Source organism: Coenobita brevimanus, chromosome 76 (assembly GCF_032717465.1).
Source record: "Coenobita brevimanus isolate Jiangsu-jjx chromosome 76, ASM3271746v2, whole genome shotgun sequence".
In the NCBI taxonomy this organism is placed as follows: Eukaryota; Metazoa; Arthropoda; class Malacostraca; order Decapoda; family Coenobitidae; genus Coenobita; species Coenobita brevimanus.
Genome location: NC_137029.1, coordinates 24,089,148 through 24,161,236, shown reverse-complemented (window position 1 = coordinate 24,161,236; position 72,089 = coordinate 24,089,148). Strand labels below are relative to the sequence as shown.

At 40.7% G+C, this 72,089-nt stretch overlaps 2 protein-coding genes across 3 annotated transcripts in view; both read right to left on the bottom strand.

Annotated features, from left to right (window-relative positions):
* Positions 1-12,944: 12,944 nt before the first annotated feature.
* Positions 12,945-43,457, bottom strand: ND-SGDH (NADH dehydrogenase (ubiquinone) SGDH subunit). Of its 2 annotated transcripts, XM_080279059.1 has the most exons (5): positions 43,375-43,390; positions 42,618-42,667; positions 42,277-42,491; positions 27,664-27,770; positions 12,945-13,643 (listed from the first exon to the last, which is right to left on the bottom strand). In XM_080279059.1, exons 3-5 carry the CDS (start codon positions 42,478-42,480, stop codon positions 13,505-13,507), a joined length of 450 nt encoding a protein of 149 aa, XP_080135185.1. In that variant the 5' UTR covers positions 42,481-42,491; positions 42,618-42,667; positions 43,375-43,390; the 3' UTR covers positions 12,945-13,504. The 2 variants fall into 2 exon arrangements, with proteins under 2 accessions (XP_080135185.1, XP_080135184.1); XM_080279058.1 differs by lacking the exon at positions 42,618-42,667 and having other exon boundaries at positions 43,375-43,457.
* A 22,109-nt stretch (positions 43,458-65,566) lies between these two features.
* LOC145408169 (uncharacterized) overlaps positions 65,567-72,089 on the bottom strand; it is a 213,681-nt gene continuing 207,158 nt past the window's right edge. Inside the window, exons 13-14 of the mRNA XM_080278923.1 lie at positions 71,191-71,322; positions 65,567-65,971 (exon numbers count right to left, since the gene is read on the bottom strand). Coding sequence (XP_080135049.1) covers positions 65,643-65,971; positions 71,191-71,322 — 461 coding nt within the window. The 3' untranslated portion in view covers positions 65,567-65,642. The remainder of the gene's footprint in view (positions 65,972-71,190; positions 71,323-72,089) is intronic.

Sequence of the window (72,089 nt, the reverse complement as noted above, 5' to 3'; positions counted from 1 at the left end):
TGTGTGTTCCTCCCTGTTTAGAAGAACCCAAAGTAACTAGGTCTGCACCAGCATAACATTTAGCTTTATGGTACAAGGCTTACAGACACCTACAAACCTCTGTATTGGTATACCAAACTCTTGTCCACTATTTGCAAACAGCACTGCATCATTTCCATACGTCAGATTTAAGGTACTTCACCATTCATTACCAAAGCTATCCTTCTCCAGGTTGTAAAAACATGCCACTAACATCATTACACCAGCCTTGAATGTGGCATTCCAAGAATTAGTTCAGTATCAACAGTGTCTGTTGGTACCAAAATGGTGGCATTCAGAGGTATCAAGCTTATGTCCAGTCTCTCTCTCTCTCTCTCTTCCACTCTCTGACACACACACACACACACACACACACACACACGTCGACACCACTCTATACCTGGCCAACTTGGCCAGCGGCATTACCTAAATAAGTATCTTTATATGAGTCAAGCTCTGTACAAGGTTAGACTAAATGGTGTTCTAATATAAAAAAGAAGTTTTAAGTAAGACTTGGTCAAACAGAAAAGTAAACATGCAGCGCAAGAATGCGCACAATCAGCTGATCGTTGTTTAGTCTACAATCTGCTCCACGGAATGTAAGTACTATATGCACTTTTAGTACTGCAAAATGACCACATACTTTAGTAAAGCAAATTTGGAAAAGAAAAGGGATAAAGGTAGAAAGCAGGATGATGATTTCTACCAAGAACTGGTTGAAATGGAGACTTGCAACAAACTGGTTGACCCAGTACACAGGTTAGAGACAGCTTTTCAAAATGAGATTGATGAAATTAAGAAACATGCACTTGCAAAAGGAAGAAATAGAAAAATTAGGAAAGGAAGTCAACAAGAAAGACACAACCATAAATGAGCTAACAGTCGAAGTGGGTACACTTAGGAGGAAAATTAGTGAAATGGCAAGTACAGTAATAAACCACGAGAGTATTATGGAAGAGTTCAAAAATGATACGAGACAATTAGGCAAGTAAGCTGTCTGATAGATCAGAGCAGTGATATTGAGGAGAAAATAACACTGGTGAATGAAGCTGTGCAAAGCTACAAATATGATGTGAAAACCACTTATGCTGAAATGGTGAAAGTAAAGAAAGACTTTGAAACAAGGGTGGAAGAAAAAAGCATTAAAAAGGAAGTGAAAAGAATAATCCAAAACAATCCTAAGTTAGTCAGAGATTCAGTAGATATTAACAAATCTATAGTAATCACTGGTATAGAATAGGAAGAAGTAAAAAGCAAGATCTCAAGAGACAAAAAGGAGATGGCAACTGTAATGGGCATACTGAATGAAGTATCAGAGGAAATCTGTAGTAAAGACATAAAGGAACACAAAAGGTTAGGGAAATACGAGAAAAGCAAGTCAAGACCTCTAAAGGTAACTTTCCAGAGTGTAAACACCGTGGAGGGGATACTAAAAAATGCAAAGAAACTTATGGAAAAAGAGGAGTTCAAAAATGTATGGATAAAAAGATGCCTAACACAAGAGGAACTGGAAATACTGAAAGAGAAGAGGGAGGAAGCAAAAACAAAAAATGAGGGAAGATCAGAGGAGAAGAATACATTTTTTTTTTACAAAGTAATAGGATTGCAGGTACGAAAGTGGTACATAAACAGGAGGGAATAAAAAGGAGGAAGGTAGTAGAACCAAATCATGATAAGTATATAAACAAGATGATTAAGTTGATGTACTCAAATATGGATGAAATGGTAACTAAATTATTAGAGATGAATGATTATGTCAGAGAAAATGAACCACATATAATATGCCTAACTGAAACAAAATTAACACCAAGGATATCGAATGACATCCTAAACTTCGAGGAATATAATCTATGGAGAAGAGATAGGAACTTAAAAAAAGGAGGAGGAATTATAATATTAACTAAGAAAAATCTAAAAGTCAAAGAAATAGAATCAGATATACCCTCACAAGTAGAACTGATTGCATTAGAGATAAATACATCTGAAGGGAAAGTAATTGTAGCCAATTTGTACATGCCACCCAGATCAAACACATGGGAAAAGAGACGAATATGAGGACCTGGCGGTGAGTACAATTCAGAGTTTAAGAGCATTACTACATAAAATGGAAGAGAAATCGAAAAGAATTATACTAACTGGAGATTTTAATACAAATATAAATTGGAATACTCTAGATATAATAAGCCAAGAAAGCTGTTGGGACCAAAAGCTCCTGGATCTTGTGCAAGAGTTTTTCCTAATGCAACCTGTTGGGAAAGCATCTGAAAAAAAGGACTCGATGTGCCCTCAATGCTAGATCTCATATTTACTAGGCAAGAAAACAATATTGACAATTTAATATATCACCCTCCATTCGGCAAAAGCGACCATGCAGTACTAAATTGCAATTTCAGGATTGCAAATGACATAGATAACAGCAATGAAAGTTACAAAAAGAGCCTAAACTAAAAAAAGGGAAAGTATCGTGACCTAAAGAAGTACTTCTTAGAAAATGCTTAGGAGAAGGAGCTTAGAGGACAAGATTTAAATTCTATATATGAAAAATTCTGTGAACTTTATGAAATAGGAGTCCAGAAGTACATCCCACAGCACAAAGAAGCAGAAAAGAAAAGAAAGAAATGGTTCAATACAGAATATAAAAAATCAAAAGAAAAAAGAGATTTGTTGTGGAATAGATACAGAAGACACAATAGTGAAATGGCATATAATGATTACAAACAGGCAAGAAACGATTATACAAGAATAAGGAGGGAAGCCCAAAAACAGTTTGAGGAGGATATCATAAATAAAAGTAGTGATCAGCCAAAGCTATTTTACAGCTACATCAGAAGCAAAACCAACGTAAAAGATAAAATACAATCCATTACGGACGATGGAATCACCTATACACAAGAAAAGGATATTTGTGAAGCACTAAACAAGAATTTCCAATCAGTTTTTACAGGGGAAATAAATTTTGAGAGGGATTATGTGAAACATGCATGCCCACACATACTACCAGATATACAAACATCAGAAAAAGAAATACAGGAGGAGCTAAGTGAATTAGACAAAGGAAAAGCAAATGGTCCTGATGAAATTTCATGTTGGGTGCTACGTGAACGTGCAAAGGAATAGTAAACCATTATTTTTAATTTTCAAGAAATCCTTGAGTCAAGGTAAACTACCTGATATTTGGAAGAAAGCAAACATTGTTCCCTTATTCAAGAAAAGGAATAGACAAAATCCACTTAACTAATGACCAGTAGGGGAGAGCGGTGATGATTCGGCCACTTTTTCGAAAAAAAATCATAATAAATAAAGTTTAAGAAATTCTTAAAATCTGCTTATTCCAAGAGGAAGCCACATCTTTTGGTTCTTTTGTGTGCTATTGTCAGTTCTTAAACTTGCGTCATTTCTTGGCAATAATCCAAACTCTTAAGGTCTCCAAAATGGCCGAACCATCCCTCTTGGTGTGGATGATTCGGCCACTGGCGTTGGATGGTTCGGCCACCATGTGGGATGATTTGGCCACTTGCCTCTGGGGCTCATTTAAAGAATTAAATACAGTAGGAAAATTAAGAATCAAATTTTCATCTGTGCTGACATGATTTATTGGATTTATTTTTACCTAAACAATCTCCTTTTAATGAAACAAGGAACAAACAATCTCCTTATAATGAAATTAAATGGCTCTACTCTTGCCTATCTCAGATAAAATAAAACTATAATTTTGTGAAAGAAAATATCTGAGTCAAATGAAAGCTACTTCTCTTACATGCTGTTTACTCTTAACGCATTTTAAATCCAGGGAAACAAAAATCCAAAGTTGTAATAGGCCCTATCATTAACCAGTGTTGTAGGCATGGTATTAGAAAAGCTTATAAGAAAAGCTTGGGTAAATCACCTAGAAGAACACAGTATGATAAGAGAAAGACGGTTTGGTTTCAGAAAAGGAAAATCATGTGTTACTAATCTGTTGAGCTACTATGACAGAGTAACAGACACATTACAGGAAAGAGAAGGATGGGTGGACAGTATCTATTTAGATTTCAAGAAAGCATTTGACATAGTACCACACCAAAGACTTTTATGGAAACTGTACCATCAAAGAGGAATTCGAGGCAAACTGTATTGTTGGGTGCAAGATTTTCTCATGAAAAGAAAAATGAGAACAGTACTAAGAGGAAATTACTCATCATGGAAAGAAGTGACTAGCGGAGTACCACAGGGCTCAGTGCTGGCATTAATCATGTTTTTAGTGTGTATAAATGATATACGGTAGACAGTAACACTGGAAATGAAAGCTATCTAAATATGTTTGCAGATGATGCAAAAATACAAAGGAGAATTACTAACACAGACTCTTGTAAAGAGCTACAAGAAGAATTAAATAAACTTCATGAATGGAGTAATACATGGCAAATGAAATTCAGTGTGGACAAGTGTCATGTAATCAAGTTTGGTAAAAGTGGAAAAAGACCTGATTGGGATTATACATTAGGAAATAAAACCCTACACACATCAGAAAGAGAGAAGGACCTAGGTGTGATTGTCAATAACAGACTATCTCCGGCTGACCACATCAGTGAGAAGGTACGGAACATGTATACACTGCTTGCCAATATGAGAATAGCGTTTACATACATAAATGAAGACATGCTAAGAAAGATAATAACATCATTCATCAGACCAACCCTGGAGTATGCATCAGCAGTCTGGAGTCCTTATCTCAAAAAACACATAGACAAGATTGAAAAAGTTCAAAGGGCTGCTACAAGATGGGTACGGTACCAAGCTTCAGGGATCTAAGCTACGAAGAAAGACTAAATAAACTGAATCTACCAACACTACAGGAGAGAAGGAAAAAAGGTGACATGATTATGATATATATATGCATATCAGGGAAGGAGAAAATAGACATAAATGATTACTTAACCTATGGGGAAGCATCAGCAAGAGGACACTGCAAAAAACTGCATAAAAATTGAGGTGATAAAGACGTAAGGAAATTTAGTTTCCCAAATAGAGCAATTGATCAGTGGAATGCACTACCAAATGAAATAGTGTGCTAAAACAATTCACAAATTTAAGGATATGTACGATAAATATGGTTTAATCCGTCACGTCCCGAGCTATTTCGCACCTCCGACTCCCCCTAATCCCGAGGTATTTTCGAAAATTTTTTGTTTTGCTAAAACCTCCGCTTTTGGTGAGAAACATCGAAAATTCATAGAGAAATCGCTCACCTGAGGTTTAAAATACTCGATCCAGGTAGTAGTACCTCCTTACCTTACTGGGTTTTCTAACAGGCTGGCACCAAAGAAAACGAGTTCTATGGGAGGGTAACTATTTTACACCAGTCATAAACGGTATTTATTTACTTGGTACGAATTTATATGTAGTACGAGAGTATATCGGTTTTCAAACAGTAATATAGGCATTATAAGCATTGTTTCACACACTAACTCATTACCATACCTGATCTTTTTTTGTCACATTACCTGATCATCATTTCTGACTGTTTCTTCCTCTAATGCTATGTAAACTTTGTCCTCCACATTGTCATCGATTGGGAAATCACTCTGGCCCTGAATGTATTGGCCAGGTCACTGGTAACAGGTGAATTGCTGAGACAATGGTGTGCAGGGGGGGGGGAGGTTATGCGGTGTAAGGCATTGTCCCTACTTGGCATCTTGTAGAGGAATAGAGGTGTCCCGTGTATACATATGAAAAATCACGCGCGAAAATTGAAAATTGTGCAAATTATGAACCTTGCAATTGCACAACGTACCAGTACGTTGTTGGGACTGAAAAATGCAAAATGTTGCAACATATCCATACGTCGACGGGACGGGGCGGGTTAAGACACGGGACAGTACGAGCATGACTCATTCCTGTAAAGATACAATTAGGTAAGAACACACACACACACACACACCGGACCTAGATAAATAAGTGAGGTCTAGGGCATAAAAACACAGGGCAACAACCTTACATGTATATTGACAAATTCAACCGCTGTGGAACAGGTAGTCAATCTTACACAATCACATAGGCAAAATCAATACATAGGCTGGTACTAGTGGGTAGAGTATCGCACAGGATACTAGATGTACAGGAGTCTATGTCTGGTTCAGGAGGGCCAAGCACTATTACACTGTCCGTGGTGAGGAGGCACTTCCGTGAGGCACACACTGGTCTGGTAAGTTTTAGATTGGGTGTGTGTGTGTGGGGGGGAGGTAGGTCTAGACACTGCATTACCGGCGTTGTTACAGGGGATGAGGTGTCACTGCCTGTACATACTGTTTGATATCACTGAGGCACCTGTGATTTTACCTATTTTGTATTCTTACTTGGCCTCACTGTACACTTATAGCTTGATATCACTGCAGTGCCTGTTCTGTTACACTTTCTGTCTTATATTCTTACTTGGCTCGTTGTACACATATAGCTTGATATCACTGAGGCGTCTGTTCAGTTACACTTTCTATTTTATATTCTCACTTGGCCTCACTGTATACTTAGTTTATGTTACGCCCATTCTAGTGCCTCGGGTGCCGGTCTCACTGTGCACTTATATTACACTGTCTTTAGGTCCACTTTGTTTCACAGGGGAAGGGGAGGTCCAGGGCTCACAACTCTCGGGAGTCCCCTTGTCCCGCGGTCACGGAACCACTCTCAGGGGCGTTGTCTCTCGGCTGAGGCTCGGGCTGTGTGTGGCGAAGGACCCCTCACTATCGGGGCTGGGGACTGGAGTCTAGCACTCAGGACTAGGACCGAACAGACGTTGGAGGCGCTCACTCAGGCGCCGGGTGGAGGACGGGCGTCGCTTTCGTCGGGGTGGGGAGAGGGCCCACCCGGGGGTCCAGGGGACGTCTTCGGAGGGGCGTCGTCTGCAGTCTCCTGCTGGAGGCGCCACTGTCAGGGCTGGGCTGTGGTGTCATCCCCTCCTGGAGTCCGTCAGATGGGCGCCCTCTTCCTCCGGACGGAGGGAGAACAACCCCGGGGATAGTACAGGGCCTCTCCACCAGTCCTCAGGGCAGTGGTCCTCCTCCTGGAGGTTGCCCCAGTCTGGGTGGACAGGAGGGTGATCTATGCTCCTGCCTGAGGACAGGACTGAGCACAGCTCACCGTCTCGTTGTGGAGTCACAGGGGGCAAGAGACTTTGGTGTCTCTTCCCAGTGCAGCTACAGGCCATCGCTAGGTTCCCTTGGGCAACAGACGGAGGGCAGCTACAGGCCATCCCTTCGCTGTCAACTCCCTGATGGGAACACAGACGAAGTATGGCTACAGGCCGTCACCTGCCTGTCGGTGCGGCTACAGGCCATCACCGAAGTCCCGCAAGGAGGGCGACATGCAGGAGAGAAGTGGCTACAGGCCGTCTCCTCCCTACTGGCGCAGCTACAGGCCATTGCCGGTGTCGTGCCCTTCAAGGCAACTACAGAAGGAGAGGGGATATACCGGTTTCTCCCCAGCATGGGTACAGGCCATCGCTGGTCTCTGTACGGGGTGTGAGCAGCACTGGACGGGGCAGCTACAGGCCATCTCCTAATTGGCGACCCGGCTACAGGCCATGACCTTTTTTGGGTGTGGCTACAGGCCGTCACTGGTGCCCGGCTACAGGCCATGGCCCTTAATTCAGAATGGCTACGGGCCGTCTCAGGTAATGTGCGGCTACCGACCGTCGCTGGGATGCTGCTTGGAACTGTTAGGCCAGTTCCATCCCAATCCTGTCGGTGATCAGCTCGCCCGGGAGGTAGTGTACTTTGACTAAGGCGGTGGCGGCGGGTGAGCTCCAGGGAATAGGGGCACGTGGCTCTGGTGAACTTATGTCCGTATTGCCCAGACACGTTCCATGTGCTGTCTAGCCCTCCGTGTTCTCCTGTGTGGTGGCAAACTGAGTTGCCACAGCTCTACAAAGATGCAGTAATACAAGCTAAAATAATGAACAAATGCTTCCAATCGGTTTTCACTAAAGAAAGTGATTTTGTGGAGGGGGAGGGAGTGACTACAAATGTAGTGTTAAGATATAAAAGTGGGAGTGCAGGAAGTGTATAAATTATTGGAAACAAGATGTAAAGAAGGCCCCAGGGCCTGACGGGATCTCTAATTGGATATTAAAGGAATGCAGAGAACAACTGGCAAGTAAGATTCACGGTTTAATTGTGTTCTCTGGAGGAAGGGAAAATGCCTCAGAAATGAAAGAGGGCCAATGTGGTACCAATTTACAATGGAGGGAGTAAGGAAGAACCCCTGAATTATAGACCACTGTCCCTGACAAGCATGTTCGCAAAATTGTGCAAGAGAATCCTGAAAGACAGATGAATAAAATGCCTGGAGGAGATGGAAATTTGGGCAGAAAGTCAGTTTGAATTCAGAAATGGAAGGTCGTGTGTCTCTAATTTGCTGAGCTTCTATTCAAGGGCGATTAATGTGCTACAAGAGAGAGATAGCTGGGTAGATTGTGTGTACTGTACTTAGGTCTGGTGAAAGCCTTTGACGAGGTACCCCATACGCGACTAATGCGGAAATTGGAACACATAGGACTAAAGGAGAACCCCTTCGAGTGGATGAGAGACTTCATGAGAGACAGACAGATGTGGACACTAATAATGGACAGAATGTCAAGGTGGTGGGAAGTAACAAGTGGAGTCCCGCATAGCTCGATGTTGGTGCCCATAATGTTCCTGATTTACGCAGATGATATGGTGGACGGAATGAACAGTTATGCAAGTCTGTTTGCTGATGATGCAAAGACAATAAGGAGAGTAGAAGTTGATGAGGATTGTAAAATGCCACAGGAAGACCTGCACAGGATTTACAATTGGAGCCAGGTATGAAAAATAAAATTCAATGGAAGAAAATGCAAAGTATTGGAAATGGGTAAAAGTACCAAAGCCATCACTGAATCAGTCGATGCGAAAGGAACCAATCACAAAAGCAAGAGAAGAGATGGACCTAGGAATGTTGGTTCAGGATAATTCGTCATCCGAAAAACACATTAACAAGACTGTCAGAGACACTTATAAGCTCTTGACAAACATAAGAATGGTATTTCATTACACGGATGAGGAGATGATGAAAAAATTGATATTGGCTATGATCCACCCCAGGCTGGAAAATGCAGCAACGGTGTGGTCCCCACATAAAAAGATATAAAAAAAGATTGAGAGAATACAAAGAACAGCAACAAAGATGGTCCCAAGCCTAGCAGATCTATCGTACAAGGAAAGACTAGAAAAAGTGGATCTGTCTTCCCTAGAAGAAACAAGAGAGAGGGGCAAAATGATTGCAGTGTTCAGAGCTATTATAGGGGTAGACAAAATTGACAGAGATGATCTGTCTTCTTGGGATGGGGTAGCAACAAAAGAACATGGAAAAAAATGTGAAAAGACAAGTTGCTTAAAGGATATCAAAACTTACCGTTTTCCATATAGAAGCACTGACCTGTGGTATAGACTGGACAGAGATTGTCTTGTCCAAAAAATTAAATGAGCTTAAAGCAAAGTTTGGCTGGTTGAGACATTGAGACAGGACCCCATGAGTGTAGCTCATTTCCTGTATATCACAACTAGCTAAATACACACACACACACACACACACACACACACACACATTGTAGAGTATGCAGGATTATCTATGGGTATGATGTATAGAATGGCTGAGAAGTTGTAGGTTGTGTAGGCAGATTGATGTGGGTAGACAAGGCAGATACAAGGGCGCTGGGAAGGCAGGTTAGTGTGCAGCAAGTAAGATAGGTGAGAGAGCTCCATATTATTTATTATCATGGTGTGTAAAGCCTCATACACGTATTGTGTAATGTTTATAATATGTGGATGCTTTAGAGATGTAATGGTATTAAAGGCAGGCTGAAAAATAATGCTGATTTTGTGTGTGCATTGTGCACGTAACGCAGAGAGGTGGAAAGACATTAATCTTGCTAGAGTCTCTTCAGATGTGAGGATGAGTTTTGCTATTTGGGGAGACACAAGTGCTGGAGGTGGGGCTGGAGCTAGCTCGGTAGCAAGAGTAAGGAGTGATTAGAAGTTCAGGAAATTGTTGCCCCAACTGACATTGAGAAGGCTCTCCCTCAGTGTTATTGGGTACTTGTACTCATGTGCAGCGTGTGTTGACAGTATAATGCTGGTGTATGGTAGTGAGACTTGGGCTGATAGGAAGAGGATATATGTTGTCTCGACTGTACAAAGATGATATTGATTAAATGGGTGTGTAGTGCATCTCTGAATGACAGACCTGGGGGAGGTCAGGGTTGTGAATGAACAGCCGAAAGAGAGGCTGGGAGTTGAATGTATTAATGTTGTGGTAGATTGAGATGGCTTGGGAATGTGGAGATAATGCAGGATGACAACTGGGTGTGGGGGGTGAGAAGTGTGAATACTAAGGGTTGAGCTGTGAGAGATACACTGAATAAGACCTGGGATGAGGTAATTGAGAGTAACCTCATGGATAAGGGGCTGAATAGAGAGGCTTCTAGAGATCAAGCAATGTGGAGAGCTGTAATTAGATAACCATGGATGATGCATGCAAGTATGTTGGAGCCTTTATAAATGAATAAATAAAAGAGAAGGATTGGGCAGGCAAGTTGGTGAGGGTCAAGGAAGGCACACGGGGGAGGAAATAGGAAAACAAGCCGACTTGAGGCAGGATTGATGGAATAAGGCAAGGCTGAGGGGGTCAGTGCAAAGAGGTGAGAGTGACTTATCCAAGAGGTGAAGTCAGATTCTTATGAATAGGCTGTTTGAGGCCTTTTGTACCATTCCAGGATACTGCCAGTGTTGTCTGCAGGTAGTCATGCGGGTAACACCTGAACCTTCTCGGAGGTGATCACACCTCGGCTACACGTTGCTCACATGTGTATGGTGTGGGTGGAGCAAATGTGTCATGAAAGACTCTACTGTCCTGGGTGGTGCAAATGCAGGAGGCATCTGCATGCTTGTGGAATGTATCTGTCCATCCAGGTTTCATGTGGGTGATTGGGTGTGCTCATGTGGATGTGTTCCTCATTCAGAATGAGGTGGCTGCTCAGTTGTCTCACATGATCATAGTAAGTTGCAGCTGGACAGAGTGGGGTACTCCAGGCATAACAGTCTGTTGTTCTCCCCATGCATATAACTTTCAGCTTTTCGACGCCTGTATCTACATGCATCTTGAAAAAGGCTGATCTGAGATTGTATTTCTTTGGAAGGGATAATGTGTTCCATGTTCAGCTTTTGTTGCTTCATTCTGCATAAAAAAAAAAGGTTTGATCTTAGCTGGACCCTGGCATTCTGATTCCATCTCACAGGCATAAACATCCACACAAGTGCTTCACATTACCCATCAGCCTGAGTCAATCTTACAGTGATATCACCAGGTGACTCTACACTGCGTGACAAGCCAAATGGTTTCCTGTACACCAGGAAACCATTTATTGTACTTTGCTGGGTGGTAACCATATAACCAAATTATGGCACCTGGTCGTTTAGTGGGTAATTATGGTACTCCAATCGGATTGAGCCAGTGAAGGTTTACATCCAAGGGATGGTTGGGGTGTATTGCTCAAGTGATGCCAATCAGGGATGAGTGAGGCTGATCACTCTCACCTTAAATGTCAGGACCAACTTGCCTAACCCCGGGCTCCTAGGCTCCTCATGGGGAAACGTAGGATTGTATGATGGATGGATGGATGAAAAATAGGGGTGTCAAACCTTTGTAATACAGTCCTCCAATCTCTAGCCTCATAAACCTCCCTACCTTGCTTTCTCACACATTCATTTACAGTATCTATCTACCACACCTCCTCCCACCATCAAAATATGTGATATGCCAGTTACATCATTCTGTCTCCACAACCAGACCAACTACACACACTCTAGTGCCACAGACATCCTTACTACACACTCTTCACAAATCACATTATTCCATATCCTGTCCAGTTTCCTCAATATGACACTGTATCCCCTGGCAGGGCACTGTCTACCACAAGAGGACACTGGTTCTCTACATGGTGTTATGTACTGTACTGTACCTGTAGGACAGCCCTACAGCAGTTGCTTGCCTGTAAGCCAGAGGTCTGCTCATCCAGGCAGACCAGGGTTCAGTAGCAACAACAACAACAAGCTGTCTTACAACCATATGTTAATGTGGGCATTAAAACTCCTCCTTGCAAACCTCTCGCAGCTGCCACATTCAGATGTGTTTCATACCAAGGCCTTCATAACACTGGTCACTCCATTTTCAAGCTATTCTACGCTATGTATCCTCTGCACATTCATCTTTCTTCTCTGTCACATCACACTGTGAGTGACTGCTCTCAACAATCATCATTACTTTGCTCTTATCTACGTTTACTTTCAAAGTCTGACACTTGCCGATACCAACAAAACTCTGCACCAATCTGCCAAGCTCTTGTTTAATAATGGCAAGCAACAAAGCAACAGCTGCACAGATCAGAACTGAGACACTCCATCCTTCACCATTCAAGAGTCTGTTGCAAAGTTCTGCATTTAAAAAAAAACTACCATACTCTGATGAAAATTTTTTACCAAAGAATCTTTCTTTCCTTCATTCTTTCCATTTTCTTCAGCCTGTGGGTGACTCTACACTGAGTGACAAGCCAAATGGTTTCCTGTGCACCAAGAAACCATTTACTACGCTGGGTGGTAACCATATAACCAAATTTTGGCGCCTGGTGGTTTAGTGGGTAATTATTGCACTCCAATCGGATTGAGCCAGTGAAGGTTTATATCCAAGGGGTGGTTGGAGTTTATTGCTCATGTAATGCCACTCAGGGATGAGTGAGGCTGGTCACTCTCATCTTAAATGTCGGGATCAACTGCCTAGCCCCAGGCTCCTACGCTCCTCATGGGGCAATGCCGGATTGCATGATGGATGGATGGATGGAATATTACCATGAGCTTTAATTAAAGCTATACAGACAAGGTAGAACAGTTAACTTTATTAACTTTGTATTTACAGAGTACAGAAAGATATCCACATCACCTTATCTTGACACTGCTTCATCTACAAATTATCAACCAAATCACTGTACAAATCTGGAACTTCTTAACCCAGTGGAATACCTTCCTTTTTCTTAACTTACAATTTACAGCACTGTACTTCCCTTCTCCTTACGGAAATACCAAGGCAGGGGAAAAAAAAAAAAAATGCTACTGCCTGAGCCAAAAACTATCAGGCTGCTTTAGCTTGAACTGGAGGAGTGAAGGATGAGAATTGTGGTGTGTGTGTTGTGTGGGGTGTCTAGTTAGAAGACGAAGAAACAAAAGTTTTAAAATATTTGGGAAAATTTTCAATGTTACTGCAAAATATACATCCAAATAATATAATTGCATGAGAAACCAATACCTATAATGTATGCCACGAAGAGTGGAGTGTAAAAGTGAAATACCAGCAGTGTGTCAGCAGAATGACTATCCAAAAGTACACAGAAGAAAACTCAAGGCTGTGGGATAAGAACAAGTGTGCACTGGAAGAGGTATTCCCTCTAGTAGCCACGGCTGTCGTCCAGTTTGTCATATGTTTCACGGACGAAGCGGTGATATTTGGTGATGACAGGTCGGTAGTAATATGCCTGAGAATCTCCTCGTTCAGCTATCAGGTCCTTCACCTTGTTTTCCAACAACCTATGAAATGCAGAGCAGAGAAAGAGTTTGAGCAATTATGAATTTACTGTCGTAAAGGGTAGTTAAAAATACAGTAAAATCATATTCTGAAATGCCTCCCAATAAGGGAAGCAGTAGGACTGCCAGCAATTTGTCTGAGAAACTACTTATGTAGAAATGGGAGAAACGAAACTTGACAAAGCCATCACTCTCTGCAGTAAAACTTGATTCTATGCCGTGTGGTTAAAGCACATCACATAGAACTTTAAGCCAATACTCCACTTGCCTACCAGCTACAGAGGCTTTTACAGTATATTCATACACCCAATTACACAGATCTTTCTCCATCAGGGATTAATTTGGTAAGCATGCAAACACACATGCACAAACATGAACATGCACACATGCACACAAATATGCACACACATACATGTGCACAGGCATGTGAAAAAAAACACACACACACATACATGCACACACACACACACACACACACACACACACACACACACACACACACACACACACACACACACACACACACTTAGAGGAATACAATATATGGAGAAGAGACAGAAATTTAAAAAAAGGAGGAGGAATTATAATATTAACTAAGAAAAATCTAAAAGTCAAGGAAATAAAACTAGATATACCATCACAAGTAGAACTGCAGTAGAGATCGACACATCTGAAGGTAAAGTAATTGTAGCCAATTTGAACATGCCACCCAGATCAAACACATGGGAAAGAGACGAATATGAGGACCTGGCAGAGAGTACAATTCAGAGTATAAGATCATTGCTACATAAAATGGAAGAGAAATCGGAAAGAATTATACTAACTGGGGACTTCAATACAAATATAAATTGGAATACTCTAGATATAAATAGCCAAGAAAGCTGTTGGGACCAAAAGCTCCTGGATCTCGTACAAGAGTTTTTCTTAACGCAACATGTGAGGGAAACCACCAGAAAAAGAGAACTTGATGTACCTTCAGTGCTAGATCTAATATTTACTAGGCAAGAAAATGATATTGACAGTTTAATATATCATCCTCCACTCGGCAAAAGCGATCATGCAGTACTAAATTATAACTTCAGGATAGCATATGACATAGTAAACAGCTATGACAGTTACAAAAAGAGCCTAAACTATAAAAAGGGAAATTATCAAGACCTAAAGAAGTATTTCTTAGAAGCTGATTGGGAAAATGAGCTAAGAGGACAAGATTTAAATGCTGTATATAAAAAATGTTGTGAATTTTATGAAACAGGAGTCCAGAAGTACATCCCAAAGCACAAAGAAGCAGATAAGAAAATACAGAAATGGTTCAATACAGAATGTAAAAAAATCAAAAGAAAGAAGAGATTTGTTGTGGAATAGATACAGAAGACACAATAGTGAAAGGGCGTATAATAATTACAAACAGGCAAGAAACGACTATACAAGAATAAAGAGGGAAGCCCAAAAACAGTTTGAGGAGGATATAATAAATAAAAGTAGTGATCAACCAAAGCTGTTTTACAGCTGTATCAGAAGCAAAACCAAAGTAAAAGATATAATACAATCCATTACGGACGAGGGAATCACTTATACACAAGAGAAAGATATTTGTGAAGCACTAAATAAGAATTTCCAATTAGTTTTTACAGAAGAAAAAAATTTTCAGAGGGACTATGTGGAACACGCATGTCCACACATACTACCAGATATACAAACAGCAGAAAAAGTAATACAGGAGGAGTTGAGTAGATTAGACAGAGGAAAAGCAAGTGGTCCTGATGAAATTTCATGTTGGGTATTACGAGAATGTGCAAAGGAGTTAAGTAAACCATTATTTTTAATTTCCAAGAAATCCTTGAGTCAAGGTAAACTACCTGATATTTGGAAAAAAGCAAATATTGTCCCCTTATTCTATCTATCTATCTATCTATAGCCCGACACCCTAATCCCGCAAAGGGTGGCCGCAGACAAAACGCCTCCAAGTCACTCTGTCACCCACCATTTGACTCCCCTCCCCCCAACTCACCCCCCCCTCCCTCATATACCTCTCAACTCCATCCCTCCACCTCATCCTCGGTCTACCCCTCCCTCTCCCTCCCTCCACCTCACCTACATACACCCTCTTAGTCAGTCTTTCATTCTCCATCCTCTCCACATGTCCAAACCACCTCAGTGTATTTCTCCTAATCTTTTCAACCACATCCACATCTACCCCACAACGTTCCTTCACTTCTTCATTCGTCAACCTGTCCCTCCATGTCACTCCACATGCTCCTCTCAAGTAACTCATTTCCACTGCTCTCACTCTTGACTTGTTCCCCTCTTGCAAGGTCCACGCCTCGCTTCCATACGTCAGGGTAGGGATCACAATACCATCATGCAGTGACTTCTTAACTTCCATACTCACCTCCCTATTTCTCATCACTGCTTTCAGTGTGCCAACAACCTTCCTTCCCTGCTGTACCCTTTCACGTACTTCATCCCCCAAAGTTCCATCCTTACTCATCACACTACCCAAGTACTTGAATGCACTCACATTCTCCATATCCTCACCATCCAACCTCACTGCACACTCTGTGACTTCATTCCTCTCAAACACCATAACTTTACTTTTGTTTACATTAACTTTCAGCTTCCTCCTCCTACACACTGTCCCAAATTCATTCACCAAACCTTGCAACTCCCATTCATCTTCACTCAACAATACTGTATCATCAGCAAACAGCAACACCAGAAGCTTCCAAATCTCACCCTCATTCATTAGGGCCACCCCCACATCCACTGCCCTACCTTGTACCTCCTTTACGACCCCATCCATATATATATTAAACAGCCATGGAGACATTACACACCCCTGTTTCAGTCCCACATTGAGATCAAAGAACTCACTCAGCTCACCATCCACTCGCACCGTAGCCCTAGCTCCCTCGTACATACTCTTCACAGCACTCAACAATTTCCCCTCCACTCCATATATTCTTAATATCTTCCACACACCTTTCCTATCTATTCTGTCATAAGCTTTCTCCAAGTCCATGAAGGCAGCGTACACTTTCCTTCCCTTCTCTAGATACTTCTCCACTAAACATCTTAGAACAAATATCTGATCTACACACCCTTTTCCCTTCCTAAATCCCCCTTGTTCTTCTCCAACTAGCTCCTCTGTCATATGCCTAACCCTATCAATGAGTATTCTACCATATATTTTACCAGTCACACTAAGAAGGCAAATACCCCTATGGTTACCACATACTTCTCTCTCCCCTTTTCCTTTGTACAGAGGAACAATTATACCTGATTTCCAGTCCTCTGGAACCCTTCCCTCTTCCCAAGCCAATCTACACAACTTCCATATCCACTCCACAACAATCTCACCCCCATACCTAAGCATTTCACCACACACTCCATCAATTCCTGGGGCCTTTCCCAGCTTAATCTTCTTCATCGCTTCCACTACTTCCGACCTACTGATCTCTTCCTCCATCCTCTCATCTCTTCTTCTCCCAGCCATTCCCCAACCACTTATACTCACACTGCTCTCACTCTCTACATTCAACAAATCCTCAAAGTGCTCCTTCCATCTCCTCAATTTCTCTCTCTTCAAGAAAGGAAATAGACAAAATCCACTCAACTACCGACCAGTATCACTGACCAATGTTGTAAACAAGGTATTAGAAAAACTTATAAGAAAAGCTTCGGTAAATCATCTAGAAGAACACAGTATGATAATAGAAAGACAGTTTGGTTTCAGAAAAGGAAAATCATGTGTTACTAATCTGTTGGGCTACTATGACAGAGTAACAAACACAATACAGGAAAGGGAAGGATGGGTGGACAGTATCTATTTAGATTTCAAGAAAGCTTTTGACACAGTACCACACCAAAGACTTTTATGGAAACTGTACCATCAAGGAGGAATTCGAGGCAAACCGTATTGTTGGATGCAAGACTTTCTCATAAAAAGAGAAATGAAGACAGTACTAAGAGGAAACTACTCATCATGGAAAGAAGTGACTAGTGGAGTACCACAGGGTTCAGTGCTGGCACCAATCATGTTTTTAGTGTATATAAATGATATAAACAGTAACACTGGAAATGAGAGCTATCTGAATAAGTTTGCAGATGATGCAAAAATACAAAGGAGAATTACTAACACAGACTCTTGTAGGGAGCTACAAGAAGAATTAAATAAACTTCATGAATGGAGTAGTACATGGCAAATGGAATTCAATGTGGACAAGTGTCATGTAATCAAGTTTGGTAAAAGTGGAAAAAGACCTGATTGGGATTATAAGTTAGGAAATAAAACCCTATACACATCAGAAAGAGAGAAAGACCTAGGTGTGATTATCAATAACAGACTATCTCTGGCTGACCACATCAGCGAGAAGGTACAGAACATGTATACACTGCTTGCAAATATGAGAATAGCATTCACATACATAAATGAAGACATGCTAAGAAGGATAATAAGATCATTCATTAGACCAACCCTGGAATATGCATCAGTAGTCTGGAGTCCTCATCTCAAAAAGCATATAGACAAGATTGAAAAAGTTCAAAGGGCCGCTACAAGATGGATACCAAGCTTAAGGGACCTAAGCTACGAAGAAAGACTAAATAAACTGAATCTACCAACACTACAGGAGAGAAGGAAAAGAGGTGACATGATAATGCTATATAAGTGCATATCAGGAAAGGAGAAAATAGACATAAATGATTACTTAACATATGGAGAAGCATCAGCAAGAGGACACTGCAAAAAACTGCATAAGAAGAGAGGTGATAAAGACGTAAGGAAATTTAGTTTCCCAAACAGAGCAATTGATCAATGGAATGCACTACCGAATGAAATAGTGTGTGCCAAAACAATTCACAAATTTAAGGATATGTACGATAAATATGGTTTAAGACACGGGACAGTACGAGCTTGACTCATTCCTGTAAAGATACAATTAGGTAAGAGCAATTAGGTAAGAACACACACAATAACATCATTCATCAGACCAACCCAGGAGTATGCATCAATTGTCTGGAATCCTCATCTCAAAAAACACATAGATAAGACTGAAAAAGTACAAAGGGCACAAGATGGATACCAAGCTTAAGGGATCAAAGCTACGAAGAAAGACTAGCAAAACTGAATCTACCAACACTACACTAGGATTATGCTAAATAAATGATTATGCTACATAAATGCACCTCAAGGAAAGAGAACATAGACATAAATGAATATATAACCTATGGGGAAGCATCAGCAAGAGGACACTGCAAAAAAACTACATAAAAAGAGAGACCATAAAGACGTATGGAAATTAAGTTTCCCAAATAGAGCAATTGATCAGTGGAATGCACTACCAAATGAAGTAGCGTGTACCAAAACTATTCACAAATTTAAGGATACGTATGATAAAAATGGTTTAATACATGGGACAGTACAAGCTTGACTCATTCCTGTAACGATACAATTAGGTAAGAAAGCACGCACGCACACACACACAAGCAGGTAAGAAATGAATATGTAAGGGTTTGGAGAGAAGAAGAAAGGAAATACGAAAGACATTGTAACTAAATGTAAAAAAAGAGACGAAATGATTTTATAGGTTTGTAAATGGTAAAATGAAAGTTAAGGACAGTATAATACGACTGAGGGAAGGAGATGAAACTTACGAAAGAGAAGAAGAATTGTGTGAAATAATGAACAACAAGCTGCAGTCAGTTTATGTGTTGGAGGAGGAATTTAGGGTACCTGAAATGGAACCCAGGATAACAGGAATGGCTGAAATTACAGTCGACGTGAATGAGGTGCTGGAGCTGATGAGCAATTTGGATGTGAGATAAGCAATGAGACCAGATGGTGTGCCTGGATGGATCCTGAAGGAATGTGCTGACCAGTTAGTGTGGCCTGTTTATATTATCATCAAGAACTCACTGGAAAATGGACAGTTACCTGAAGACTGGAAAAGAGCAAGTATTGTGCTAATTTTCAAGGGAGGAGATAGGGAAGATCCACTCAATTACAGACCTGTATCACTTGCTAGTACTGTTTGTAAAATCTGCGAGAAAATTATTAGAAAAAGATGGATAAAGCACTTAGAAGAAAATGATGAGATAACACCAAGACAATTTTATTTTAGGGAAGGAAGATCATGTGTTAATAACTTTTTAAGTTTCTACAGTAGGGTAATAGATATCACAGGAGAGGGAGAGATGGGCAGATTGTGTCTATCTCGATCTCACAAAACCATCTGACAGGGTGCCCAGTTGGAGACTGCTGTGGAAGTTGAAGACCTTTGGAGGGGTGCAGAGGAAACTATTAGAGTGGATGGGAGATTATTTGATAGGAAGGCTGATAAGAACAGTCATAAGAGACAAAGCGTCACAATGGAGAAACATGACTAGTGGTGTACCCCAGGGCTCTGTCTTAGCACCAATAATGTTTCTGATATATGTACATGATTTGCCTGAGGGTCTGAATAGTTACAAGAGTATGTTTGCAGATGATGCTAAAATCACGAAACATATTAAAGGTATTGATAGTTGTAAAAAACTGCAAGAGGACTTGGACAAACTCCACAGCTGGAGCCAGACTTGGAAAATGGATTTTAATGCCAAGAAGTGTCATGTGTTAGAAATGGGAATGAGTGAAAAACGACCGCACTGGACATATAAAATGGCAATGAAATAATTAGTAAAAGAAAAGATGTGAAAGATTTGGGAGTGATTATTCAGGATGACTTGTCACCAGAAAAGCATATAAACAAAATCATTGGAGGCACTTATGGATTACTGACCAATATGAGAGTGGCTTTTAACCCCTAAACCGCGGGGTTGTTTTTGCTTGACGTGTGTCTCACGGGCATATTCGCCCTCCGACAGACTCTCTAAAAATATTTGCCAAAAATCAGTTATTAGTCCTAGAATATTATAATCACATATGCACATGGCACATACCTTCAGCTTTCTCCTGGGATGTTTGTTGAGCCTTCGTCGAGTACCGTAGGACTTGTGGAGACCTCTGAAATTGGGTAACGAAGTCTCCACTTTACACTTCCCGACAACCCGTAATATGATTACCACAGCCTGATATTATCACTAGAAACACTATTCTATGATTCTCAAATAGTTTGGAATCCATACTCTAAAAAAAAAAAAAAAAAAAAAAAAAAAAAACCACTGTGAAAGCAAAGAAAATTACGAGCGCATATGACCTTCCCACTTGTGAGCGTTCGCCACTGGTGTTCTGTCATTTATTATTCATAAAAACACTCACACTTTATATTTCTGTTACTATATAACACTTATATATATCCACAGTCTTTATCCATATGTTCCCTTCAGTAATAGTAGTTTACTGTCACTGCAGGCATTCAATTTCTCTTTCAGTAAAATACGTAGCATTCACTTTCTCATCCTGTATACTAGTGTTGAGAGTGAATCAGTCACTTTCACTTTCACTTTCATAGTATTCATACATGCTAGAGTGAAACTTTCACTTTCATTACTCCTAGTATATGTACTCGTATTCTTATATTACTAATCATTTACATTTCTATTTACATTCTCTATTTTATTTACATCATTTACATTTCTATTTTATTTACACTGTGTTATGCACTGTCACTTGCAGGAACTTATAAAACTATTTTCCACTGTTCACTTATATTTACATTCACTGCTTTCACTTGCTGTTTACACATTATTTACATTTCCACTTGCACTGTTTTACTCACCAGAAAGATCGTAGTCACTGTCTATCATTTTCATTGACAAATTAGCCAGTTCACGTTCCACAGCAGTCACTTAGCCCTTTACTCCTTTCCACACGAGGTTTAGTAGGGGGTAGAGGTCACAGGGCCCTTTGCATGGGGCTAAAAAGCGGCGGAATTGGACAGGTGCGAGTCCGACGTGCTTTCACCTTGAAAGACGACAGTAAACTGAATACAGTGTGGTGGCCTGCCTATGGGGAGTGCAATGCTGCCAGTGTCAGCTTGGTGACAGCTGCTAATATATACGCAATGAAATGATTGGCAGGAAATCTAGACAATACATAATACATTAGGTAGTTCCAGATGAATGTAAATATCACTTAGGCTTCTCCCTTCCATTCTTATATATATATTGTTATTACGAGAACAGATTATACGGCATATTTCAAGGGGAAATAAACAGCGAAAATTAGCAAACGAGTGCATGTGAAGTGTTGTCAGGTGATAATTGGCCAATTCCAGGTGTATGGCACTATCACTTACCTTATTTCTTTTTTGTATATATTATTTGGTATAAGAATAGGGCATAGGGCTTATTTCAATGGATGATATCAGTGGAAAATTCCAGGGAAGATTTACTTAGCGTAGCACGGCCGGGCAGGCGAGAGGAGAGGGTAATGGAGGGGAGGTAGGGAGGGAAGTCAAGAATGGGGAGAAATGGCTAAATTTTCAACAATGGATGGGAGTACAGATGAGATTAGGAGTACTGACTAGTGTTGGACATTGGCAGTACTGATAGATGATACAACCCACCACTTGAAAGCCTGGGCGAATTCAAAATAACACAGAATCACAAAAGTGACGCCCCGCGGTTAAGGGGTTAATTACATGGATGAGGAAATGCTGAGGAGTTGATAGTGACTATGATAAGACCAAGGCTGGGGTATGCGGCTGTGGTATGGTCACCTCACTTGAAGAAGCATATTGATAAATTAGAGAGGGTTCAGTCGATGGCAACAAGGATGATACCAAGCTTAAGGGAACTCACCTACGAGGAGAGATTGGAAAAACTGAAGTTACCAACACTGCGCAAGAGAAGGGAAAGAGGTGACTTCTATCTATCTATCTATCTACAGCCCGACGCCCTAATCCCGAAAAGGGTGGCCGCAGACAAAACGCCTCCAAGTCGCTCTATCACCCACCATTTGACTACCCTCCCCCCAACTCACCCCCCCCTCCCTCATATACCTCTCAACTCCATCCCTCCACCTCATCCTCAGTCTACCCCTCCCTCTCCCTCCCTCCACCTCACCTACATACACCCTCTTAGTCAGTCTTTCATTCTCCATTCTCTTCACACGTCCAAACCACCTCAGTGTATTTCTCCTAATCTTCTCAACTACATCCACATCCACCCCACAGCGTTCCTTCACTTCTTCATTCGTCAACCTGTCCCTCCACGTCACTCCACATGCTCCTCTCAAGTAACTCATTTCCACTGCTCTCACTCTTGACTTGTTCCCCTCTTGCAAGGTCCATGCCTCGCTTCCATACATCAGGGTAGGGATCACAATACTATCATGCAGTGACTTCTTAACTTGATCACGATATTTAGAAATGTAAGAGAATTGGAAAGGGTGTATAGAGAGGACCTTTTTGTGATGGATGATGGAAGAACAAGAGGTCATGACTTCAAGTTGAGGAAAAACAGATGTTTTAATGATCTTAAATGGTTCATTGCCTGAAAAGAAGCATAAGTATTTGGAACGACTTAGATGAAGAGGTGGTGCAAGTGAAAAACATTCATGTTTAACCCGCCCCATCTCGACGTTTTTGGACCTTTTTTTTTTTTTTTGGCTCAAACATCTGCTTTTGGTGAGAAACATCGAAAATTCATATAGAAATCACTCACCTGAGGTTTAAAATACCCGATTTAGGTACAAGTCCTTCCTTACCTGACTGGGTTTTCTAACAGGCTGGCACCAAAGAAAACGAGTTCTATGGGAGGGTAACTATTTTATCCACTCATAAACAGTATTTATTTATTTACTTGGTACGAATTTATATGTAGTACAAGAGTATATTGGTTTTCAAACAGTAATATAGGCATTATAAGCATTGTTTCACTCACTAACTCATCACCATTCATGACCTTTTTTTTCCCACATTACCTGATCATCATTTCTGACTGTTTCTCCTCTAATGCTATGTAAACATTGTCCTCCACATTGTCATCGATTGGGGAATCACTCTGGCCCTAAATGTCTTTATTGGCCAGGTCACTGGTAACAGGTGAATTGCCCAGACAATGGCGTGCAGGTGGGGGGGGGGGTTATGCGGTGTAAGGCATTGTTCCTGCAAGGCATCTTGTAAAGTAACAGAGGAAGGTGTCCCGTGTATACATGCCAAAAATCACTTGCGAAATCACTCGAGAAAATTGAAAATTGTGCAAATTAGGGACCTTGCAATGTTGCCGCATTAATTCACGTCGCCGGGACAGCGCGGGTTAAAAGTAGACTAGATATATGTAGATATGGAGACAGAACAACACGAGCTTAGCTCAATTCCTGTATACTACAAATAGGTAGGTAAATACACACGGCAGAATAAACACTGGAGGTGCCCACTGCGGATGTTGGGTGACAGAACCCACAGTTTAACTCAGAATGTGGGGACAAGCACAGTCAGCTCACGGAGGTACCACAGTACCAAAACATATTACCAACTAAGCCCTGCATCACATCCCAGGATGTGGGGACAAGCATGCACACTGTCAGCTCACCGAGGTACCACAGTACTTAAACATATTGCCAACTAAGCCCTGTATCACATCTTGGGATGTTGGGGCAGGCATGCTGTCATCTCACCGAGGTACCAAATTAGTGAGAAATATTACCAACTAAGCCTTGCATCACATCCCACACTGCAGCCAATCTATGTAGCTAATGACTGAAATGACATTTACCATATTAAAAACTGTCAGAGACAAGACTTGCTTCCAAGCCCCAAGTAGTGCACATATAACTTACACCAATGAGCAAAGACGAGTACAGTACTCCCCTTGCCTACCAGTTGGGCAGGTTAATATACATTCCATTACGCTTGTAAGTCTCTGTGTAATACAGTAAAAGTCCTGTAATCAGAATGGCTGGGGACTGAGGGTCTTTCGGACTACAGGGAGGGACCTTTCAAAACATTAGAAATATGTACATGATCATTAAACAAAAGCTTTAATATGATATGGGTTATTGTTTTACTCACTGGAAATGCACAGAAGTGTAGATGAATAGTTGCTGGCAGGTACATCCAAGTCCAAGGGCATGTCCAAGCCAGATAAATCCTTAGATAAGGATCAGAAAAAATTGAAAAAAGGCCCAGAAAAAGATGAAAATTTTTGCCTTAAAAAATTCGGAGTATTGGGATATTCGGATTATTGGTGATCGGATTGGAGGACTTTTACTGTACTCTGCACTGTGATTATTAACTATCCTATCTTAGGGAGAGAAATGAGGTCTGGATGATGATGATGATGATGATGATGATGGCGATGATTGATGGTGATGGTGGTGATGATCATGATTTATTGGTAATTATATCTTGGGACTAAGTTTACTGTAATGAAATTTTTGGCAAAAACATGTGCACTTTCCTTCCATAGCTCCATGGAACATCAACGTGTAACCGAGGTTACAATTAAAGGCATTATAATAAACATTCTTTTGGGCTGAAGATCCATATAAAGTTCCCTCACATTTACTCTAAGATCATCAACTAAGCAGCATCACAGATAATTCTGCTCACTTAAGTAAGCTACTGTGAGTGTCAAAAATACAGATTACTGATTATTTCCTTAAACATCTCTGACTAAAATTGCAATGAAAACTGATCCATCCATCCATCCATCATCCAATCCTATGTTGGCCCATGAGGAGCACAGGAACCTGGGTTTAGGCAAGTTGGTCCTGACATTTAAGATGAGAGTGACCAGCCTCACTCATCCCTGAGTGGCATTATGTGAGCAATAAACCCTAACCATCCCTTGGATATAAGCCTACACAGGCTAAATCTGATTGGAGCACCATACCCACTAAACCACCAGGTGCCATAATTTGGTTACATGGTTACCACTCAGTGTAGTAAATGGCTTCCTGATGTACAGGAAACCATTTGACTTGTCACTCAGTGTAGAGTTACCCACGGGCAGAAGAGAAAAGAAAGAAGGACACAGGTACAAAACTGCCATCATGCAAACTCCACTATTATGACAAGAAAATGCTTCCGACAAACAAAATACATCCTTTGCTATATTCAGGCAAGCTTTTCTTTTGTTCATAAGCTTGTGCTGAAAATTTAGTTTCACTGACCAAATTGAATTTCAAAATTCATAAGCCTGGTTTCAAGTTACAATAAATGGAGCAACTCATCTCTAAACAATTATTCAGTTTCCCTTAAATGATGTGCACAGCAAATCCAGTTATCCAGCTTATAAATGAGAGCCAAGTACTGTAGATGGATACTGTACTAAGAGCCAGTGAATCCCCAATGATGATGGTGATATGGTATTTATATCATTATAATCATCCGGACCTCCTTTCCCACTCTAGGGAAGGGTGAGGCGTGGCATGTCCAGACAGCCTAAGTTTGCCCAATCCAATGGGCCACACTTCCATTCGCTCATCATTCAAGCTCCCGGAATCCTGGCTCTATCTGATACACCAAAAACGTTCACCACATTCTGTTGCTTCACATAAACGTTTCTGATAGTCAATCCAGATGATGTCACGTTAAAAAGGGGTGCCATAAACGTTTCAGACAGTCAATCCAGACGATGTCACGTTAAGAAGGGGTGCCAAATCTCTGATCATGCACTTCTTCTCACAACATTCATCCAACCAGCTTGATCTTTTGTCAGTCCCCTAGCCTCACTGACTTCCATGCCTCTCTTCCTCACACACTCATCCACCATATCTTTCCACCTTCTCCTTGGCCTACCACACCTCTTTCCTCCTTCAAATTCACTGAGATATACCTTTTTCACCACTCAACTGTTATCCATTCTCTCCACATGACCACACCATCTCAATACACTCTCTTTGATTCTGGTGTCCACAGACTTCCTCACTCCACCTTTCAAGAATCACATTATTACGTATCCTATCCACTCTCTGTACTCCACATACATTCCTCAGCAGTCCCATCTCCAGTGCTCTTACTCCTGACTTTTCATTGTCATGCCACACCATAGTCTCACATCCATACGTTGAAGTTGGCACTAACACTCCTTCATGTAAGCTTTGTGCAGTTGCAACACTCAAGCCTCTGTTTCTTATCAAGGCCTTCATAGCGCCAGATACTTTCCTTCCAAATTACACCACACTCAAATCACAGCAAGTATCTAAAGGAAGTCCATTCACCTAATCATTATTCAATCCTTTTCTGGCTTATCAGGAGTGTAAGAGCTTGGGGCTTAGTTACCCATTCTCGACATTCAGTACGAGGGTGACCAGCCTAACTCGCCCCAGAGTGGCATTATGTGGGCAATAAAACCCAACCAATCCATTCTTGAATGCAAACCTTTGCAAGCCCCATCCAGCTAGAATGCCTTGACCCACTTGACCATCAAGCATCACAGGGCTACATGGTTACCACCCAGTGTGGTAAATGTGTTTCAGTAAACCATCAGGCTTGTTCTTTCTCAGTGTAAAGGCACCTTCAACAAGGTAGATGTCCCATATACCAAACCCATAGTCAAGGACAGATAGCACTCAATTAGCATTTATTGTAATATCATAATCTCCAAAACCTTACTATAAACTGGGAACTCCCGAAACGAGGAAGTAGAAACAGAAAGTTCTGTTAGTACTCTTCCTCTTCCTTCTCTTTCACTAATGAACTGTTATATTCTTCTTCCATACTGCATACTGGATAAGTCATCCCTTCTAACATTACTGTGCATAAAGAATAATATACAGGTACCTATACTACTATAGTTGTTCTACATTACTAATCATCAAAATTCTGTTCTGTGCATTCAAAAGCTCAAAGAAGGATAGCAATGAAAAATGCAAAACTATACCCCATTTACTCTTCCTTGGTCTAAAACTTACCACTCTCTATCTTCAGTGCTCAGAAGTAACAACAGGTTGGCAATGAAATATGATAGTCACAAGTGCTATAACAAGGATAAAGATCCACAGCACTGTCTTATTCTACCACTGAGGTGCATAAAACAAGCAGCAAAAGGACGAAAATCTGGGCCAGGGTAAGATGAAAAGAGTACAGCTGGTACAAGCAAAAACCACAGCAATCTCCTAAAACAGTATACTGACCTCATTTGTTTCATCTCATTCTCCTCATACATGTAGTGAAGGTACTTCTCATAGTCCTGCTGATGGCTTGTGTACAAGTACTGTGCAAGGAATCTTGATATTGGGTGCTGCCAAATGAAGAATGTTACATATCAATGCATTTTTAGTTATATACCATGACTTATATAAAGAAAAATATACTAAACACGAACTTTAGTCAAAATAAAAACTCAAACATGGATTACTGGTACGTCAATTTACAAGATGATGATAATTAAATAAAACTTTAGTCAAAAGAAAAACTGAACATGGAATACACCAATTTACAAGTACTGTACAGCAATCCCTCGATTATCCGACATAATAGAGCCAAAGGCATGTCCGGGTAAGGGCAAAATCTGGATACAGAACGATATCCTCTACTGTACCTATACCCTACCAATATCCAACCTCTATGTACAGTACCCCTCCTAATTTTGGCTGTGTTCTCTGGTTTTTCAGCTTTATTCAGACATCAAAACACACATGGGAAAATCCAGTGAAATACTAGAACCTCTGAAAACAATGCACAAACAAAAATTCACAAATACCCAACTTAAGTACAGTACCTCTCCTAATTTTGGCAATGTTCTCCAATCTTTCAGCAGTACAGTAATCCCCCATTTACCCAGGTGTGCAGTACCCGGACGTGTTAATTATCCGACACTGGGCCTTGGCTCTAGTAAACCATTATCCGAATTTACTTGCTATCATCCAGATGTAAAAGTCCACAAGAACTTCGGACGGCCAGTCGACAAGTTAAAACATTCGGCATTGTGGCCACTCAGCTCGAGGCGTGAGCAGGAAGTAGGCCATAACCCACAACCACAGCTAAAATATCTGTCCGCCCCTGTACTGAATGAGCAAAGTCCTGCACTCGTCTGATCACTCCCAACAAACCACCAGCACCCGAGTACTGTAATACGATTGTAACCCACAAGCGGTGTCAAAACATCCGTACGCATCCCCACCCAATGTCCAAAGTTGCATGGACACGGGGTTAAGTCTTTCTTAACTGTCTCTGAGAATGTAACAGACCACAAGCCATGATTACATGTTCGGTGACAGCGGCTGTCCGCCTCTCTACTGAACGTCGAAAGTCCCCCAGTCACCGTGAGTTGTGTTTTCGCATGGCCACTCAGCGTCTAATAGACCGCAAACCACGAATGAATGTACAGTAAAAGCGCCCATCTGCCTCGTGACACAAGAGGGAGAATCCTGCCCACAGTCTCGCTTCTTCTCCCCTCCCGTCCCTCCTCCATATCCTCCCAGCTCCCCCCTCACTCCCAACCCTCCTCCATGGTGATATCACTAACTTGTGAGTTTTTAAACGTTTTTGCGATTTATTTGATATCACTAACTTGTGAGTTGGGAGCTGGGCAGTGAAATGGCGGGGGACAGGGCGACTTGGAGGCGATTTGTTTGTGGCCACCCCAAACGGGATTGAGGCGTCTGGCAATAGATAGATAGATAGATAGATTTGACTACTGTTGGTTGTATCGAAATTCCGCAGAATCCATGAGAAAGCTCATGAAATTCTGCATCTAGACATATGCTTAACTCTTGGAAGGTGCACAAAGATTTTGCACTAGGATGGTGGGAAGTTATATGAAAGTAAGTTTTACTCCTGAACACTTTATTCTCATTGCATTTCTGTACTTTTACTTATCAGTCTTAAGTGTTTTTATTAGCTTATCTTACAGTATAAACACAAGCAAAGATGACAGTATACCATTTATACCAATATAACCAATTTCCGGTGGCATATTTGACCATGGATTTTTTTGAGATCCGGGATCAATTGTTCGTCACAGATAACTGATTTGCAAACCGTCTTCAGGGTTTTGGGGACTTTTGTTGTTTATGCATTGTTTTATTGATTTTCAGTATTAATACAAATTATCCTATGTGTGTTTTGATGTCCCAACAGGCAGAATGACTGGAAAACAGTGCCAAAATTACGAGGGGTACTGTATATACAGTAGTGTATAGGTATGTGTTTTTTGGTTCTCAGTTTTTGTGTGTGTGTGATTACCATTACTTTGGATATTCCTGTGTGTGTTTTGATGTTTAAATATGGCAGATTAACCTGAAAACAGTGCTAAAATCAGGAGGGGTACTGTACATACAGTAGAGCATAGGTATTATAATAATAATCATCATCATCATAATAATAATCTGGTCTTTTGTTTCTCAAAAGCACCAGTTCTTCCTTTGGGAATTCACTAGTGCTCGACACACATATACATTATTTTTACAATTACAGTACATCCCCCCAGTACGTGCCTATATGGGCGGCAGAGGACGTCGCGTACTAGGAATTCATGTACTGTACTGTGAATACATAAACTTATGGGAAAAATTACATATGGGCGGCACCCCCCTTCATGGGCAACCCTTGAGATGCCTTTCAGACCTAAGTACAGTATTGTACTATACAGGGAAACTACCTAAGACAAATTACCTAAGATAAAGTAAACCTATAAGATTATGGCTTTACTAGGTAAATCATTGGGGGTAGGTGGTGGCGACCATCATCCACTCACTTGATGTAGTGCTGCCTACTTCTTCCTTAGCCTTTATCATTATTTTTCTGCACCTGCCCTCCTCTCTTCCTATATCTCCCATCTTTCCTGTCACTTCTTATTGCTCTTCTTTACAGGTGGCTTTACATTGAGTGACAAGCCAAATGGTTTCCTGTAAGCCAAGAAACCATTTACAATGCTGGGTGGTAACCATATAACCAACCCATACATGCTCCCTACGTGTCAAACAGTGGGTTGGTGGAGAGTTAGTGCCCCTCCCCGTAAAACCAATAACTCAAAGTCAAATGGCCACCCCTTACGGGGGGGCAATGTCATGTACTTGGGGTAACCCCAGATTTGGCCCACTCTTCGCTGTCCGTCTCACTTACAAGGAGTTCAATTCGCGTACTTAAAAAAAAAAAAAAAAAAAAAAAAAAAAAAAACTCACATACAAGGGGGATCACGTACTCAGAACTCGTGTACTGTGGGGATGTACTGTACAAGAACTGTGACACCTCTCATATATAATACATGCTACATTAGTAATATATATATATATATATATATATATATCCATCCATCCATCCATCCATCATCCAATCCTACACTGCCCCATGAGGAGCGCAGAAGCCCGGGACTAGGCAGTTGGTCCTGACATTTGAGATGAGAGTGACCAGCCTCACTCATCCCTGAGTGGCATTACATGAGCAATCAACCCCAACCACCCCTTGGATATAAACCTACACCGGCTCAATCTGACTGGAGCGCAATAATTACCCACTAAACCACCAGAAGCCAAAATTTGGTTATATGGTTACCACCCAGCATAGTAAATGTTTTCCTGGTGTACAGGAAACCATTTGGCTTGTCACTCAGTGTAGTCACCGACAGGCAGAAGGAAGAGGAAAGAATGAAGGAAAGAAAGACGACAGAAGAGGGGGTGTAAAGTTACCCGTAAGAAGAAGGACAAGGAAAGAATATATATATATGAAACTGGCAATAATTAAACCCTATAATCATCCATCATAGTACCCCTCTCCAGGTAATAGCATTTTGAAAAAAGAATGGCTTCCAGCTGTCTCTGAAAAGGATTCAGCAGAACAGTGTTGTCATTTGGACAATGGCAATCTATTATATAATCTAGGGGCTCAATACACAAAGAACAATCAGATAGCACTCTGAAAAAAGAAAGTCTTCCAGCTGTCTCTGAAAAGGATTCAGCAGAACAGAGTTGTCTCATGGACAATGGCAATCTATTATATAATCTAGGGGCTCTATACACAAAAGAATAATCAGATGACTGGTGAATGGCTCCAGGCTCATTAAGAAGCAAGGAATCATCTTCACTGTGTAACAATACACCTGGGTGTGCAGTAGGAGTTTTAACAATTCAGCAAGATACTTCAGTTCACCAAACTTAAGAACCTTGAATGTAATAATACACAGTTTAAATTCTAGCCTTTAGTGGTAACCAATGCCACTCAAGTAGGAATGGGGTAGTCGAGGTTCTCGGGGGGAGACCAAAGATAAGCCGTGCTGCCCTGTTCAACACAGACTGAACTTTTGTTAGTATATTATTTGGAAGACCAATCCACAGTGAATTACAATAATCAACACGAGACAAGACCACTGCATGGACCAATGTTAAGTGACAATGTCTATTCAGGAATTTTCTCACAGAGTACAGATTTCAGATATGCAGGTTACACCCTCTGACAACTTGATTAATATGTTCTTTGTAAATTAACTTTGAATTAAAATAAACACCCAGATTTTCAACAGAATTGACTGGATGAAGCTGTGACATACCAATGTTCAAAGCCAGGGCATTATCAGTGTCGTCACCCCTTCTGTTTCCTCTGATGATGATGATCTCAGTTTTACCATCATTCAGCTTAAGTTTCCTCCTAGCCATCCAGATCTTAATAACAGACAATAGAAATTCAAGCTTAGTCTTAGTATCGTTGATATCTGCCATCTTAACATAGGGCTGAGTGTCATCAGCATAAAAATGATAGGACACATCATGAGGATCAAGACGATATACTCGTGTAGACAGTAAACAGAATTGGACCCAAAACTGATCCTTGAGGGACTCCAAACAGAAGGGGAGTTGAATCAGGGCTAGCCTAATCAACAACCACTCTCTGAGATCTGTCCGACAGATACGACTTGAGAAGCAAAAGAGCACTATCATGAACACCATAAAAATACAGATCTTCCAACAATAGTTTATGATCTACTGCATCAAAAGCTACAGATGGATCCAACAGACCTAGGAGAGAGGACATCCCACTACAGGTGTTTGCCACCAAGTCACTATGAATCCTTGTTAGTGCAGTTTCAGATGAATGGTATTTTCTGTATGCTTACTGAACAACAGGAACAACTCTGTTGTGTTCCAGTAGTGGTAAGAGTTGATCAAGTATGGCCCGCTCAAAAATCTTGGATAAGAAAGCCAGGTTAGAGACAGGGCGATAATTTGTCATGCTCTCAACGTCAAGGCCAGGTTTCTTAATTAGGAGCCTAAGCAAAGCACGTTTCTCAGACCGTACAAAATTACTTTCTAAGAAGCACCAGCATCTATTTATTATGTTGCAGATATTTTCTGCAGCATGCTTGTACACATCAGGCAGTTGTGACATGTTACACGGATCGAGTGGGCAAAATGATTTATTCTCTGATGCAACATTTGACTTTGTTTACATCCAGTGGATGAAATGTTGAATGCAAGTGATACCAATTGCAATGTGATTGGAAGTCAACTGAGTGCACTTCGCTAGGAGAACTGTTGTCTAAATCACTTCTTATGCGAGATATCTTAGTTGTAAAAAATGAAGCAAAATCAGACGCCAATTGGGCATCAGATCCATAGTTAGTTTAACAATTACATTTTTCCAACCAACCAAACTGTTCACAACTGCAGACAGTTTTTTTTACATCACCACCACATTAATCAACTTTATTTTGATAATACCAAGCCTTTTGGGCTTTTACAGTGTGAATGACTGCTCTTCTCGCAAAAACATAACGTAAACGAGTTAATTCGGTCTGCTGCAAGTGCCACTAATGTTCTGCCTTTCTACGCTGTCTACGCAAAGAATTAATAGATGGACCATACCACTGAGAATTATCACATACAATTATTGTTTTTATTACCTCAGGACAACAGTGATCAAAAATTTACCTAAGCTCATTGTTACATATATCAACCAAGTCATCAGAAGAATGAGTTGAAGAATCAGTGTTGTTTAGACGCTGATCAATTTCAAGACACATCAACTGGCGGTCAACATTCCTGTAATTTCTGAACCTGATGACCTTTCATAAGAGGGGGATTTCGGGACATCAAAACTTAGAGTGATCAGAGCATGATCAGAGATGAAGGGGTCAACTGAGTCAACACCCACATCAGATACACGCCTGCAACCAACAGGGGACAAGATCAAGTCAAAGACATGTCCCGAGACATGAGTTGGATCACTCACATGATTGAAAAAAAATTTCCTGGGTGATCAACTCAAGGAATTCTGAAGAAAATGGTTCTGACTCTGGGCTGTCAACCCAATAACTGAAATCACCACAAATAAGAAGTCCTCCAGATTTAAGAAAAAACACTTCAAGAAACTGCCGAAACTCCTCCATAAAACCTAGATCTGTGCCTGGATGACGTGGTCGATAAACAACTGCAATTCTAATGGTATTCTGACAGAAACTTATTAATACTTCCATAAATTCAGACGAAGATGGGGTCAGGTCTGAGTTTATCAGAGAAATGTTTGCAAGAGCTGCCAAGTAGATGAGTACTACACCTCCCAGACAGTCAGCAGCAGGCCTGGGAATACTTAGAATGTGTCTTAGGCAAAGCATTACGAATAATATCAATATTGGACTCAAACAACCAGGTGTCAGTCAAGCACAAAACATCAAGCTCGTGCTGATTTAGAGTTTCATTAATATAGTCTATCTTATTACGGATGGAACGAATATTTAAAAGACCCATCCTCAACTGGTTCAAAAGGGACGTACTGTAGTCAGTTGTTTGAATGGTCAAAATTGGTGTTTTCAATCAATCTATTCCTATGAGAAATCATAACTGGACAGTCTCTACTTGATGCAAAATGGGCAACCGACTGTGAATTAGAATTAGCAACTTCATGTCTTAAGGAAGAGCAGTTGATGCATTTGGGAGAATTTCTGTTACCACAATCCTTAGATTTATGGGCTCCAGCACAAAAAACACATTTAGGTTCATCATTTTTTCTAGAACACTTCCCAGATGTATGACCAAAGCCCTGACAGTGATGACACTGTGTAACCCAGAATCTGTCAAAAGTGCAGCATCTTATAAGATCCACATAGATATAGTTGCCCTGTTCTATAATGGAGGATCTCACCTCTGGCAACATCCTCAAGACAGCAGTTTTAGTGTTTTAGTGTCATTCCTTGTTCTTGTAAAGAGAAGGCTGAGGGTACAACCTCGATCAATGAGCATCTTAATTTTATTGTTTTTTCTTAGAATGTTTGGGATGATGTCAGAGTTGCCCAGGGAAGAGGAAAGGCCTGTCATGGTCATTTTTGGCAGCATTTTCTTTGGCTCTGATATACAAAAAGTGCCATCACCGCCAAAATGAACACTCAGCACCCCAGTTGCTTCAACTTTGGCCTCGGCTAACGGAAACTTCATTACTAACCCACCAGCCTTAGTCTTAAGGCAGCTATCAACCGGTACTGAGTTAAGTACACCTCTGATGTAATCTGGTCCCATCTGACTTGTCTGGGCATAAGCATCGCTCTTTGGTTTCACAATCAGTACCTGTTGACTACGAATGGCTTTTTTCTGGCCATAAGCACTGATCTCATTCCCCAGGCAGATCCTTCCCCCGCCCCCCCATGAGAGACCCACGAACAGCATCTGCAAATGACTTGGCCTAGTTTTGCGTGACAGCCATGGGTGATGAGACCTTGTCTCTAATTTTTTATTTTTTTTTTTATGTGTCCGACTCTGGGCAAAGGCTTCAGAGCCTATTGCTTGGGGGCACTGACCTATCCCAAGGCCCAGTAGTCCTCCTACACCTCCACATGTCACCACTTCGGCGCTAACACCCACCGTCCATATTGAATACATGCTAGGGCTGTCTCATACAGGACTGGTGTATTGGTATTAGCGGGGGTATTTTTACGACATGTCGGCGGGTCATCTGGTAGATCAGGAAAGTCTGCTTTTTTAAGGAAATTCAAATCCTCAAACTGTTCCCTGCCTCAGCCGGGATTCGATCCTGGGTCCATCAGAACCGCAGGCCGCCTCTCTACCGATTCAGCCACGCCTCCCCCACGCCTCCAGTCTGTTTAAAACATCTCTAATATAAGCTTGAAAGATCTTCTAACTCCTTCTTGGTGACACTACTTCCTCCACCAGCCAAGACCTCATCTGCTGGTGCAACACATTGGCTACACTGCCAGCAAAAGTCCAGCTGGTGGCTCTTCTTCATAAATGGATACCGGGTAGTCATTTGCATTCATATTGTCACAAGCCAAATGAACCCACTCACTGCAGTAGGCGCACTTCTGTGCTTATACACTTTTTGCTACAGACCTACTGCAGCGAGGGCATTGGTGTTCTTTGCTTATGGTCGGTAAAAAAAAAAAAAAAAAAAAAAAAAAAAAAGACAACAACAATAGCAAAAAGTATAAACTGGTACAATACTACCTGGAATAAACCCAGGTAGCATCCCCCCTCTCTGTATCACCATAATTTAGGGGAAAAAAGGAAAACTGAAAAAACACAAAGAACAGAAATTAAAAAACAGGGTGTCTGCGAGATCACCATGAGCAGGTGGGGTATGACTTGACTACCCTTCTAGGAAAAGCAACCCAAACCGAGGTGCCGCAAAAGTGGTGACATGGTATTTTACAACTTTTCCCAATTTGAGCTTTATAGCGGCACCAAATATGTCACTTTGGCAAGACCTCATTTGTTACGATACTGCAGTAAGATACATGGTTTTCTTGGTGTTTAGCATTACTTTCGATATTCCTATGTGTGTTCTGATGTCTAAATATGGCAGACTGACCTGAAAACAGTGCCAAAATCAGGAGGGGTACCAGTACTGTACAGTAGTGTATAGGTAGGGTGTTTCTGGTTTTCAGTGGTTTCTTTGCATGGTTTTCTTGGTGTTGAAAATTATTTTGGATAATTCTATGTATGTTCTGATGTCTAAATATGGCAGAATTACCTGAAAAGAGTGCAAAAATTAGGAGGGGTACTGTACATACAGCAGTGTATAGGTAGGGTGTTTTTTTGGTTTTCAGTGTTTTTTTGCATGGTTTTCTTGGTGTTGAAAATTATTTTGGATAATCCTATGTATGTTTTGATGTCAAAATATGGCAGAATGACTGGAAAACACTACCTAAATAACGAGGGGTACTGTACATACGGTAGTGCATAGGCAGGGTGTTTTTGGTTTTTAGTGGTTTTCTGCATGGTTTCCTTGGCGTTTAGCATTACTTTGGATATTCCTATGTGTGTTTTGATGTCTAAATATGCCTGAATGACCTGAAAACACTGCCAAATTAAGCACAGGTACTGTACAAATAGGTTAGGTATAGGTTGGGGGCTGCATATTGGTAGAGCCTGGGTATGGCAAGGGAATGGTGTTCATTATCTGGATGTTGCCACTATCCGGACATGCCTTTGACTCTATTATATCCAGATAAATGAGGGATTACTGTATTTAGACATCAAAACACACAAGGGAACATCCAATATAATGCCAGACACTAAGAAAACAATGCATGAACAACAAAAATCCACAAAAAAATCAATGAAGATGATGTTTGCAAAAATTTTTAACTCTCTTGGGAACAGTAAAATTTCAGTAAGTTTCTGGGGCACCAACTAAGTGAAGACTGGAGATCCCTGATATGGCTGATTCCACGGGCACAAAGAAAAATGTTTCCACTGCAAAATTAGCCCACGGAAACTGGTTATATTGGTATAAATTGAGGCAACAATGAAGGAAAAAATACGGACGTGAGGTGACTTTACACTCCTTCTTGTCTTTCCTTCCTTCATTCTTTCCTTTTCCTTCTGCCAATGGGTGACTCTACACTGAGTAACAAGCCAAATGGTTCTCTTACACTAGGAAAACATTTACCAAGCTAGGTGGTAACCATATAACCAAATTATGGCACCAAGTGGTTTAGTGGATAATCAAGGTGCTCCAATCGGATTAAGCCTGTATAGGTTTATAACCAAGGGGTGGTTGGGGTTTATTGCTCATGTAATGCCACTCAGGGGTAAGTGAAGCTGGTCACTCGCATCTTAAATGTCAGGACCAACTTGCCTAGCCCAGGGTTCCTAAGTTCCTCTATGGGACAACATAGGATTGGATGATGGATGGATGGATGGTATAAATTGTAAACTATCATCTTTGCTGGTGTTTATACTACAGGTATACCCTGGTTTAATGATGAAATTGGTTAGGTAAAAACCCACCATTAGGCGGGGCATCGTATATCGGGATAAGTTTAACATGTAAAGCAATGGGATGCGTTTTTCAGCCTTGGGTTTCCCCCACAAACTAAGTCCAAAACCCACCCAAATAAGCCCAAAAACAAGTTTAAAGCCAATCTAAATGGCCTAACAGCTGTAAAGAAGCTAACCTAAGCCTAACACCTGTAAATAACTCACTAAAACCAACAAATAAAACTTGAATATCGTCAAATACTGCACATGTCTAGAAAAAAATCAAACTTAGTAAACTGTATCCCAGGCCCAAAATGACAATGTTCACCCAACCTATGGCTAAAACACATTAATCTGACAATGTTCACCCCACCTATGGCTAAAACACATTAATCTAAGTCTAAAAACTGTTTATCAATCAACCTAAACACATATTTTAAGTCTAAAATATAATCAAAATCAGTAAAAAAAAAAAAAAATCAGGACCTACTGTTAAACTGGGGTTTGGCCACCATTAGGCAGGGAATGGTGGTACAGTATTTCTACCCCCATTGTTAAGCCAGGGTATCGCATCTAGGGGTATTGTATATTACGGTATTACTGTATAAGCTAATAAAAACACACAAACCTAACGAGTAAAAGCACAGAAATGCAGTGAAAATAAACTTGTTCAAGAGTAAATAATACTTTCAAATAACTTCCCAACATTCTAGTGCAAAATTTTGCCCGCAACGTGCAAGAGCTAAGCATATGTCTAGATCCAGAAGTTCATGAGCTCTCTAGTGGTATTTTCAAAATTTTGCTAAGACCAATAGCATTCGGTTAAAATGCCAAAAATTAAAACTCACTGGTGATGATGTAGGGGATGGTGGGAGACACGACAGATAATGCTGGGGTAGGGGAGGTAGATAGGTCTGGCAGCACTGAGGATGGAGGAGGGATAGGGGAGTGAGAAGCAAGGGCTGCCGGGAGACTGGCTGTTCAGTGAGGAAGCGGACAGGCGTTTTCGGTCAGCTTGTGGGTTGCAGTCTGTATTACTTGCACGCGGCCATTAGCATCCATTAGCAGCCAGGGACTTTGACCATTCGGTAAGGACCCAGACAATCATTTTGGCTCAGCTTGTGGGTTACAGTCCATTACCCATGTGTGAACAGAGAGGCTGGCAAGCCACCCAACCAATTTTTTAAACTTGTCAGGTGACCAGCCATCGATGATGGAACTTTTATGTTTGGATACGGACAAAAAAATCTGGATACATAAGTAATAGATCCACAGGCTAATGTCCACATAAGAAGCACGTCCGGATACGGAGCATCCGGATAACTGAGTGATTACTGTACAGTACAAAACTGTACTACTGGTATATGTTAGCATTACTATGATACATTTGTTAGTTTTTAAGTTGAAACTGGTATGACTCTTGCAATCTATTAAAAACCAGTTCTCTTTCAATCTGTGAAAGATTACCAGTAGCGGTAGTACACTTGCTGTTCCGTACATTATGATGTGACATGCAGTCTCTCTATAATGGGAGCATTCGCGCTGTGCGGAAAATCTGCCAGACACCACCAGAAACTATGTCTCATTTTCGTTTTGACGGGCTAAGGGGGTCTTAGTTAAACTTCAGTGTTCTTTTTCTGATCGACATTTACGATATTGGTTAAGCAAATACCTTTAACCCCTCTGTGAGGCAATTCAGAATCCGCAGACATGCCCCGGGAGGCAAAAGTTTCGGGAAATTTGACATGTCATATTTTTATGATTTATGTGTTTGGGATGATGGATAATGATGAAATATCAATAAAAATAATAAAATAAATATATTTTACCTACCCATTACTGAAATTACAGCTGATGAAGCTGATGAATGCAGTATGGGTAATCCATGAGGATGCCGCAGAAAGTAAACAAACAACTTTTTTCTATCTGGTGTTTTCACTTATAGTTTGAACAGAACATTCTTTCCTTATTAGAAAAACTTATTTCTTGCTTCTGTGTACAATTATTTTCAAAACAGAACTTGTTTCCATATTCAAAAAATTGTAATTTCAACTTCTGAACTTTACTAATGCTACCAGTAATTAGAACAGAACTTATTTCCTCTCATTCAACAAAACTTTTCTTCTTCTTATAGTTTGAACAGAACATTCTTTTCTTATTAGAAAACTTATTTCTTGTACCAAATAATCAAGAATTTCACCATCAAAAAACAGGAGAAAATACTCCATTTCAGAACTGTTTTTGTCTACTCCAGCAGCCCTTGTCACTCCACTGTGAGTTGCATCAAATCTATAGCAATTTGGTATGAATCTATCACCATTTGCCCAGATAAACCCAGATCCACCAGCACTACCAATACCACCAGGCCTACGGGGAGGGTCACACACCCTGGGATCATCATCATCATCACTTAGGTCTGAATCATCATCACTCTCGTCACTCACGGGAATAAATCCATCACTGTCACTGTCTGCCATCCCCTCACTGTCACTACCACTCTCCTGTGCCATCCCCTCACTGTCACTACCACTCTCCTGGTCATCACTATCGTACTCCAAACCTGGCGATAACTTACGTTTCACGCCAGCACTACTCACTGATACCCCTGAGGTTGACGGAGTTTGTGTATCACTGTCGGAAAATCCTTCAAAATCGGTGATGTCATGCACTTACCTCTCTTCATCAAGTCTACTAGTCACTTCAGAGTTCTGCAAATTGCTGTCCGGTTCTGCCATCTCATCTGAATACTGTGCTGAGGGCGAAAAGTGAAGACTTCCCTCTAACTCCACGCTACGCACAATCGCGCTGCCTAACCTCCGCGCGTTGCAGACGTGAAAAAAAAATCGGTCACATGTACTGTTATTACAGCATATTTTTGAAGGATTTTAGGCATATATTTGTTTGTAGAAAATTATCTTATGGTTTATGAGTCATTTTTAGGTAATTATTTGAGCATAAAATGCGAAAATAAAAAAAAAATCCACCCTAAAACCCGGTACATTTGTACCAGCAGGTTTGTTTACATATGACGTCAGAGCCCAGACCCCTCTGAGTGCAACGTAGAAGGTTGGGGGTATCAAACGATGCCACCCGTTGCCTGAGGCTCTTTTACTCAAAAGTCCCGACCCGGAATCCATCAAGAGAACCCGTCTTAAGACCCGACCCGGACTTAAAGGGTTAAAAATGTAAATTACTTTTATTTGTGCTATTTCACCCAAAATATCGCCAAAAAATTCGTATATTTAATATTTATATATTCTTCCCTAAGAAGGTTAGGACAGTATCTGCCAATAAGACTGTTTTTGGACTGTAAGAAGCCAAAGAGGCATATGAATATTGACATCTGTATATAATATGACTTGTACAAAAAATGGCAAACATGGTCTATCCATAGTTTAATATTTATTTGACTCTAAAATGTTATGGCGTATTGAAGCCTAGCGCTGCCAGACGTACGAAGCAAGCCAGCTGATTTAGTAGATCACAGTGCGAGCAAAGACACAGCTATTTTAGTTTGCTTGGAAAACTTGTTGTACTGGAGGCAGCAACTAAATATCAACATGCTTTCTTGAAGTGAATTAAGTGTTCTTCTTACTCACAGGGAGTTTAATGTGTTAGTATCAATTATAACTAACTATTATTGCTGGTTAAAGATATACATATATATTTCTATGCATGCATAAACCAGGCTGCAACCAGTGAAATATTTTTTATATTGCTATATTTTTTCATGCTGCATTGACAAAGCACTGTTTTATAGAGAATCCATCCATCCATCCATCATCCAATCCTATGTTACCCCATGAGGAGCGTAGGTGCCCGGGGCTAGGCAGTTGGTCCTGACATTTAAGATGAGAGTGACCAACCTCACTCATCCCTGAGTGGCATTATGTGAGCAATGGACCCCAACCATCCCTTGGATATAAACCTTCACTGGCTCAATCCGACTGGAGCACAATAATTACCCACTAAACCACCACGTGCCAAAATTTGGTTATATGGTTACCACCCAGCGTAGTAAATAGTTTCCTGGTGTACAGGATACCATTTGGCTTGTCACTCAGTGTAGAGTCACCCATAGGCAGAAGAAAGAGAAAAGAATGAAGGAATGAAAGACAGAAGGGGAAGTGTAAAGTCACCTGTAGGCAGAAGGACGAGGAAAGAATGAAGGAAAGAAAGACAGAAGAAGATGGAAGGAAAGAAGGATGGAGGAGAGGACAGGGCAGACACCCGAGAGCAGCACTACGAAGAAATAGAATACAGTATTTACATATTTTTACAATATATACCAGTAAGATGCATGAAAAAGGGCATTCAGTCATTGCTCGACATGTGATTTTCTTTTCCATCTGAAAAATTAAAATATCAGTGATATCTCCCTTGGCCACCCCGTCTGGGATACATGGCGTCTGGCAATGAATGAATGAATGATGAATCTTCCAGTCGCACGAACACTCTCGTTGCAACCTGGCATTACTTCAAGAACCCAATACTTGTTGTTAGGTTCCTCACTCAATCATTTGAACAACTTATCAACTGGTTTCACCCCAAATCTCAGCACCCAATGAAATGATACAGAACTTAACTCCCTTATGAACCCACCGAATAATATTCCCAGTGTTTGGGTATGTAGTCCTCAGGTATGGGTGCCAACTTTGCAGGTCCGATGAATACATTAACAGCAAATACAAGAGCACCGAGCGGGATAACGCCCAGCATGGTGTAGAAATGAAGCATGTCCTTATATTTATGCCACTGCCAACGTGATGGTGTGATCACCATCTTCCTTGGTCCACCACCACCCATTTCTCGCAGGACTGCAAGGAAAAAGTTTTTACAATACACTTAAGTAACTTTGGAAATTAATGACTGAGCATGTTGTATTGAATGTTGGTTTTTAAAATACAGTATTACTGATTTATGACCTCCCTATTAACACTAACCTTTAAGTGTCTACTTGTGTTTTCTTCTGACTACTGCATTCTTTCAGGTCCTTCAAGTCACATCAGGTCCATCAGATTCATATCAACTGATCTTTCAGGTAAGCTTATGAAGTTAAAAATAAATAACTGAAAGCCCTCTTGTTTTCTGGGTAGTTACCAAATTAAGTTCAGTTATTGTTTCAGCCAAAAACACAATTACAAGATATTGATCCGTTTTTTCGGTATTTTAGGCCAATCAAAGACACCTTTCTCCTATGGCATTTTTGTTGCAAATTATATTTATTTTACTCTTGACGGTTAGGTTAGTTTAGCTTTGAGTAAAAATAATTTGCGATAAAAATGCCATACAAGTCACACAGAATTGTCTATTATACTGTAAAAAAGGATCAAAATCTCATAACTGTGTTTTGGGTTGACTCTATAATTTTACCCTAAATTAAACCGCATTAATCAAATCTGTGATAACCACCAAGGGGGCCTACATGCTATTGGCCAGTCGGTCAATCATTTTCTCTCTGCCTCTACAGAATGTACCCTACACTCTTTGCTATAACACATACAGCACAAAAGCCACTCCTCCATAACTACCAAATAATGTGGTATAACCTGGCTTCTGAATAATAATGAGCTGGAGGCAAAATGCAAAAATGCTTGAACAGCCGGTCAAGTGACATAACCAGCAACACTACCAGCGAAAATACCGCAGCGATTATACCACAACAACTGCCAAAAACGAGTAAAAACTGTTCAGCTATACCTATGGTGAAGCATTTTGCAGGGCCCACTAGGCCCTTCAAAGAACTTGAGCCAGAACGTAAACAGCTGACCACCGACATTTTGTTTTTCTGAACTATCTTGGCTTTGGGATCACAGCTTTTGTTAGAAGCAACTACAATTTTTTAGCTTGTTTATGGCATGCTATCTATAAAGTCTGCGAAATGTTCTGTAGAGTTTATTATCCAAATTACTATTACAACGTTAACAGGGGAAAATTAGTTTTACCACAGCGAAAGACAGAACAAACTGATCGTCTTCTACACAGAGCCAGTCCCAGGTTCTCTATCTATTTATCTATTGCCAGACGCCATAATCCCGTAAGGGATGGCCATTTGATTCTGAGTTACTTGTTTTACAGGGAGGGGCACTAACCCTCCACCAACCCACTTGACACGTAGGGAGCACGTATGGTTTGGTTATATGGTTACCACCTAGCGTTGTAAATGGTTTCTTGGCTTACAGGAAACCATTTGGCTTGTCACTCAATGTAAAGCCACCTGTAACGGAAAGAAAAGCATTAAGTACTGACAGGAAAGATGGGAGAAATCCAGGTTCTCATGATCATTTATCTTTTTCAGCCAATTATTTTTGTTGCTTTAAACCCAGGCTTTCCTATAGTGTTACTTCATCTTCCATACCAAGAACTTTACAGTTTCTTTTCGCTCCCTGCTCCATTCAGTTCTCTAATCGTAATACCTCTCACCTCTAACACTCCCATTTTATCTCCCCTCGGCCTTTTAGTCGTCCACAAAGTCCTCTGTAACGTTCACATTTCACTATCAGATGGTTGTTTCTTCTAAGGAAGCATCTCCATGCACACATTTTTCACACCGACTCGACCATCATCTAATTCCTACTGTCCGTTATTTCCAAAACAGGCATCATCTTGCAGTTTCTACTCTTATAATGGGGAGCGCAGTAGCTCGGTGGTGGGGTGTTGGGCTCGTAATCGTAAGGTTGTGAGTTTGCGCCCCGCCCGGTGGCTGCTGTGCTGGGAGGAGTAGCACTCTCCTGTAACCCTAGCAGGGCTATATGATCTGATGAGGTCTAGCTCGGGGATTAATCCTTACTCATATAATGCTCCAGTAACTACTTCCCTTCCCTAGAGCTCTGTAACTTATGCAACTCCTTTTATTTCCTATTCTTTCCATTTCACATGCATTCTCTACACCTTTCATCAACACATTCAGAATTGCTTCCTGTTTCACTCCTGGTTCATCTCTGTATTCTCATTCTCCAATATTCTTTACGAATTTATCATGTCAGCATTACTCATTAGTTTGCCCATTCATAAATTTGCTTGATCCAATGCTTCTCATCGTTCCTTACAACCTCAATTTATATTTTACCTCACTTAGTCCTCACTGAAAGTACTTCTTCCCATATCCCTTCCCTTTTTGTCACACAGTATTTATTGGCTTCTAACCTGTTCTCTACTTCCATCTTCACTTCTGTGCCTGTATAATTTATCACACAAGTCCAAACCCATATATCACTCTTGGAACACCCACTCCCTTCTATATCCCTCTCACAGTTCCATATACATTCTCCTGGACCTTGATATACTGTACTGTACTCCATACTTTCCCATTCCACTGTTTGCACTTAAAACTTGACTCAATCTACTGCTACTCAAAAAAATTTTCTCCCACCCGTATCCCCATGTACAGTACTTGTACTCTTTCACTCTTATCTTCCATCTTTCACAGAATCACTCTCAGTTCACAGGACTTTATTGTAATCTTCTTTTCCTTACTATCTCATTTTCCTAACTGAATTTCACATTAATCTCTTCACCATAACTTGTTGCTTTGGCTAAAATCCATTGTTGGTCCTTTTCTTCGTCTGCTAACAATATTATGTAATTTGCAGATAATAATATACTCAATTTGTTTTATCATCATTCGGACCTCCATTCCCACCCTAGGGCAGGGTGGGGAGTAGCAATGTCCAGACAACCCAAGGTTGCCTAGGTCAATGGGCCATGCTTCCATTCACTCATCATTCAAGCCCACAGAATCCTGGCTCCATCAGATAGGCCCAAAAAATTTCACCATGTTCCGTAGCTTCACATATGCCTATCTGATGGAGTCAATCCGAAGTCACGTTAAAAAGGGGTGCCAAATCCCTGGTTATGCACTTTGCCGCACAAAATTTATCCAGCCAGCTCGGTCTCTTGTGAGTCCCTTAACCTCACCAACTTCCATACCTCTCTTCCTTACACACTCATCCTTCATATCCCCACAACCATGGAGACATCACACCCTTGTCGCATGCCCACACTGATGTGAACCAATTACTTAGATGCTCATTTACCCTTACACGTGCCTCACTACCATAAAAAAAACTCTTGACGGCACCTAGCAGCTTACTATCTACACCGTACATTTGCAAAACCTTCCACAATCCTTCTCTTACTACTTTGTACTATGCCAGATCCATGAATGCCATAAACACCTTATGGTCCTTCTCACACACCTTCTCCACTATCTGTCTTACTGCAAATATTTGATACACACATCCACTGCTACTCCTAAAGCCACCCTGTTCATCACTCACTAGGACTTCTGATCTCTTTCTTACTTTCTTTATAATAATTCTTCCATATACCTTCCCTACCTCACTCAACAGACTTATGCCACGATGATTCTTTCACTCATTTCACTTATCTTTATTTTTGTACATGGGTACAATCACTGCTTTTTTCCACTCCTCTGGCACAGTTTCACTCATCCATGCCTTCTTACACATCTCCAACAAGCACTACATACTGCTTTCTCCATTTCACTTAATCATTTCTGCATACACCTTATCAAACCCAGCTGCTTTCCCATCTTTCTGCTTCTTCACAGCGTTCTTCACCTCTGCGAGTGTCATGTTTCCTAGCACTGCATTCTTTCTCTGTACATCCCCCAAACCAACCATGTTAACAGTCGCTTTGCTTTCTTCATTCCCATTCATCAGACTTTCAGAATATTCTTTCCACCTGGTCCTTACTTCATTCCTATGTATTAATAATCAACTGCTTACATCCTTCACACTTTCACATTTCTTTCCACTGGCACTTCTACATTTCTGCATCTCTTTCCAGAATAACTTCCTATTTTCAGAGTAATTTGCATTCATTTTTCTTCCTAGATCATCATTTACCTCCTTCTTTTGCCACTTCACTAGCTGCATTAATTTTTCTATACAAAAAGAGGATTTAGCAATGGCAAGAACATAATATTGTATCCCTGTCTCACCCCAACTCCTTACTACAGTGTCAACATTGAAAAAACTTAAACAAGTTACGACAACTGTCACCGATTATATTATTTAATGCTAGAGCTAACATTTTACCATGAGCAAATACCAGACCTTTACATGAACACTACCTACTGTAAGCTATGTATGTCTCTAGTACATCTTAATATACTTTAAATTAAGGACCAAGTTTCATCATCATCTTGATTCAGTCCACTGCGGGACAAAGACCACTCTCATCTTTCCACTCAAACCCATTGGCTGTTAGACTTTTTTCATCCAATCCAAGCAAACTTCCAAAACTTTAAAAACACTGAACTGACAATAATAGTGATATGGAAATATTTCAGACAAACTGAATGAGCTTTTTTTTTTTTTTTTTTTTTTTTTTTTTTTTTTTAAATGCGAGGAAGAAGGAACCAAAGGCCATGAGCCCGCAGTAACAGTTCCCTCCAAGAGAAAAACAAAATACAATAGAGAGCCAAATTCAAGATCCGATCATTTTGAGATGCCTGGACACACTGCGTTTAAAAGACTGGAGATCATAGGCAACAGGAAATACAGACAGAGGGAGACAGTTCCAGAGCTGACCTGTTGCATAAATGAAAGACTGTGAGTAACGGTTAACTCTTGCATTAGAGAGTTGGACAGAAAAGGGATGAGAGTTTGCTGCCAGACGGGTGCTACGCGCCCGTCGTAGAGGTGGAGGAATGCAAGCAGACAGTTCAGAGGAGCAGTGACCATTAAAATAGCGATAGAAAAGAGATAAAGATGCAACAGTGCGGCGAAGAGACAGAGGTTGAAGGGAGTCAGTAAGAGGAGGAGAGTTAATGAGACGAAAAGCCATTGACTCTACCCTATTGAGAAGAGCTGTATGTAGGGAGCCTCCCCACACATAAGAGTTGTATTCCACACAGGGGCGGATAAAGCCCCTGTATAGAGTCAACAATTGTGCAGGGGTAAAGAAAGAGTGGAGTCGGCTTAGCACACCCAATCTCTTGGAAGCAGATTTTACAAGAGATGTAAGAAGCAGATTTTACAAGAGATGTAAGCTTGATGCAGAAAGCTACCAAACCTGGAGAGTCTTTGGTTTTTAGTGGAAAAAAGATTCTGTGCTGTGGTAGATTTGATTGCCAGCATTTTTCTAGTATTTAACTGTCTTCCAAGAGAGGTTGCAACTCAAATCTTCCATGCAGGAAGAAATGTGGGAAGCATTCTCTATCAGGCCATCTACCCGGTATGCTGCTAAAAGACGCACCCAGGAAAAATACATAGGAGAGAAGGGAGACCTATGCTTTTTTTTTTTTTTTTTTTGGTAATTTGAAGAAAGCTCTTCACAGAATTCCCGGGGAACTGGTGAAATGGGCAACATGAAAGCAGGGATCGAGGAGTGGCTGGTTAGTGGTTATGGCAATGTCTTATATGAGGGTGCTCACATCCAGGTGAGAGTGAATGAAGGTTTGAGTGATAAGTTTTCCATGAACGTTAGCAAGCATCAGGGGTAGGCATTAAGCCCCTCACTGTTCTATCATGGTGCTTGAAGTCCTCTAACATGACATAGGAATTTAATCCCATGGGGTGTGTTGTATGCTGATGACTTCATGTTGATAGTGTAAATGAGAGGAAGGTAAATGAAAGATTTACAAAGTGGAGAGATGGAATGGAGTACAAGGATCTGAGAGTTCTTGCTGTTGTTGTTGTTGTTCAACCCGTCTGCTTGGTGAAGGAGACTCATCAACCTCAGGCAAGCAACTGCCCCTGCATGGCCATCTCATGCAGTGTATCAATGTTTCCTTGTAGTAAGCAGCACTTAGCCACAGCAAGGCAGAGGGAAAAGTGTGGAGGTTTGGTTCCTGAATGGATGTCACATTTGCAGCTCTCAACCTAGTTAGCAGTGGCACTGTAGTGGGGTCGACATCAACCCGTTATTGGTTATATGTTCACCACCCAGCATTGTAAATGGTTTCCTGGGTTACAGAAAACTATTAGGCTTGTCACTCAGAGGGTGATGAATCCCTTGAGCTAGGACTAATGGACCATATAGCTCTAAAGGTTAAAGAGGAATCCTTGGAGAAAACACTTCATGACTCACCAGATACAGTATACACTACCCTGGCTTGAACTGCCAACTCCAGTCATGAAGTGCAAACACTACCACTGAATTATTCTGGCCCCTTGTCACTCAGTGTAGAGCCACCTGAAGTGATAAGATGATTAATTAAAAGTCACAGGAAGGATGGAAGAAATAAAAATATGGTTGGGCAGACTTTGAATAACAGGTGAAGTAAGAACTAAGCACCACATCAAGTGAGTGGATAATGGTTGCCACTACCTGCCACCAGAGTTTGAGAGTAAGTATGATGAAACAATGATGTGTAGGCCTGATGGTGGTACTGCCAAAGTGTAGGGAGTGTGGTCATGTGCAGTTTACCATAAGGGTGGGGGAAGTAACGCCATCTTGTGTAGTACAGCATTTGTTATAAGTGGATGCATATGAGATTGTAGCGGAATTTTTGGAATTTTCTGGGGGGAAACCCTGAGGTAGACCTTGATGGATCATATAGCCCCACTAGGTGACGGGAGAAAACTACCTCTTCCGGCAGGGCAGCTACCTGGGCAGGGTGCAAACTCTCAACCCTTTGGTCTCGAGTAAGAGATGTAGTGGTATTTGAAGTAGGCTGCAAAATAATGCTAATTTCATGTGTGCATGGTGGTAGGTGGTGGCAACCATCATCCACTCACTTGGTGTAGTGCTGCCTACTTCTTCCTTAGCCTTTATCATTCTTTTTCTGTGCCTGCCCTCCTCTCTTCCTATTTCTCCCATCTTTCCTGTCACTTCTTATTTTCTTTCCTTTACGGGTGGCTTTACATTGAGTGACAAGCCAAATGGTTTTCTGTAAGCCAAGAAACCATAAACAACGCTGGGTGGTAACCATATAACCAAACCATACGTGCTCCCTACGTGTCAACAAGTGGGTTGGTGGAGGGTTAGTGCCCCTCCCCGTAAAACAAATAACTCAAAGTCAAATGGCCACCCCTTACGGGATTATGGCGTCTGGCAATAGATAGATAAATAGACGTGTGGGGAAGAGCATGCCAAGACTGAGTGGTGGGAGAGACTGACCTTGTTGGAAAGTTTCTTGAGCGTGTGGAGAAATTTTTCGTTTGAGGGATATTGTTATGTACTGCAGGTGGGGCTGCAGGTAGCTCTGAGACTAGGGTAAGGAGCAGCTGGAAGTTAGGGAATTGTTGCCTATCTTGACATTGAGAGGGCTCTCCCTCTGCTAAGGAGTCTTTGTATGCACAGCATTACACTCCTACCATAAAGGAAGAGGATATTTGAAGGTTCAAATGATTTGATGGATTCGTAGTGCATCCTTCGACAACAGGCCTGGAGGGGTTAGGATTACAAATGAAGAGTCAAGAGGTACGATGAGACTTTAATGTGTTAGTGCTGCGACGAGAAGGGGTAGACTGAGATGGTTTGGGTATATACAGTAGATACTGGATGATAAGTGGGTGCACAGCACTAGAGGCATAAACAGGGAAGGTAGAATTGCAAGAAGCAGACTAAAAAAGACTGGGATGAGGTTGTAGAGTGTGATCTGGGGAATAAGGGACTGAATAGGAAGGCAGCTAGAGATCGAGCAGTGTTGAGAGCTGCCATTAGGTGACCAAGGTTGACGCATACAAGCATTTTCAAGCCTTCATAAATGAGACAAAACATTACCTTACTTCTCCACATTCCTTAAAGTTCATTTTCAATGGTTGATGTTTCAAGTATTGTATAGGTACTTGTTTGCAACCACTGATATAGGTCTATACATTTTGGCTTTGGATGAAATACCCATGTATCTCTATAGAGTCATTGGCTATTGCCCATTATATAACCAGTTTCTGCCCAAGGTTGCTGTGTGTTGGGTTTCCTAGAAGAGTACTTACCATAATACCCTCCATCTGCTATCTCATAGTCACAAAGCTCATACTTGTAGGTTCCCATTTCTGCCCAAGGTTGATGTGTGTGGGATTTGTTGGAAGAGTACTTGCCATAACACCCTCTACTTACAGTACCATCTCACAGTCACAAAGCCCATTGGTTCAAACTTTTGTGTTCTCCCCTTGATTAACTTGAAAATGCCCAATTCCATTTTTGACTCAGGATAATACTTCCTAACAGATTAAGCCCCCAAGAAACTGGAGACAACCTAAATATATCACACCCTGACACAACTTCCCAGTGCAAGTCCATGTGAAACATCCCCAAAAACCTGTAGTAGGATTTGGTTATTACAGGTAAGATTCTAGACAACATCCATGAAGAAACAACATCTGCCAAGTCAAGAATGGCTCACTGATCAAAAGCACATCCAAGTAACAGAAATGCTGAACCTAACTGCAAATGTTATGTCCCAAAATCACAGGAAGCCAGGAGGTTACCCAAATCAGGGCTACTCAGAGCCAACCAGGCAGTACCTACAGCCATCCTGGCATTCACCTTCCAGCACTGGGTTTGCATCCATGGTTCCACCCCTCACCCAATCACAGCAACTCAAAATCCTGCCCTCAATAAAAATGTGGGATATAAATACTGTAGTCCAGTTAAAAGTGGCCAGGCTTGTGAGAACACTGATGGTCATTCCACAAGTATAAGGATCATGGACCTGCTTTTGCTGGGGTAGTACAACTCGCAAAGAAAATCCTGAAAATCAGAACTCGCCTATGCAGCACTCACCTCTGTCTCCTACTCCTACCGATCTCTTCATCAACCCTGTCACCTAATCCTTCCTTCCTACACCTTGCAGCCATCCACTGTGCCTGACTGCCAGACACAGCTCCTCATTGGTCCTTACCAACAGACATTCTCTGTATGTTCTCTGGGTGATATTAGGATTATTCACACTCCCATATCAGGAATAATAATTATTCCTGATTTAGGAGTTTGAAATATAAAGATACTGGACACTGTGAGGCCTAAGGATGGCTAACTCATTTAGGCAGCCAAGTGGCTGTCAAGGCATCTAAAGGTTATTACCCCATCTCCCCAACTTTGATGGCAATGCCCCTATAGACAGTTCCAACTCTTGCAGTGCACGTGCTCTCCAAACCCATCCCTTGGACTCCACATATGCTGGATTGCCTTCATACCACTAGATGATGGATGATGATGACTAGGGCACTATGGCTTATGGCATCTCACTGGGCAGCAAGAATAGCAACAGTGAAAACCAGGATAAGGGTGTGTGATAACCTTATGCTGAACAAGATATCTGAGGCACACGAGGATACATGGCCATGATGTGGCTACTCATTAAATTAGTAAAGATTTTCAGAATACAGTATACTGTATTCTCCTTTCAATAACCATGCAGGCCTAGGGTTGTTTAAGATGGAATAACCCCTTCAGAGAATGATCCTATCCCCTTTACTGTGATATCCTACCTCATGGCAGCGGTTTGTCTAGTTATATGAGGACAGACCTTGAACCAAAAACTTTTACATAGGCCACCAAATTCATTACTTCCCATGGAAGGCTACCTTACCAGTCCCCAATCACTTTCACCTCCCATGGAGAACCATCCTGTCACTTCGTCGCTACTTTCACCTCCAGTGGAAAATTATATCACTCCCTCACCTATACCTCTTTTAGAGGACATCCTCCCAACCTCCCCTAGGGGATTCACAACATTCTTACCAATGCTATACCTCCCCTACTTTTCCTTTTCATCTTGTTCCATGGCCCAAAACATCACTGCAGTTCCCCACTCCTTGATCATGTATGACCAGCAGTCCATGACAAGTTTATGCACAGAGTATTCATACCACACAAAAATGTTGCAGCTTTATAAGCTCATAATAAGACTGTGTGTGTGTGTGTGTGTGTGTGTGTGTGTGTGTGTGCGCACGTGCGTGCGTGTGTGTGTTCTTACCTAATTGTATCTTTACAGGAATGAGTCAAGCTCGTACTGTCCCGTGTCTTAAACCATATTTATCGTACATATCCTTAAATTTGTGAATTGTTTTGGCACACACTATTTCATTTGGTAGTGCATTCCATTGATCAATTGCTCTGTTTGGGAAACTGAATTCCCTTACGTCTTTATCACCTCTCTTCTTGTGCAGTTTTTTGCAGTGTCCTCTTGCTGATGCTTTTCCATATGTTAAGTAATCATTTATGTCTATTTTCTCCTTTCCTGATATGCACTTATATAGCATTATCATGTCACCTCTTTTCCTTCTCTCCTGTAGTGTTGGTAGATTCAGTTTATTTAGTCTTTCTTCGTAGCTTAGGTCCCTTAAGCTTGGTATCCATCTTGTAGCGGCCCTTTGAACTTTTTCAATCTTGTCTATATGCTTTTTGAGATGAGGACTCCAGACTACTGATGCATATTCCAGGGTTGGTCTAATAAATGATGTTATTATCCTTCTTAGCATGTCTTCATTTATGTATGTGAATGCTATTCTCATATTTGCAAGCAGTGTATACATGTTCCGTACCTTCTCGCTGATGTGGTCAGCCGGAGATAGTCTGTTATTGATAACCACACCTAGGTCTTTCTCTCTTTCTGATGTGTATAGGGTTTCATTTCGTAACTTATAATCCCAATCAGGTCTTTTTCCACTTTTACCAAACTTGATTACATGACACTTGTCCACATTGAATTCCATTTGCCATGTACTACTCCATTCATGAAGTTTATTTAATTCTTCTTGTAGCTCTTGACAAGAGTCTGTGTTAGTAATTCTCCTTTGTATTTTTGCATCATCTGCAAACATATTCAGATAGCTCTCATTTCCAGTGTTACTGTTTATATCATTTATATACACTAAAAACATGATTGGTGCCAGCACTGAACCCTGTGGTACTCTACTAGTCACTTCTTTCCATGATGAGTAGTTTCCTCTTAGTACTGTCCTCATTTCTCTTTTTATGAGAAAGTCTTGCATCCAACAAAACAGTTTGCCTCGAATTCCTCCTTGATGGTACAGTTTCCATAAAAGTCTTTGGTGTGGTACTGTGTCAAAAGCTTTCTTGAAATCTAAATAGATACTGTCCACCCATCCTTCCCTTTCCTGTATTGTGTTTGTTACTCTGTCATAGTAGCTCAACAGATTAGTAACACATGATTTTCCTTTTCTGAAACCAAACTGTCTTTCTGTTATCATACTGTGTTCTTCTAGATGATTTACCCAAGCTTTTCTTATAAGTTTTTCTAATACCTTGCTTACAACACTGGTCAGTGATACTGGTCGGTAGTTGAGTGGATTTTGTCTATTTCCTTTCTTGAATAAGGGGACAATATTTGCTTTTTTCCAAATATCAGGTAGTTTACCTTGACTCAAGGATTTCTTGAAAATTAAAAATAATGGTTTACTTAATTCCTTTGCACATTCTCGTAATACCCAACATGAAATTTCATCAGGACCACTTGCTTTTCCTCTGTCCAATCTACTTAACTCCTCCTGTATTACTTTTTCTGCTATTTGTATATCTGGTAGTATGTGTGGACATGCGTGTTCCACATAGTTCCTCTCAAAATTTTTTTCTTCTGTAAAAACTAATTGGAAATTCTTATTTAGTGCTTCACAAATATCTTTCTCTTGTGTATAAGTGATTCCCTCGTCCGTAATGGATTGTATTATATCTTTTACTTTGGTTTTGCTTCTGATATAGCTGTAAAACAGCTTTGGTTGATCACTACTTTTATTTATTATATCCTCCTCAAACAGTTTTTTGGCTTCCCTCCTTATTCTTGTATAGTCGTTTCTTGCCTGTTTGTAATTATTATACGCCCTTTCACTATTGTGTCTTCTGTATCTATTCCACAACAAATCTCTTCTTTCTTTTGATTTTTTACATTCTGTATTGAACCATTTCTGTATTTTCTTATCTGCTTCTTTGTGCTGTGGGATGTACTTCTGGACTCCTATTTCATAAAATTCACAAAAATTTTTATATACAGCATTTAAATCATGTGTGTGTGTGTGTGTGTGTGTGTGTGTGTGTGTGTGTGTGTGTGTGTGTGTGTGTGGTGTGTGTGTGTGTGTGTGTGTGTGTGTGTGTGTGTAGACAGATAGATATAGATATGCAAGGAAGAAGGAGCCAAAGGCCAGGGGCCTGCAAATTGCTTCCTCCAAGAAAAAACTAAAAAACAAGATAACAGAGAGCCAAATTAATTCAAGATCCATTCATTTCGAGATCCCTGGACACACTGCATTTGAAAGACTGGAGATTGTAGGCAGTAGGAAAAACAGACACCGGGAGACAGTTCCAGAGTTGACCTGTTGCATACACGAAGGACTGGGAGTAGCAGTTAACTCTTGCATTGGAGAGCTGGACAGGAGGACTGGGAGCAGAGGTTAACTCTTGCATTAGAGTCCTGGACAGAGAACGGATGAGAGTCTGTTGCTAGACAGGTGCCATGTGCCCATCATAATGGTGGACGGATGCAAGCAGACAGTTCAGAGGAGCAGTGACCATTGACGTAGCAGTAGAAAAGAGATAAAGATGCAACAGTATGGCGAAGAGACAGAGGTTGAAGGGTGCCAGTAAAAGGAGGAGAGTTAATGAGACGAAAAGCCTCTGACTCCACCCTGTTGAGAAAAGCTGTGTGTGGGGAGCCTCCCCACACCAGAGTTGTACTCTGAGTTGCACAGAGGCAAATAAAACCCGTGAATAAAGTGAACAACTGTGCAGGGGTAAAAAAGGTACGGAGTTGGCTTAGCGCACAAAATCTTTTGGAAACAGATTTTACAAGATAGGTAGTATGTTCTTTCTAAGAAAAATCCCAAGAGAATGAAACCCCAAGTACGTTTAATGATGATGCAGGATATTGTTAAAAATTAGAGGGTACTCCTGTGGAAGATTTTGTCAGGCTGATACATGAAGCTTCCTTCTTTCCTTCCTTCCTCTTCTCTCTCTCTTTCCTTCATTCTTTCTTCTTCCTTCTGTCTACGGGTGACTCTACACTGAGTGACAAACCAAATGGTTTCCTGTATACCAGGAAACCATTTACTATGCTGGGTGGTAACCATGTAACCAAAATATGGCACCTGGTGGTTTAGCGGGTAATTAAGGTGCTCCAACCGGATTGAACCGGTGCAGGTTCATATATAATGGGTAGTTGGGGTTTACTGCTCACATAATGCCACTCAGGGATGAGTGAGGCTGGTCACTCTCATCTTAAATTTCAGGACCAACTTGCCTAACCCTGGACTCCTACGCTCCTCATGGGGCAAAGCTGGATTAGATGATGAATGAATGAATGAATGATAGATGAAAGAATTGAGGTTTTGATGCATTAAAAACAACAAGGTTATTTTTACCCCAATCAGAAATATGAGCCAAGTCAGAAATTAAGTGTGCCATAGCCTCATCCCTTGTTTGCTGATGCAACTGCAGAGATGGATGCTGCAGAAAGCAAATGGAAAGGTGAAGGGTGTAGTCATCAGCATATGAGTGAATAGGGTTAGATGTACAGCTTAGAAGGTCACTGATTAATAAAAGGAAGAAAGTTGATGATAGGACAGAGCCCTAAGAAACACCACTATTGATAGCTCTACGAGAAGAACAGTGGCCGTCTTCAACAGCAGCTATAGAGTGACCAGAAAGGAAGCTAGAGATGAAGGCACAGATAGTAGGATTGAAACCATAAGGTAGTTTTGGTAATTAAAGATTTATGCCAGACTCGATCAAAAGCCTTTGGGACATCAAGTGCAATGGAAAAGCTTTCACCAAAGTCCCGAAAGGAGGATGACCAGGAGTATGAAAGGTAGGTGAGAAGATCACCAGCAGAGCATCCCTGGTGTAACCCATACTGACGATCAGAAAGAAGGTTGTGATAGAAAAGATGCTTTAATTTTTTTTTTTTTTTTTTTTAAGAACAGACTTGAAAACTTTTGAAATACAGGATGTTAAAGCAATTTGGCAATAACTAGAGGACTGGGAATGGTCACCTTTCTTTGGGACAGGCTGAATGAGAGCAAACTTCCAGCAAGAAGGAAAGGAGCAAACTGATAGACAAAGACAAAAGAGTTTACCCAGGCAGAGTGTAAGCACAGAGGCACAGTTCCTGAGGACAACAGGAGGGACCCCATCAGGCCCATATGCCTTGTTAGTGATGGTAGAAAATACATCAATTGAAGCAATTTTAATGTCAGCCATTGAGGAGGTCAGAGTGGGGACGAGATGGAAGGACAGCACTGGATATGACTACGGTGGAACTGAAGGAGAAAGCCTGAGCGAAGAGTTCTGCTTTATCAGTATAAGAAATAGCTACAGAGCCATCAGAGTGGAAAAGAGGAGGGAAGTATGATGAGGAAAAGTTGTAAGAAAGGTTTCTGGCAAGGTGCCAGAAAAAGCAGGAAGAATTCAAGTTGGAGAATTCAGAGCATTTAGTATGGATGAAATTATTTTTAGCAGAGCGAAGAACAGACTTGGCACGATTCTGGGCAAAAATATAAAAAAGATGAGATTCAGGGGTGGGTTGGCTCCGGTACCTTTTGTAAGCCTTCTCCTTGTTGTGGACAGCATTAGAATACGCGTGATTAAACAAAGCTTCTTTTTTGCATTAGTCAAAGGATATGAAAACGGAATGCATGATTCCATGCCCGAGAGAATTACCTCCACACTCAGCTGGCTCTAGGCCATGGAAGTAATAATCATTCCAGAGAAAATCAAAGAAGTACTGCCTCAGGGCCTCCCAATCAGCAGCTCTAAAGTGCCACAACTGACATTTCTTTGGAGGGTCCACAGGCCATACTGAATAGGACAGGTTAAGGTGATAAGGTTGTGACTGGAGGAGCCCAACAGAGAGGAAAGATTTACAGCATAAGCAGAACGATTAGTTGTAACGAAGAGAGTCAGATATATGGGCAGGGTGCTGTACAAGCTGCTCTACGTCATTAACCTGCTGCATGCCAGCTATTTTTAGCCCTATGGGTTGCCTCCGTGTCGGCCATTTTTCTACCTTTTTTTTTATTGACTAACATAATAGATTTTGATGTGAAAACAATGAATTTCACCATTAAAATGCTCACTGAAGCTCGGAAATGGGCTTTATTGAGTCCTGTATACTCGTATACAGGTATATCCGCTCTCTCAAGCTCACCACATAGCTGAGAGAAAGCAGTTTTCTATGTAAGGTATACCCAGGTATTTATGCTGGGAAGGTATAGCAATGTTCAGTACACTTTTCTGATTACTTATTACTTCAACATCTATTACAATTTGCGTGTCTTTCTCACTGTGAATGCATTATCGTACACATCAAGATAGGTACAACCTGACTTCATTATGTACAGTCCTGGCACTTACAAGAAGGTATTTACAACTTGACTTCACTATATAGTCCTTACACTTACAAGAAAATATTTACAACTTACATTTACATGAAAATATTTAAAAAATGCCTTCACTATGTACAGCACTGGGTGAGGCACACAGGTAGAGTGAGGCAGAGTGAGCATGAGGGGGGAGGCGAGTGAGTGTATGGCCTTCACAGCCTGGGCAATGGTAGAGGAGCAGTTACAATACATGCCTGCCAATTTTTACCCGTGAATCTTGAAAAATGCAGTCACAGTGAATTTTTTTTATTTTAAACTGTTTTAAAACGGCACTGGTACTGGCCACGGAATTATGTCAGACCGTTTTAAAACGGCACTGGCACGCGGCGGGTTAAGGACAGAAAAGATGTAGGCTTGTTCACCAGGTGGATCAGTGAAAGAAGAGGAGAGTCAAAGGTGGTGGTGAACATTGAAATCTCCTAGAATGGAGATTTCAGAGAAAGGAGAAAGGGATAAGATGTGTTCCATCGTAGAAGTAAGATAGTCGAAGAATTTTTCATAGTCAGTAGAATTAGGGGGTAAGTAAACAGCAGATATAGTTAGTCAGAAAACAACAGGAAAGTCGATGCCAGAGAGTACAGAATTCAGAATAATCAAGTTCAGGAACACGAGAGCAAGAGAAGTCATTTTGTACATATTCGCAACAGCCACCTTTGGCTTTGAATTGAGTATAGAGAAAGTAGAAGGATACACAGAAGGGTCTGCTATCAGTTACCTCAGACAGCTAAGTCTCAGTTAGGAAGAGAAGGTGAGGTTTAGAGGAGGAGAGGTGGTGCTCAACAGAGAGCAAGTTAGAGGAAAGGCTGTGAATGTTGCAGAAATGAAGCGAGTCAGACAGTGGCTCCAGGCATCTAGCTGGGTCGCCACCGGGAGAGGGGCAGATGGTGAGGGCATTTATACAAAGAACATATGATAGGATGTAAAACAAATTACAGAAGATTGCTTAAGGCATCTAAGGATAACTCAAAATACCCAATAAGAAAAATTATAAAACAGAATGCAAGATTAGGAGTGATCATTTCAAAGAAGTGCACATCTGCTTTGACAGTTTCAAATGGTGATACATAATCTGGGTTAATGAGTGAAAAACACCTGGTAAGATTACAATTTGTAGAAATAAGATTTATTTTACCATCTATTAGTATACTGATGTGTGAGTAATAATCAACAGAATAATTATGATGGAATGGAAGCGCAAGCCACGGAAGTGAACTGTGTTGTGCTAGAGCGATTAGAAGAGCATGTTGTGGTGGTATGAAAATGTCTGATAAATGCATGAGGGCAGACAATACTAAAGGAGAGTGATTACCTGTGATGCGAGGAACAAATAAAGTAATATTGCACCTAACACTACTTAATCAAAGTAAGTGGAATAACAAGAGGAATGAAAGAAAATGAATAACACCAGCTTGATGTCTTCAAGGTTATCCCATTTAAAAGGAATCCTACTGGAATTTAAGTGTTCAAGCTTAAGATACTTAAAATGAAGAGAAAAGAAAGTGAAATTCTGTTAGTATAAAGTTGCCAGAAATCAACAGCAATAAATATCTGTGCTACTACTGTAACAATACAAATATTCTGAGACAAGAGTACAGTATCAAAAGATTATTGTCACATCTGAATTCAATATTTTTAAAACTAAATACAGAAAATATATCTTATATACATTGGCATCATATCTCACTTGTATAGAAAGCAATGTATGACCCTGCATTGCACATATTCAGTGAAAATAATACAGATCAACCAAACTGGCTGATGCATAGATATGCAATATATCTTGCATATGAAGTCAATGGAATTCTTACCAGCTACCTCAAAACCTGAACACTACAGGAAAGGGATCCTGAAAGCTTATCTACTCTTCTGAGATGCAAGTTCATCTAGGCTCATATTCTTTTTGGTTAAGGAGGCTCACTAGCATGTCCTTTCCAATTTATACCTGTTTATGAGATGTTAATGATTATCCAGCATGCTACTGATGCAAATTTGTCAATATTAAAGATGTAAAAAATCTGAGAAAAATAAGGTGCACTATACAAAACCAACATGTCAGGAAGCAATGCTAAGAAACGCCCTTAACCAACAAGGCTATGACGAAAAACCAACAAAAGTATGACAATAACACACAATCAGTAGTGTTGAGGCAAGGGATTCATAATCTAAAACATAAAGACAGCAAACAGCTGTACTGTTACCCCAAAAATATGTAAGCTCAGGGGAACAAAAATTTGGGTGATGTACAGCTTACCACTAAAGTCAACAATGACCTATAAGGTGAACTTCAGGAAACTACACTTTTTTATTAACTCCTTTGATCCAATAATATACAGACAGCTATTATATATTTTATTCTTGCTATCTCCTGAAAATTTTTCTTAAAGTTAAGGTAAACCTTTTACAAAGATGGGGGTTAATGAATTCCTTATCTTAACCTCTCTAGTTTGAAAAGCCACTCCAAAGATGAATAAAATCATCCAGTAATAGCAAGAATAAGATCAAAAGTATGTCACCATATTGATTGGGATTTTCAATCTTGAGGGATAAAACATCCAGTTTGTCTGAATACAGTTCAGAGTAGAGAAGATAACCAAAGGTGGCAGTAATAACCAGTGGCTAATATTCTGAATGGTGAGAGCTGACTAGCTCACGATATACATTAGAAAACTTCATAACAAATACCACTTTCTTTGCCGTAACATTCTTGATTAACATTACAATAATTACTGTCTAATACATGTATTTCCATCACAACAATACCTGTATAGAAAATACTGCATAATCAATACTTGTATGCACATTAATTAATTCCAGGATGTCAATATCAAGAGAAACAAGAGAAAAGGTTCCATCAAATTACAGCAGTACTGCCATCTAAGTCTACTGTACATGCACCATAACACTTCTAGCTGTTCTCAGAATAAACTAATACTACAATACACGTCCTCTTCTCAGACTGCCAGCTATCAGATTTTGTTCTACATGATGCACATTTAGCTCCAGACTCATATTTCAGAACTGCCAGCTAATCAGTCAGCAGTAGTTAAAGGTGCTAATAAAAATTCATTTGGAAAATGACACTCACTCAGCTTCAGTTACAGTATATTAATTAAAATACTGGTTTAACAAGCTTCTGCATTCCCTAAACCCATTTTTCCTCCATCTGCTGGGAGGCTATGCAGATGCCTTAGATGAAACTGTTCCAGCTGCCCTTAAGATCACACCCAGTCTCTCTTTTCACCATTGAGCTGCATCACTCAGTAATTACTATTGTTACACTGAACACTGCTTTTCTAAACTTTGCATGCATCTCTCCCACATTTGAACATAACCTCAGCACCTATTTCTACACATGCCCTTGCTTATTTTTTCTCCATCTTTGTATGGCAACATATTCAGTCCTCCTTATACACAACCAGTCAGCTCTGGAAGTTGTCCTTGATCTATTTAAAAATATTTTATTTCTTTAACACATTGAGTTCAGGTCTAACTGAAATGATAATTTTGTTTCATGTTTAATTTTCTTCAGCAAGAACAATATTTGCAGGCTTTCAGCCTTTGGTTCCTTATTATGATAAAAATGTAAGGGCCATCACAACTCACTCAAAAGGTCAAGGTGAGAGATTTATTACACTCCACTGTGATTATAAAAATAAGACAAAATCTCCAAGTTTCACATGACTGAGAGCTTTCAAGCAATGCAATACTGCAGTCCAGCTCTGGCCCACAAAATAGCACATATGGCCAGTTTTGCCAGCAATGTAAACATATATTTCCTCTGTCCTACGGTATAATACTGACTAATGAAGGGAATTTTGGAAAAGAGTACGGTGGAAGAAGTCTTGGGTGAGATGCACCACTAGGTGCTTCCATAGCCTCCCTACAGAAGACAATGAGCTTTGGATATGGAAATACCTGTAAGACATTTTTCTCTCCTAAGGTGGAGAGCCATCATTAGGTAACCAAGGCCGATGCAAGCATGCATGTTGAAGCCTTTATAGACGACACAACAATAATATAAGGACAACTATTACAGTAACTTAGAAGGTTACCAGTGCCAGATATTGTGACAACCCATTAACTACCGGCCCCTGAATTCTTCTAATTTCTGGGAAGTTTAACAGCCAGACCTCAGGAGTAGTATATTAAACTCCCACATCTGACAGGGTGAAACTGCTTTTTTCAACAGGGGATGAGAAAAGCCTGGATACCAGACTATCACCATATTTTACTGTTAAGCTCGGACTAGTGGCACATTGTCACACCACCTCATTACTGTACAGGAGGAGGATCACATCAGTCACAATTCTGTCATTACATTCAGATATAGAACTCTTTCACATGGAGATGAACCAAATGCTCCCTCACATCCCCTCCAGTTTTCCACTAAATGGGCACCGTTTGAGTAAACCAGCTCTTACCAAGTCAATTTAAGCATTCCATGAGGACTCCCATAAAGAATCCCCCGCATTACATGATGCTGTGATGTGCCTTACGGTAATGCAATGTGCACTATGATCAAAGTCAGAGCCATATTTAGGGAGGTAAGTCAAATTTTTTTTTCATTCATTCATTGCCAGACGCCATGTGTCCCAAACGGGGTGGCCAAGGGCTTAGAGTTAATTGTTTTACAGGGAGGGGCACTAATCCTCCACCAAACCCACTTGACACGTAGGGATGCCAACAGCATCTGGTGTTCCCAGGCGGTCACCCATCCAAGTACTAACCAGACCCAACGTAAGTCAAATCACTTCTATAAAATATAATACAAGACAAAACTAGCTTTACTGTGAAGAAATACAAAAGGGGACCAATGACCAACATCTCTATAAAATCCACCACCTCTGTAAAGACAAACGTGGACTGGGAATCCAGCATAGCATTTGAAATGACTCTTCACATATGGCTGATGTTGCCTGAATGGATGTAGCTGTTTACTTAGAGCGCAGTGAAAATTATCTAGCCCATTGCAGGAACTCCACAGTGTAAAGCAGCTCTGTCCCACAGTGTCTGTGAGAGGAAAAATTCTGAAGGTGGATGCACCTCAACCAGATATGCCATTATAGGGTAGTGATGACTTTCCCCATGCAGGACAAGGGTTTGTGACCCACTTGAATCAGCAGTGCTGGGGATGACGGATTCTACTTTTGCTAACCGTGTGCTACATCATTCTTTATATAAAGACAAGGATGAGTCAGTTTTATTGACCCAAAAACAGTCAGAACTGCTGATTCAGAAGAGATGTGAACAGTTTACCTTTGGCAACCCCACTCCATGACCCATCAGTAGGGAAGCTTGAGGAACTACCTGGCAATCTACTTCTTCTACTGAGGGCATGCATCCCCCAGTGATGGTCTACACTCAGGAGATGAGGGGCTGATATGTCTGGTGGACCTGAGAGTGATGATCAATCAGACTGAGATGTCATAGAAAGTGGAAAATTCTAAGGGGCAATGATAGCTGATAAAACAATTGCTGATATGTTAATGGTGAGTGTGAGAAGAGGAAGGGGAAGGGAGGAGAGATGGATCAGTATAAATTTTGGTACTCCTGGCTATTCCTGTTCTCAGAGGGGTCTGTGATGTTAGGATCATGTAAGAGGTAATAGAGCCTTGCATAAAGATTTTCTTTACATTCTTAATCATAATATCTACCCAAGCTTACATTCCCTTTATACTATGATGATCCAAATGAATTTATGTACTGTACTCTATTTCAATAAATTATAATAAATAATTCATCACATAAAAACCCTATGACAGTTAAAAACCAACTTGTATAAAAAAAATATATAGGCTATGACTGGCTGTACCCTCATACTGCATTGGTCTTATGAAGAAATAACGAAGTCATAATTTTACCGAGAAATAGTGGGTCAAGTGAAACTGTACCTTTGTCCAGGACTCAAGCAAATAGCACACCAGTGATGAAAAGAAAACACAATATAAGGATAATGATTTTGTGTATTCCTACTGGATGTAATATCAGGTCAAGTATGAGCTGCAAAGAAAGGGGTGTGGCATGTTATGTACTTTCAATGGACTGAGTATTAGCACTTTCCAAATCCAATCCAGAAAACTGCCTTTAGAATGCTTCTCTTATGCTTTCATCTTGAAATTTACCTATCCTCCTTTCAGAAGATACATTTTCTTCTTTCACACAATAAGATTTACAGTAATTCTATATCAAAAATAAACAAATAAATAAATAAATAAATAAATAAATAAAAAATAATATAATAGGCAGCTCAGAACACCTAATGAAATGGTAACCATGAGAAATTACAGTCTAGAATCTCTAATGAAGGGGAAAGCATGCTTAGAAAATCAATACAGTATTAACCTACCATTTGCAACATGAGTCATACAGGCTCAGTCCATGCAAATTACATTCATGGTTGAACACAATGTGAAAAAATATGCAAATAAATAAATAAATAAATAAATAAATAAAGGCAGCCCGAAAAAAAAAAAAAAAAAAAAAAAACTATGATTAATTTCTGGTTCTTCTTTACACACACACACACACACAATAAAACTTAATTCATCTATCATCAAATTCTTCATTGCCTTATCATGAACACGAATGCATGGAGGGGAGGAGCAACTCTATGGTACAGCCAGTCAAAGATGGTAGGGTCAGAGGACTGACTGAGCCACTTTGGGAATAAGCATTCATATTGCTGTGTCACTAGCCTACCAAGGTTACTTTCTAGAGCTGGTCTTCAGGGAGTTTAAACCTTGAAACTTGTGAATCTTCTGAAAATTTATGGAATTTTTTATTAGTAAAGAGAAATTCTATGCACCTTTTCCCTAACTTTGTGACTGAATTGAGATGGTCCCTTCATTCCAGTGAGCCTACTGGCAGTCAAGGTGGCAAGCGAAACCACCCTTGCCATACTGTGATACCTAACCACTGGAGTGAAAAATGAAACCATTTTCATGAAACAATGACTGAACTTCGTGCAATATCCTACAATATGACTTCAATTTACAATCATGGTCCAATGGTCAGACAAGAGGACTTACAGTAGCTCTTAAAATTACTGAACACATTATATTATGTAACAACTGGTTGGGTTTCTATTATTACAATTCTAAACTTAGCTTGATGCTTTAGCCTGTGTGATGGGTTCAATAATGCTCCTCTGATACAGTGGAGAAGTTGAACTACAGCTTAGGATATGGCAGTTATAGCACACACAGAAAAGAACCTTTCACTTCAGGAAAAGAGAAATAAATAAATAAAATATGAAAACATCAGCTCATTCTTACCATTCAGTATGAGCTGCTTCTCGTTTGTGATATGCATTTACAACATTCAATGTAAGTATAAAATGAAGTACAGAAATTTATATCAATTATAGATGGTCACAAATCTAATGCCCTCCACATAAAGCTAACAGTAGCTTCAAAAACTTCTGCTGCATCTCCAACAGTCTGAAATAAACACCGTAAGTAAATGCAATATGCAATCACTTGTAGTTAGGTTTTAACTACAACAGTCTGAAACTTATTTTACACATTATCACAATAATAGAAATTATTTTTTAAGTGTAAATGCATTTCATATGCTGACCCACCGTTTGAAGTATACAGTACTGAATGTTTTACACAGGAACGGGCATCCACACATACAAACAGAAGCAAATACTATTGTTCACTCCAGCATTTCCCCTTCTCTTTCATTTATTTGTCTCTTGGCATCCTGATGGCAAAGTTCTTTTAACTTCTCCACCAGTTTGTCTGGGTTCTTCACAGTTACAACATGAGGTGCATGTGTGCTGCACCCAGGCAGAGGAGGCAGTGTACGAAGTGCATTACTAAGATACAGCTGAGAAGCCACATCTGGGACCATTTTGAGGTGATTCATTCTCAATGGCTCTGCTACTTGGCATATATCCCTCTCCCAGGCCATTCTTAGGGAATATGTCCAGCTCTGCATCACCTTTGTACTGCTACTCCCTATTCCTTCACTCCATGCCCCTCCTGTATAAAATCAAGGTAATGAATGCTATGATAACCTTACAGAAAAGGAGAAAAAATGTTTAATCACCAGCAATGATAAACAGTGAGACATTCTAAAATTGTTCCTGTGTTGCTTAACCCCGGCCTGCCTGACCAAGCAGACCCACTGACCTCAGACAAGCAACCACCCCTATGGGGTTGTCTCATAAGTTCCCTACATTGCTGATGATATGTTTGCATCTTACTGTGGCATGTGCTTTGCACTGTTTCATTATGTGTGTTGAAGAAGCAGGCCTATTCTATAGGTGGGGTATGTGTCATCTGTAATTCCACTCAACCCAAATTTAAGTTGGTAATTCAGAAGGGCTAAGTGATGTCCTGATCTAACCCCAGCAAGGGGAATTTGATCATATTCATACTGTATTTAGAATTTGGATGCTATAAAACAGTTCTTAGATCCTGACAGTTTTTGGACACTGTCTTTTTTTTGCTCACTGCACTCACAGTGACTACTGTAACTTTCTGTGGGTTGCTCTGCCACATTATTTACTAGTCCCAGGCTCCTACGCTCCCCTTGGGGCAACGTAGGATTGGATGATGGATGGATGGATGAATTTTGATTATTCCAAAATTCAACTGGATGGTGCTGGCTATCAAATTAAGACAAATAAGTTAAACTATGTTTAATGACCTTCAAGTTCATAATTTCGGTGAACCTGAACACAGTTGTTGGATTGTTGTTGATCAACCCCGATCTGTTTGGCTGTGCAGATCCATTAACTGCAGGCAAGCAATCGCCCCTGAAGGGCAGTCCCATGCACTGAACTGATATTCCCTTGTGATTAACAGTGTCTCGTAATGCTGGGAAAAAAGTGAAGGTTTGGTTGCTGGATGAACACCAAATCTGAACATTCCACCCAATTAGGAGGGGCACCATAGCAGGCTCCATGCCACCCTGTTATCTGGTTATATGGTTACCACCCAGCATCGTAAATAGTTTCCTGGGTTACAGGAAACCATTACACTTGGCACTCAGTGTAGAGCCACCTGAAGTGGAAAGAAGAGTAATAAAATATGAAAGGAGGAAAGGGAGAAATAGGAAGAGAGGAAGTCAGACAAAGAGATAGAATGATGAAGGTGAAGGATGAAGAAGGCAACAGTAGATTAAGTGGATGGTGGTCACCACAACCTACACATACCACTACCCCGAATATAGTACCTAGCTGAAATTTTATCTCATTTTGCAACATCTACAATTACCTGGCATAATTATGATTATCCCCTATGTCATCAAGAGTCTAGAGTCATAACGAGTGTCTTTTTGCTTCACATTCCTCTTCTTAAGTGGCAACCGGATTATTTAATAAGTTACCTATATTCATAAAGCAACCTACCTTTGTGGATCTTAAGAATCTGTTGCAAACTTTTCTTCCCCAAAAAACTTAGGAGCTTGTTAATGGTACTGTGATAAATGGCTGTCAGGTGTAATAAGTGTCACTTGTTCAAAGCAATACTATTATTAACAGACAATCATGTTGTTATTTGAGGTTTCAGAGTGCTAGTCAATTATTCTGAACAACTGGAACCTTTGAGAAACATAAAATTTATTACTGATATCAGATACACTTCTCACATCCCATACAGTCATCCTCAGCTTCAATTTACACTGTCAGCTTAAGTGTCCATCCATTGTGAAATTCATCATTTTTGGCAATCACAGTTGAGTCAAGATTTAAGACAAAGGGAAGCAATAATCTTACAGTAACATTTAAATTCTCTCTTATTACTTAAGACACATGATAATATCACTCAACTGCATGGGACAAACAAAGCAGGTGTGTTTACGTGATGGATTTCCAGATGGTTCTGCTTGTTTACAACCCATGCATTATGCTTTTGCTGGTTGCTCTAGGGTTCCATGACCCAAGCCCACCCATATGAACCACATCCTATACCTGCCTGGCTCACCCTCTTGTTGCGTTAACTGTCACTCTGTGAACATTTTTTCTCACATCTCATTTTAACCCAGAGTTCTGACCAATTTTGTTACGATGCCTAGGTGCCCAGCAAGAGCTCCTCCTCGTAGTGAATGTGCTAAGAGCACAAGAAAAGCATTTATTCCCAAGGAAAATGTAAAATACAAGTATTGGATGACGGAGCATGTGCTGTGGGAGTTTAAAGCAAACGAAAGAGTGGCATTCGGAGAATCAGATAAAAAGAGTCAGGTGTGTTCACAATGTGGATAGGCTTTTTGTTGGAAAAAGATAAAAACTCTAAAGAGGTTAATGAAGAGGAAGCAGTAAAATTAATGACTTCACATTTATTGCAATGATGAACAGTGTTTAGTGACTGACTTTTGAGGTGATGGATTCGGAGTTAGAAATTTTGGCTTCTGCAATATTTGACGAGGTTACGCACTGATACAAAAAGTTAGGTAAGATAATTATGTGAGTTCGGTTATTGTAAATTATGTTTTCACATATTTATACCACTTGGTTGACTAGTTTTATTATTCAGGGTTATTGCACTCACATTTACCATATAAGGTGTGTGCAGTCACACACTGTTGATGATTTCATTGTATTTTTTCCTTTACTGCTGATGACAAATTATCATTTCCAAAAGTTTCAGTTTGTGCAATAAGTTTTTAATTATTAAATGCTCCTGTAACTCTCAGTGAAATATGTGTGATGCTGGGTACATATCTTTCATGGGTTGATTAGGTTAGAAGTTTTTGCCTGACTGGTATTGGGGGTCTTTCAAGGCTAGGATCAGTGGCAATCCTATGGTTAAAATTATACGGGGGTCTGAGGGGCAACACCTCTCGTTCAGGTTAGGTTAGCATCCACTAATGCATCCAGTTGGCAAAATTGTATGCATCCAGTTGGCAAACATGTATGTAAACATACTGCTGTAGGCATCCAAGGCAGACATACTCACCATCATAATAACTGATCTTTATAGTATAATCCCTATACTATCCGGACGCCCACTTTCCGGACACCCCACTTACCGGACATTGTGGGCCTGGACCTTCGGAACCCAAAAATGGACAAAAAAAGAAAAAAAAATCCCCCCAAAATCCGATTTTTTCCCCATCCGTAATTTGAAATTGCCGCATGGCACCGAACAGCTGTTTACACCACAGCCCCTTAACCCCTTCCATCCTCTCCCCTCCCCCCTCCCCTGTCAGGGATGCCATTTGGTAATTTTCATTACCAAATATGGACCAATTTGGTAATGAAAAATTCGTTTGGTAATGAATCAGAATAATGCATTACCAAACTGATTTTTCACATGTATGAGGATACACAGGATGGAGATGGTGGATTATCAGCTGTCTCTAATTAATCTGCTAGCCTAGACAGTGAAAATAATCAACATGCTGTTAATTATAAGGAGAGTGATTACATTTATTTACACTTGTACAGTATATATAATTAGTGAAGAATAAATACTAGCTTTACGAATTAGGTAATGAAAATTTAAATCTGGCAATGAAAATTGAGGAGTTTGGTGATGTGGCTGTTGCAATCTGGCAACTCTGTTTCCGCGTCACCACCAACAGTTACTGCCTAACTTCGATCGTGAGTAGATGCTTATCGCAATGGAAGCCACACGTGCTCATTTTTTGTGAATAAATAGTGAATAAACTGGAATACCTCGCCACCAGACCACACGGGAATTTACAGTGTTGTGTAGTGTTAAGAAATTAGAATTTAGAGTGCAAAGGATTAACTATGGAGTGCAAACTGGCAGTTAAAACTGGCGTGGTGCAATTAACAATGTGCAGTGTTAAACAATCATAACTCACAGTGCAAAGAATTACTGTAAGTGCAGCACAACACTAGATTACTGTACGTGCTTCAAGAGCATTTTCACCATTGCCACAGAGAAGGCGGCCACAGACGTGCTGTAAGTACCCTGGCTGTGGTACAGTCAATTCTAATTCCTCATTCTTTGGTTCCTTTTCATTTATTTCATGCTTTATGTCCATTATTGGTGTGAATAGGGTCTTAAATAGGTTTAAATAGGTGCTATGCATATCCGTTAGGGAGTTATTTAGGTGGCTTTCAAAGTTAGGCGGGTTAGGGTCTTTATGTACCAGTCCAAGAACCAGGGGCCCACTTTCCGAACGGGACCACTTTCCGGACATGCCTTTGGCTCTATTACAACGGATAGTGGAGGGATTACTGTATACAGTTTTAATGAAAAAAATGGGGTTCTCAGAAGCTGACCCCCTATTTTACATGTAAATATATGTTACAGTTCATTTTAGCATGAACATTATTTGGCACAACATTATACATAACCAATCTCTTGTTGTATGGCTAAAGACTGTACCATGCTGTACAGCCTCTATCCATGTGGTAATCCAAAAACCACATCAAATGAAACTAAACTCCCCTTGAGATTAGAAAGTAGTAGGTTTGTCAAAGAGTGATGCAATAAGTGACAGTTTGGCTCAGACTCAACACACGACTGTGTTGCTTAACCTCACGCTATCAGGCTGGTTGAGCAGACCCATCAACCACAAAGAAGGAACTGCTTCTGTTGGGATGACCTATAGGTACAGTACAGTACAACATGCAAGGAGCCAGTACTCCCTTGTGGTATATAATATGTCACTAGGGTTGGACCAGGGTCCTTTCCACAGCAAAGTGCAGGGAAATATGAGATTATCTGACTCTTGGGTGGATGCTGTTGCTGCTCCACCCAAGTTGCACAGCAACACCACATGTAGGCTCCTCTTCAGTACCACTCCATTTTGTAAATGTGACAAATTCCACTACCTAAAAGCTCTGCATATGGTCAGCTACCGGCCTTCTGGCCTCAGTCCATACCCATCACAGACTTTCCTAGGGCAATCATCCATATCCTGTGCCATTTCAGTACTGTACATTAAAATCATTTGTTATGGTACAGACAGTATTTTCCTTCTCATCTTATCATCATCATCATCATCATCATCATCACCATCGTCATCCAGACCTCCTTTCCCACTCTAGGGCAGGGTAAGGAGTAGCAACGTCCAGACAACCTAAATTTGCCCAATTCAATGGGCATTGCTTCCATTCATTCAACATTCAAGCCCATGGAATCTTGGCTCCATCAGATGGGCCAAAAAACTTTCTGATAATAAATAATACATCAAACTTGATAGCACCATTCATCAATGTCATTAACCTGGCAATCTCTCCCTGTTGATTTAAGTTATAATTAACCAGTACAATACTTACCTCTGGTCTCCCTGTTGAGCAACCTGACAGCACGATCCCAACTTATATTGCTGTTAGTACCCCCTCTGAGGTTGAGGGTACGGTTGTGAACCATATCATGTGCTGCCAAACGAGGAACGCGGCCAGCCACACCTGCCATCCAAACCCACCAATGCATTACACATATCAGAGGAATGTTGGATGATCAATCAGCTCAAACAACATGAGAGAGAGAGAGAGAGAGAGTCTGCAATGTGGCACAAGAGTGGAAGAGCATTCTGTACAAGGGAGAGGAGGTAGAGGATTACCAGTTAGGACCATGGATGTTTTTGAGGATTGCAACATGTGGAGAATTGTGTTACAGTCACTTGCTTAATGTGTCTGAATGAATACTGAAACCAAGATATTAACTTCAACATTATGAAAGATCTTCCCTCAATTGAATTAAATCATCTGGTCACTGCAAGGCCAGAGCAAAACAAACTGTTTGTATTCCATGCACCACATTGTTTTCCCTAAACTAAATAAAATTACCTTGTGATAACAGTACTAAAGTAAAAAGGATATGATCTTAATCAAAGAATAATACACAAGTACCAGACCTCTTTTTCAAAATCTGAAAGGTAGAACCTAAATGCTGCACCAGCTATCTGAAACTAGTGCCATGAATACTGATTTTCATCATCATCATCAACATCTGCACCTCCTTTCCCACCTTAGGGCAGAGTGAGGAGTAGCAATGTCCAGACAGACCAAATTTGCCCAATCCAATGGGCCACACTTCCATTCACTCACCACTCAAGCCCCGGGAATCCTGGCTCTATCTTATATGCCAAAAACATTCAAAATGTTGTGTAGCTTCATATACATGTATTCGATAGTCAATCCGGAGGCTGTGACGTTAAAAAGGGGTGCCAAAT

Excerpts from the sequence above, each read along its gene's own strand:
- ND-SGDH (XM_080279058.1), bottom strand. The coding sequence starts at position 43,453 with ATGTCGGTGGTCAGCTGTTTACGTTCTGGCTCAAGTTCTTTGAAGGGC. Across the intron at positions 42,492-43,374 it reads TGCAAAATGCTTCACCATAG|TCCTGCGAGAAATGGGTGGT; the intron begins GTATAGCTGAAC and ends TTTTCCTTGCAG. Across the intron at positions 27,771-42,276 it reads AACACTGGGAATATTATTCG|CACCCAATATCAAGATTCCT; the intron begins GTGGGTTCATAA and ends TTCATTTGGCAG.